Genomic DNA, 72,089 nt, shown 5'->3' with positions numbered 1-72,089 from the left:
TGGTGTAGATAAAGTAAACGATCATGCCATACCACGAATGCTGAGGTGGATGTGCCAACAATCACCAAAGTCCCAAACTATAAGCCAGGTGTTTGACTCGCCAATGGTAAGTAGCAAGCAATATTAACTTAATTAAGGATCACATGATTTTGTGCTTATTTCTTTGTCCTAAATACATTTGCCTTTTTCTATTTGCAGTTTATAATTAAGGCGGTCATTGAGGTGACAACTAAAGAGGAACAGTTGAAAATTGCTTCAGGTGAACTTTTTGAAAACTTCCGCTCATCTACCATTATTCAGTCGAAGAATGGTGGTTCAAAAAGAGTAAGAGAAGTTGTTAATGATGAAGATGACTTCAAAAAGAGTAAGAAACAGAAGTCCAAAACTAAGATGAAAAAGGCTATTCGGAATCTCCAAGATCGAGTAGCAGTTCTTGAAGGGCAGCTTAATAGTATAAAATCAGATATTGACGAATTGAAGGACATGATGTCAACCATATTAAAGCATATTGGACTTCAAAGAAAGGTTAGGAATGAAACTGTTAAGTGTATTGACGTTAGTTGTTTCATATTTGGTAATTACTCATACGTTAAGTTGCATGTTCTCGCTAATTCATTTTGAGGTTCCATAGGATGACGAAGGGGACCGCAAGGTGTCTGAAGGCTTAGTAGATCATACATTAGAAAGTAAAGAAGTGGATAATGCTAAGACCGAAGATGTTGACACAGGCGGTACCTCTAATTGGTTGAGGATGCCAAAGGAGGATGAACACATTGAACTTAAAAAGAAGGTTTGGTTCCATGTTCTTGCTAATATTGATGTTTAATTTCTATCATTATCCACACTAATGCATTATGAGCTTCCATAGGGCGACGAAGATGTGTTGGAGAAGAAGGTTGATATTGGTTTAGAGGAGCCAATAGACGTCGTTGACGATGACGACGTCACAGAGATAGAACCATTTCTCACTCAACGACCACACGTTCGGCCCGTCCGTAGGAAGCGTGCAAGTGTTTACCTATCAACCCCATTCACAACTCTACCTAAACGTTCTGTGACATCAACCACCAGCACCTCTCAGTCTGAACCAATTGTTTATGATCCTATGCACAAAATACTTGACGTCCATTTAGATAGACTTCGAGCTTGGATTACAGACAAGCGTACAGACGATGAGGTGCGTGAAACCTTTCATGAGAAAAAATCGAAGGCTTTTTTCAGAGACTTGTTTATGTGTCACCGGTGGTTGGCGGATGAGGTAAGGGATTATCTTATCATTTATGCCATTATAATTTTTTCATTGTTATGGTTCTATACATTTACTGCTTACTTTTGTTTCTATTAGCATTTGAATGCACTTTTTCTTTTCATTCGCTTGAAGATTAAGGCAGCCGGGATATCTTCTTCTCAGAACTTCACAACTGCAGACACAATCTTTATGGTTTGGAATCGTCACGTTACTTTATGTATGTATTTGCATTTGATATTTGTCTTTCGGTCTGATATTTGCGTTTGTATGTTTTTCTTTACAGCGCATTTTAGTTGCGAAGTGGCCCCTATACAAAGAATGTATTAAAGAGAATCGCCCGTTTGACTGGGACGAAGAGTATAGGTTGGTTGACTATGTTGTCGGGTCAAAAGAGGACTTCCAAGATCCTTGGGCAAGTGTTGATTACGTTTACTCTCCATTCAATGTCCATGGCAACCATTGGGTTCTATTATGCTTGGATTTGGTAAGTTGTCAAGTGAAGGTATGGGATTCGCTTCCATCACTTACAACTGCCGAAGAGATGACAAACATATTACTGCCCATTCGAGAGTTGCTGCCAAAGTTGTTAGATAGTACTGGCTTCTTTGATAGGAGAGGTAGATCATCGACATACAAGGAACCTTGGCTAGTTGTCATTGTTGACTCAATTCCACTTCAACGAAATAATAGTGATTGTGGCGTATTCACAATTAAGTATTTTGAGTAAATAGCTGCTGGTGTTGGTTTAGATACATTATGTCAAGAAAACATGTCCTACTTTAGAAAACAATTAGCATTTCAATTATGGACCAACACTCCTATGTATTGAAATATTTACATAAATCACAAGTATCAATTGGCTTTTCCATTATTCTCTATGTTGCATTTCAATTAGTATCAATTGGCATTTCAATTAGTAGTATCGATTATTCTCTATGTTGCAAAACTACTTGTAGCTAAACGATCGCTTAATATTTTTTATGATTTTAAGAAGATCGTTAAGACTTTACTAAACGATCGTGTAAAGATATGTGCACGATCTTTTACATTAGTGTCATACATATAAACGATCGCTTAATACTCTTCGCTTGAACGTTTAGAAAATCGCTTAAACATCGTTCATTAAGAAGATCGTTTAGACTTTACTAAACGATCGCTTAATATTTTGACGTTTATTAAGAAGATCGTTTAGACTTTACTAAACGATCGCTTAAACATATATGCGCGATGAGTATTTCTCTACACGAATATTTTGTGATATGTATCTAAACGAATACAAATATTAACTCTCTTTCTCAATTTTGGCCACGTTTAATTGAAAATATCACAAAGTATTTATTTTATAACAAAGTTTAAAATTATAATATGTTATTCTCTCTATAAAAATTACATAAAAAAAATAATATAAACGAATACAAATATTAACTCAAAAGTACAAGAACGAAATATTTTTTTTTATTTAGCAAAAGTATTTATTGGCCCAAAGTTCCAGCACATATTGTTGTCTAAACAGTTTCATGTTTGGCACAGTTAGACAACCAATGTCACTACCAGTTACAATGCATTCAACAAATTTAGAACAGAAAATTCCACAATCCAATGAACGCCCTTTCTGTAATGTGGCCTTCGATCTGCGTATTGGCCAAGGGCCATATGTGAAATGATCTGAATGGAGGTTGACTCCAATTGCAATTGCGAGCGAGGCGATGCATCGTGCAGGCATTTGAAGAGCTTCATCAACAAGTTTCTGCTCAACATAATTTGGCATTAAGTCGAACACGTAGATCTTACATTTTCTCATATCAGCTACAATAGCCAACCAGTGTTCTTTTATGTTGATGCAGCTAATCACGTAGTTGACATCTCCCCACCCTAGTATTTGGTCGTAATCACCAACAGCTGTATTGAAATAGTATTCCACATCTTTTTCTGTCCATATAGTTAGGTGTGCTGTTGGGTCTGTCCATTCAGCTTTCTTATTATCTGGTGTCACCAGATGAGTATCGAAAATATGGTTCCAAACAATGCAGTCTGGTTTATTGATTCCAAGCTTGAAGAACAAGTCAAAAAATTTAGTCAGAATATAATGATGCAGTTTAACTTCTATACAAAAAAAATTAAAGAATAACAACTTACTAGAAACGAGGAATGTAATATTCTAAAAGAACGCTTGCAAAGGTGCTTGAGATGCAACATTTTATTCTGCAAGTGGGATAATAACAAATCCAATGTCTACAAAGAAAAAATAAACGATCGTTTAGTGAATGAAAGGAGAGTATAAGCGATCGTGTAATATTAACTTAACGATCGTTTAGTTAATAGAAGCGATCGTTTAGTTAATATAAGCGATCGTTTAGTTAATAGAAGCGATCGTTTGGGAAGAGTACTTACGTCTCCATGTACCCATGTGTTTTCTTGAAGCTGTCTGAAAAAGTCTTTCTTTCTGGTTGTGGAGACTACTTTCCTTTGTTCATGAGTTGTTTTTCTTGATCTTTTCCATTGTAAGTATTCCTTCCATAATTTTGGATCCACTTGCCACATCGGATTATATGTATCTACTTCTCTGATTTCCACATCTGGGACAAATTTTGTAGATTCTGATATGATCTGAGTAGATGTTGTGGGTGGATTACCTTGTTCATCTTCATCTTGCACCATTTTATTTTCTATTTTACATAGCTTTCTTCTCTTTATTGGTTTTCCTTGTTCATCTTTATCAGGCACAGTTACTGGTTCTTTTTCAACCAAAGTAACTGCTTCATCATTTTTTTGAATCTCAACTTGTTTTTTTGTTGTTTCCTGCAATGTAATCGTATTAAACAAGTAACAAACTATTAATTCAAACGACTACAAATTTGTTGTGTATACATACCAGTTGAGATTCTTCATTTACAATTTGTACAGTTTGATCCAATGGAGCCAATTCACAAAGTGCAAGAGGTTGGCTCACAAGTGGAAGGGTAGTAATCATTTGTGGCAGGTCTGTTTCTTTTTGAATTCTATCACTTAGACTATCCAATATATCTCTTATGGTCATTAGCAAGTCTGCATCCCTGCCGTCTATGCTTATATCACTACCACATTCCTGTTGATGTTCCCTAAACAAAATGAGAAAAAAATGAGAATAAGAAAAAAAAAATACAATTGTTAGGTATTTATAAACTAGTAAACAATGAATGAAATGTTAACCTTTGGGTTTCCTCTTGATGTTCAGTATGTTGTTGTTCAGTATGTTGTTCTTGAACAACATACTCATTGTCATTCTGATCAGTATGATCATTCCCTTGATTTTCAGTTTGATTCTAATCAACAAATAAAAACGAACATAAAATTTAAAAAATAATGTATTGTTAAACGATCGTGTATATAAAAGTAAACGATTGCGTAACTTTGATAAACGATCGTCTATCAAAGTTAAACGATCGCGTAACTTTGATAAATGATCGTCTATCAAAGTTATACGATCGTGTAACTAATGTATTATGAAAACAAATTTTACCTAGACCAATCTCTTCAGCATCTGCTTCATTTCATACAGCTCCAATGACTGCTTTGTGATTGTGTCATCCATTCTACAGACTATAGAAGTCAGTGTGGATAAATCCTTACGAACTTCTTTTATTTCCTTCTTCAGTTTCTTGTAGGATTTTGAATGACTTTGTTCTTCTTTGTCATTGAACTTCTTTGATCTGAAATGTTTCTTCTTGGTGATTGGATGCATTTCAGACTCGTCAGCCACTATTTGACTTTGTTGTCTTTGGGGTGACAGTTGTTCTCTTTGTGGAGATGAGTCTGATTGCTCCAATGATTTGTTGTTCATTGCTCCAATGGATTCATCGTCCTCCATTTGCATGTTATCATCCCCTCGAATTCGACTCTCCATGAAAGCCTTCTCTTGGGTTGGCATCTTCAGTTTAGGTTGAACAACAGTTTGCAATGTAATTGTATTAAACGATTGCTGACAAGTTTTACTTACATTTTTGTTGTCGAATATGTTCTTTTGCAGCATTTTGTAAGATGGAGCTTGCGTACAATTCCATCTCAATATCCTAGGGATTAATCCCTTAGGGTGTGTTTGGGGGAGGGAAAGAGTTATGGGGGAAAAGGATTATGATAATCCTAGGATTATGATAATATGTGTTTGGGGGAAGATTTATTATTGATAGTGTTATGATAATATGTGTTTGGGGGAAGAATTATTATTGGTAGTGTTATTATAATATGTGTTTGGGGGAAGAATTATTATTGGTAGTGTTATAATAGTATGTGTTTGGGAAAGGGATTATTATAGTAGTGTTATAATAATATGTGTTTGGGGAAAGAATTATTATAGTAGTATTATTATAATATGTGTTTGGGGGAAAGATTATTATTATAGTATTATTATAAAATGTGTTTGGAGGAAGAGTTATGATTGTAGTATTATTATAAAACTTGTTTGGGGCAAAGATTACGTTAATTAGATTTATGTTATTTTTTTTAAATAAGGAATGTTAATATAAGAATAAAAAATATATAATTTTTTTTTCATGATCAATATTCAATTATGTAATTAGAATAATCTAAACATAATTCTGTAACTAGGTTTTGAAAATATAATTCTCTTACGTTATGTCGTCCAAAATTAATTCGTAAATCCGTAAATTCATTAGCGTATTTAAACCAAATTATTTCCACGTATTAGCAACTTATAAATATTGTAAAAAAAAAACTTGAACGAAAACACTACATTAATAGGATAATACAACAATTCATACCATTACATTTTAAAGCGAAACGAAACTACAAACTAATTAACTTCAACAGAATTTAAAGTTCGTTATATAATAAGACATAACAAGTTAGAAGAATAACATATAGTCCAAGTAAGAAAAGTTTCATTAATACAAATAAAACAAACTAACTAGTCATTGGTTTTCTTGAAGAATGAGGGTGCAGTACGGGTACTTCATATGGTCGGGAACTTCAAGGAAAGCTTTCATGTCATCGACGTTACGCATAAGTATACGCATTAAGCGACACCTATCCATCAATGTGAGCTCAGGGATGGCCTCCAAATGTCGAACAATCTCTTGACGTGTTTGGGTAGCATCTTGACGTTGTAGGATAGGCCATTCAGCAATGCGATGAAGTTGTTCATTTCCATACTCAATGGCAGTACGAACTATGTCCCCACTATCTGTGGCATGTCCTGGACGTTTCCGCTTAGACCCGCTTGAAACATTTCTACGTTCACTGACCCTAGCGGTTCTTGTTTCCATCAAATCATCAGGCGACATGTTCAATCCCGGACTGTACATTGGCGGAAAGTCCGTATCTGGCATAGCATCAGCAGTAAATGCGTCATACCCAGGAGGATCGTTTGACCCAATGTCCGCAAAACTCTCAGCCCGACCTCCTGTTGCACGATCTTTGCCAAACACGTACGACAGTTCGTCATAGTGGACAAACGACTTATTAAGGAGGCCTTTCGCCGCCGGATGACTCTGTATAAGTGCAATAATAAATTATTAGTCCATGTATTCAAATAATCAAACAAGTGTTCAAATATCTAGTAACGCACCTTTACCCAATCGTCAAAGACTTCTTTCTCAGCGACGATGCATTTTTTTTCATCATTCCACCCAAAACCACTACAGTTTGGGCCACGCATCTCCGCAAGTGCGTGAAACATTCTCTTCATCAATTTGATTCGACTATCGATGGTTGAAGCATGGATATTAGAACCTGGGATCTTGAACGCCATCATTCTCGCCAGCTGATTTAAGTACCCGGGACGAAAGGTCCCATTGTCGGACCTCCACCCACCAGCATTTACCAACTCCACGAGGCACTCCACGAGGCCTGCCTCTTCCTCTTTAGTCCAAGTATGTTTAGGTAGTCTCGATGAACTTGTCATGCTAGACGTAAAACGCAAAACATATTAGTTTCATTAAGTTCCGTATGATTAGATAACATACATACAATTAATTTCATAGTACAATGAACTCCTGCTGAAAAACAGTTTGGCAGTAAGTTAATTGGTTAACCAATACATTCAAAATAATCATGTTACAAAAACTATGACAAAATAAGACTTATTGGCATAACTACTTAAGTATGAAAATGAACGGGGAACATTTAATTTTTCTATTGGTTACGCAACTCCCATTCAGTAAACATTTCTTCTGCAAGGTTGTCCCTCCATTGACTCCACTCATTCGACGTCTCTATGTAATGTATGTCATCCGCGACAGTAGTCGCGTGGGTGGAATCAACCTCATCTATGTTGTCTTCTATATCAAAGTTTGTCATCTCCCTATTGATAAGGTTGTGGAGGAGACAACATGCGAGTATTGTGCGACATTGAACTTCTACAGGATAGTATGACTTTCCCCGCAGTATCGCCCATCGACCCTTCAAGACACCGAATGCTCTTTCGATTACATTACGAGCAGAAGAATGTTTCATATTGAAGAACTCTTTGGACGTTGAAGGTGCATTTTCAGGGCCACGCCATTCTTGTAAGTGATAGCGTTGCCCTCTGTATGGTGCCAGGAAACCCTCCGCATTTGGGTACCCGGCATCAACCAAGTAGTAATAGCCTGTAATCACAATGCACGATTAAAATGTCGCAGTTGTTACTTCTAAAATTCCATTCATAGGTACAATGCCCTTGTTACTTACCCTTGGGCACCTTAAGCCTATTAGGTCTTGAAAGGGCATCACGGAGGATGCGTGAGTCCGCAGCTGATCCTTCCCAACTGGCAAGTACGTAAACAAAATATCCTTTCGTGTCACACACGCCAAGTACATTTGTGGCCACCTCCCCCTTGCGTGTTCTATACCTACCCCGGTCACTTGCTGGAACGTTGACTTTTATGTACGTGCCATCTAATGCACCTAGGCAATTCTGCACCGCATAACTAAAAATTATTGAGAAGAACTAACGTCGTTGTGTTGGAAGTACGTAGTTCGAGACAAATGTGTACCTCAAACCACCTCTATCTTTGATCTGTGCATTCATTAGGCACTGGTTGTGGTTTTTTCAACAACTCGTCATGAAGTCGAATGACAGCCAACAAGACCATGTTGAAATGGCGGGAAATTGTCTCGCCCGACCGCATGAACTCTCGTTGAATGACACGATTTTTCACATCGTGCGCAAGAATGTGGAGGAACATTGCTACCATCTCCTCAACATCGACGACTTCCGTCGACGTTAGTCCAGCAATGGTCCTCAGTAGGTGACACAGAATGGCGAAACATCTTCGGTCCATTCTCGTACTTTGGCGACAGACAAGGTCTGACCCATGAATCATGCGAAAGTAAGCTAACTGTCTAATCCTATGCCTAGTTTCATACGGGATGTGCGTTATCCTCTTCGTATCGTTCTTCAAAAGCTCCAACATTAGTAACAACTGTCGTTGGGATGCTATGAACGCATTTACAATAGACGCCAACTCATGTTCATCCATTATAAATTATAGATTCACACCCTGTTGGAAAATAATCCTAAGAACGTGTTAATTTGAAATGTTGTTAACGTAATCACCTACTACCAATCTAGGTTTTGAAATTTTGGAAATATCTTCAAAGGTAAACTAAGTTAATATGTTTACAAATTAAGTAATTGACTTGTACTACTTTTTTGCAAATACGTTCCTGGAAACTTCATTACGAATATTTGGAAACCCATTTTTTTAAACTAATTATGTGTTCGTCCATTAGAAATGCATTTAGAAGCGACACAAATGCGAAAATGTGTTTTGAAATTTTATTTAATTTCAAATTAATTGTAAATAGTTTGTAAAATTATGTTTATAAATATACATTTTTTTTACATTAATTATGGGAGTTTAAACTAATTTTTGTTTCTTAAAAAATAATAATAATAATAATAAACATAATTTATTTGAATGACATAAAAAAAAAAAGGTGCTATTTGTAAATTAATTGAGAGATTTTGTAAAATTGGTTTATAAATTAATTGAGAGATTTTGTAAAATTGGTTTATAAATAGAATTTCTTTACATTATCTTTATAAATATACATTTTTTTTACATTAATAATGGGAGTTTAAACTAATTTTTGTTTCTTAAAAAATAATAATAATAACAATAAACATAATTTATTTGAATGACAAAAAAAAAAGGTGCTATTTGTAAATTAATTGAGAGATTTTGTAAAATTGGTTTATAAATTAATGGAGAAATTTTGTAAAATTGGTTTATAAATAGAATTTCTTTACATTATGTTTATAAATATACATTTTTTAGGAGTTTGTAAAATATATTTGCCATTACTTTGTTGTAAAATAATTGAAGGAGTTTCTAAATTAAATTTTTTGTAAACCAAAATGTTTGTAAATTAACTAGGGAAGCTAGTAATTTTGTAACCCACTACATCTTACATAAAATAAAGTTAGTTCAAAAATATTATTTTGAATTCTATTTCCATTTAACATTACCACCCAAATTACATACATGAATATCTCAATAATATTGTTGAAACATCTTCGTTTATTTAATTTTCTATAGCTCACTATGTTATTATTATTCATTTACATATACAATCAACTTTTCTTAAATAATAATGTTAATTAATTTGGATGTAATGACTATCAAATTCATCGATAGTAAGAAAAATTCATACATACGGGCAGTGGCAAGTTTTGTTAATTTCAAAACAGTAGCTAACATACATACGGGCAGTGGCAAATATAGTATGGAAAGAAATTAATAAAGAATACTATAATTTAACATACGAAGAAAAATACAATTTATAACATATAATGCGAAGTGTTTGATACAAGAAACAGAAATGAATAATAAAGAAAGAAAAGAATTCATTACAGGACATATACATAAACTTCATAAATGAATGAGGTTTAAAGCTGTTGTACCTCAATTACGAATTCTTTAAGTAGGACAACCTGAAGATTTACACAACCAACCAACATTGTCATTACATATGCGTGGCCGTAAAGATTATGTATTGTAAAAAATAAACGAAAAAACGCATATGAAACATACCTTAAAAAGAAACCAAAGCTTACAAATCCATGGGACCGTACCAAAAAAAAAGTGTTAGTACATAATGTATGGGAAAGAAAGTTGCCTCAGAGTTAATAAATACCATCAAAGACGTTCAAGAGAACGCATTTATGGTACAATTTAGTGCGATGGACTTCGTAACATCACATGTAAAACACAAGCAACCAACGAGAGACATAAAATAGAGATCAACATGTTCATAAAAACGTCGGGAGTGTGAGAATACAGTGCGCAAAGGGAAAAAAACCATAGGGAGAAAACAGACTACAACACCAAAAAGAGGCCATAGGGAGAAATCAAACTACAACAACCATATTTGTTTTGTAAAAAAAAATTAAGTAGGAAAAATTTCAAGCACATAGCAAAAGTGGCAATTGTAAAAAACAAACAAGTGTGGTTTTAAAAGTTAGATTAAAGATTATTCAATCGTAAAGTAGTGAAAACAGTGGCTAAAGTGGCAAATGTAATGAAAAGCAATTAGAGGAAACAAATCTTATGAACATACCAAAGGGGACTGCAAAGTATAAGAAAACGGGAAGAGAATGGGGCATGTAATGCTGTGAGAACATCCAAATATATAGTAATAAATAGGTATACAAGAATTAATTTAGTCAAAGAAGAATCCCATAAAATAGGGGATTTGAGAAAAGCAATCAAACCCTGTACAGAGTAGGCAGACAATTTTTTCAACACAAGTACGCAGGCAGCAAAAATGAAATTCAATGGAACAAATGAAATTTAAGAAGTTGTAAAAGAAATCCAGAGTTCCAACATAAATCATGACAGAGGAAGGAAAAATGAAATGAAATTTAACAACTTGTAAAAGAAATCCAGAGTTCCAACATAAATGATGACAGAGGAAACAAAAATCAAATGAAATTTAACAAGTTGTAAAAGAAATCCAGACTTCCAACATAAATGATGACAGAGGAAGGAAAAATCAAATGAAAATCACATATGGATGTCAAGAACAGAGATTCATGATCATTAAACAAGTTCAGAAACGAATATGAAGAACAAAGAGGGATGTTCGACAATTGATCACATTTGAACATCAATAACACAATTGATCACAAAGATCAACAACAAAGAAATCCAGAATTTATCACATATGAACATCAACAACAACAGTCGGATGATGGTTAACAAAGTTGACAAACAAAGATTTAAAACAAAATGAACAGAATCAGTAATATATAATTGAACTCATCACTGGCAATATGAAGAACAAATGAATGCATAATCGACTGAAAATAAGAACAAACATGGAAACATGAAATCAGAACCACCACCACAATCCTCATCATAGGCACGTCATACCTTTGGTGCACACCGATAACCACTGCCATGCTCCCATGCCCCTACTCGAGTTCCTTTCCTCGATTTAGTGTAGAATCAATGACAACATACCCCTTCGGTTAAAGAAAAAAAGTGCAGTAAACTGGTTATACGATCGGCAAGAGTGGGGAGCGGCAATGGTTTGTTCGATGGACGAAATGGTATGAAAAAATGGAGAGAGGATGAGAAGCGTTTCGGAGGTCACGCACTTTCGTGGCAACCGATCAACGAAACGAAAAATAGAGAGGATGAGAAGCGTTTCGGAGGTCACGGACATTCGTCGCAACCGATCAACGAAACGCAAAATAGAGAGGGTGAGAGGCGTTTCAGGGAGATTAGGGTAAAATAATGGAACACGAACAGATCGTTTCGGGTAGAGGATAAGAGGAGCAAATGCGTTTCGGAGGTCACGAATCGGTGAAATATAGCAAACTTTCTCAACAAAATGGAGATAATCGAAGATAGGTAAAATCAACTTCAAGAGGAAGAGGAAGGGAGAAGAGATCGCTGGCAGCAGAGCATTTCTCCTTCCTTTTTCATCAATTCTACAGTGCCCCGTTCTTCAAATTATAAGTGTTGAAACCCAATTCATGAACTACAAAGCAAAGGTAACCCAAGAAGATACAATACTATGAATGCACGAAGATGAGGCAATTCATACCAGTGGAACCTAAACCTCTTGATGCAGAAAAAGGGAACTATACCATAAACACAAAGGGAACTATACCAAGGCAAGACCACAAAATACATAAGTGAGAAATCAGAGCCCTTGATGCGGAAAAAGTAAATGTCCAAGTCCAAAGAGATGTAAAAAACACATCAAATACAAATACAAATAAGAAGCAGAATGGTAGCATCTTGAAATCAAATCCAACAGACTTAAATTTACATTGAGATTCTGCACAAAATAAAATGCCCACGCCTTGTAGTTCTTATTAGCACCAACAATAGAACTGATGTAATAGTTCTTTTCCCACTGTTCCATTATCCATCCATTCCTACTTATTTTATATCAAATTTAACAAACACTTCAGAGAATACTACAAAGAATTGAAAACTTCAGTGATTGAAAGTTTACTTCACACTTCAAAGAATGAAAATGACCTTATGCAAGAAATACGGAGAGAGCTCAATATTGGAAGATATGAAATATAGAAAAATTATTAGACAAAAATGCATTTGAAGTAAACGAATCTATTAATTTATAACTATACGTTAAAAAATCTTATCATGAGACACGAAGAGTATTGGGTCATAGTTACACACGAGAGTAAGGAAGGAAGTTCTCCACAATTGTTAGTTCTCAGGAATCTATTACTTTATTTAATTTTGTTAATTTTCCACCCTTTCGTGTTCTTCATGGTCTGATTTACAAGCACACAAAAAATACCAACTTCCATACTACTTCATTTGTACAAAAGTCAACATACAAGTTTTGAAAGATTCAAGTACAAACATGAGAAACATACTGAACTTTCTCACAATTCTACAATACAGCAAAATTAAATCCCAGTTGAAAGACACAAATTGAACTGATCCAAACCCTTCAAAAATAACTCAATCCCCCCACATTATCAAACTCAAATCAGCCAGAAACTCAAAATTAGAAACTAAAGACAACCCAAAACCATAAACCAAAAGAGAATCTAAAAAAGACCCACAAAACAAAAAAGTTACCTTCCTCTGGTGCCAATTCTGACAAGAGCAACCTTGGTCTTCTCTACCTGCTGCTCCACAGCAACAGAAGCTCTTATGAGACCAACCCCATGAAACTTCTTGGCGCCATTAGAGAAAGCCAGAGGTTTAAGGGAAAGTGAAGAGAACCCAAGAAGAGAAAGGGAACCAGACCTCAACAAAAATCCTCAACAAAACATATTGTAAAGAACAATGGTGATTTCAGACCAGATCTAAGAAACCCATGTGCGGATTAGGAAAAAGAACAAATACCTAGTAACGCAAAGACGCTAAAAAAGGTTTCCTACTACAGGAAAAAAAAATGAATGTCTAGATAAAGATCTCAAAAAGGAAAAGAATGGGAATGAGGTGCTAGGAAATTATTAAAAAAACAAAAAACCGGAAGAGGAACATAAACAACTCACTTGATCTGAGAGGCCACACGGCAACGCCAAAGTAATGGACAAAAGGAAGAAGAAGAAAAGGACAAAGGCGGGGGCGCTGTCTCCGTCTGAATCAACTCTCGCACTCCTTAATATCACACCATACCCGGGAATAACTTTGGTCTCTTCAAACAATTGTGAAAATTTCCTAGTCCAAAGAGAGCCAAGTTTCTACCATGTGAAGCAGTGAGTGAGAGGGAGGCCTCAATAACAAGTGTGCCAACAAATGGAGAAAAATAGCCAACAAAACCAAATTAAAAAGAATATCTATAAAGAATATCTAATTATCACAAATGGAGACAGCTCCAGTATTTACCACTCCATTTCTATAAAGAATATCTAATTCTTGAAAATATGGACATGTCTTACCATTTGCAATACTAGCCTTCCCAGTTACAATGGTCCTTTTGAAATATTTGTTCATATTTTCCCATTTTTCTTTGCACTTCTTTGTTGAATGCTTGTAACCCATCTTCTGCATCTCATTTGTTCTGCACCAAAAAGAAATGAATTTTGAAAGAGAAAAACACCTTGTGCAATTCTTCACAGCCTAAATAGATGAATAGAAAGTATACTGAAATAGAACGAACCTCCTATGTATCTCTTTGATACTTCCATGATCTCTTTAAGCAATTAAACCATAGTGAGCTCAAAGCCAAGTAACAAAAACAATGAGTGTCATTAGATTCATGTTGTAGATACCTTTTTCTCTCAAAGACATACCATGGAGACCCAATAGCTGCCACATTAGTAACTATGAAAATCTAGTGAAGATCTCTTAGATATTTTTTCAAACACCTTAACTACAACAAAAAGGTTATACTAAGTTATGAAAAGTACTTTAAAATAAACAATCGTCAAAATAAAAACAGAAAAAGAAAAAGAAAATACGTTCTTGAATCTTGGAATCAACTTCTAATAACAGAGTATGGAAGTGACAAAATTTAAAGCTAGGAGAATTAAAAAGAATTACAAACTAGTGGCCATGTACAATGTACAATTAGATATAGAACTTTGAGATCGAATTAATCAAGTTATAATTAAAAGCTAGCGCAAAAATTGTAGACTATTGCTGGATTTTTCTCAATAAAAAACAGTACCAATAGCCAAATAATGCAAACGTAAATAAAAGATAGAAGAAGGAAAAGAACACTGGAGAGTTATAGTGGAAAGCCTATAGTAGAAAGCCTCACAAAACTCTTTACTTATTTTCACACGAATACAGAGGACAATGAAGAAGGAAAAGAGAACTGCACACTCAATATTCCTTGCTCACACACTCTGTAAAATGTAAAGAGAATGTTTGTTTAAATAGAATGATGAAATACACAGATCGTTGGCCACCCCACCATGATTGCTCTCTTAAGCTCATTTACTTACTCTAACTTTTAACAAACTTTATGTGTTTTACAATCAGAGATTCAAGAAGTAGAAAAAAGATAAAAGGTGTCGAGAGATAATATTTCAAACCCACAATCAAAGATTTCAGAATAGAAGAACGATTAAGAGAAACAAGTAGTGCTAGCAGTGTGCATATCTGGTATGATATATTCAAGCTCCAGTTATTCCAAGCATAAGATAAAACCTTTGTATCATGGTGGAGTGGAAGTAAATTGATGAACATGTACAAGTAAAGTGCATAAACGGTATAGTTTGAACCAGACAACAAAGGAACCCATGGCCACGATATCACATTTTTTAGACTAAACTTGTAATTTAACTTCTTTCATAAATAAGAACCTATATTTCAACTCTGTTTTAGAAGTTAAGTTCTGAGTATTAAACCAACGTATACTACAAATGCCTGAAAAAACTGTAAAGAAGATCATGTTCATGTCACAGTTGGTGATTATATAAGATCTGTATGAATGACATAAATTTCAGATACACATAGCATACAAAAAAAGAAACACAGAAAGAAAAAATCATAGAAGCCAAATGAACAATTTTGCATTGAGGTAAGAGAACTTATAGTCTAACCAGATCATCATCACAAACTATAGTTATCTACTTATACTGCATGGAACTTGTATCTTGAAACTCATTAGCAATAATTGATTTCCATTAATCCTACAAATGGGTCAAAACATGCCTAACACTTCAAATAATATTTAAAACTGATAAGCTAGTATTGAACCTTCAAAAAAATCAGTAAGCAGCTTCAAGGAACAGCTTATTAGGTCGTGGTAGTCTAGAGCATTACAAGATTTCATGATATCATTGTAGTTGTCAAGAATTGTAGCCTGATTCATATAACGATGAGAACATAGAAATGATAACAAATGCCCAAAACCAAAGTTGCACAACATAAAAAAACATTACCTTTTGGATTTCTGGAATATATATGGTTCAAGACGAAGAATCAAAGAGAATAGAGAAAATAATTACCGGATACAAACAGGGTCGTAGAAGGAATCAGCTGAGGTTTTCATCTCCATATCATTATTAGAAGTATGAAGGAATTAGCTCTTCAAATCCCCAACTTTCTCCCACACCAAACCCTAGTCACTGGCCATCTTTCAATCACCGTTAACACCTCTCCGACGCGCACCACCTCCTCTGCTACTCGTCATCTTCGTCTCTCTATTTGCCTGTCATTGTATAGCTGAAACGTCAGCATTTCCTCCGTTCGTATCTTAAATCTCCATCGCGAAGTCTGTCTATTTCGTTTGAACCATTCGGGTGTTAGGCAAATCGCTCTTCTCCGACCAAGATCCGTTCGTGCCATTCTCTTCTCTGTCTAAGCGTATTATAAAATATGTTGTGGTTGGGTGTTATTAAAAGGTATATTTGTTGTAGTGACGGCGACGGTGGTGGCGAGGGCTGGACGTGAACATGGTTGAAGAAAAGGACTCCCGACGATGGTGGCAAGCATAACAGTGTTTGAAGAAAGTGAGGAGTGACGACGGTGGCGGCGGGCACGGGCTGGGCACGAGGAACGATGGTGGTGGTGGTGGCAGCGATTGTTCAGAGAAGAAAGGGAAGATTGTTAGATGAGAATGAGAAGGAAAGAAGAAATTGGAAGGATGAAATCGTGTGGGTGATTGAGAAAGAGTAAAGTAAGAGAGAGAAAGTCATTTTTTTATAAAATAAAAAATTAAAATTAAAATTAAAAAGGAGCTTTAATGTCGCTTTTCTAAACAAGGATGTTTAATGTCGGTTTTAAACCGACATTAAACATCCGTCTTTTCAAAAACGACATTAAAGCTCTTTTTTCATTTTTTCCAACCGACATTAAAGGCCAGATTTGTTCTAGTGATTAGGAAATGCAAGAAGATGTCTCCATGCTTCTACAAACGTTGATTCACGATATGTTCTCGATGCATTATAAAACAAAGTAGCAACCGTGTCATTCTTATATTTATCATGCAAATTTTGACTTAAATGTTGGACACAAAGGCCGTGGAATGCAAAGGGAAAAACTGATGAAATACCCTTGGAGAAGCATGTTTTCCAATCTGTCACAAAGCCTAGATTAGGCACCTCCCCTATTGCACCTTTCAATTTTTCTAAGAACCACTGTATTGAGTCATCTGTTTCTCTATCAACTACTCCAAAGGCTAGAGGATAGATCTGATTGTTACCATCTAAGCAAACGGCCACTATCAACTGACCCCGATATTTGTTCTTAAGAAATGTTCCGTCCATGACTATGACCGGTCTAATGCAATTTAAGAATCCTCTAACACATGCACCAACAGCCATAAAAAGATATTTAAAGAAACGATCATCTTCGAGTTCCATGTGAAATATTGTACCTGGATTTGTAAATTTGAGTGCTTCACCATATCTACTCAAAAGATTATATGACTCTTCAGGAGACCCTCGCACTCGTTCATACGCATTTTCTCTGGCACGCCATGCTTTCTCATAACTCATATTTATGTCATAGTCTTGTCTCATGTCTTCTATGATATCACGTGGTTTGTATATGCGACCGGGTCCCTTGAATTTGGACTTTATTAATTCTCCAACAACCCAAGATTTTGCTTGCCTATGGTCACGATTCAAAAACTCAAGAGAACATGAATGAAATTTCACATACTTTTTAATCTTGAATATATTTGAATCCTTCAGTCTAACCGCTCGCAATCTCCAACCACACTTCTTGTCGATGCATCTAACGAAAAGAACCTCTTTTGTAGACTTTTTTACTACAAACTGAAAAAAAAAATTTCATTGCCAACACACTTAATCTCATTGACAAATCTCTCTTGCAAAAAAAGATTTGTCCTACATCCAACTCTTCACTTGTAGAGCTTTCTTCAGACCACCCACTTCCTTTTGTCTTCAACTTCCGACTAGACGACCTGTAGTCAACTTTACCTTTTCCTTTGCAATCTTTTGTAGGAGCATCTCTTTGTTCTGGGATGTCAAACAATTCATTGTACATCTCAACTGACTCCCATGTAAAAGTATCATCTTTTGAATGATATGACTTATATGATTCTCATATAGCCGAATTAGTCCCTATCATGTTATCACACAAGCCAACCTGAACTTCACCAATATCAACTTCATTCTCATCTAATGTATCCATTCCAATTGGAGGATGAAGGTTTAAATTTTGAACTTGGTTGCTCCCAGATACTGAATTGTAATATTTGTTTAACACTTTCATGCTTCGGTTGCTTGTAGGCTTAAATGATAGGTATAGGGGGACCTCCAATGGATTTTCACTAAGAATATAAAACTTCAAATCACGGTCATTGCTTAAATCAAATGGAGGAGCTTCCTTTTCCCCTTTGATCTCATATATACATCTTATCTTTATGTCGAACTTTGTAGGGTCAACTTCTGCAAGGTCATATAATTCATACTGTAAATCTTTGTGCGTTATTTCTTTAGGGACAACAATGCCTTTTAACACTCCTCCTTCATATTTTCTTCGTCCCTCATCCCATGCACCACCGTAACGCACTAAAATCCGAACATGTGCCATCCTTAAACTACCTTAAGTAGTTTTGTACTTCAAAAATTGATTTGAACTTTAGAACCTATAAGATGCGTGCAAGATGTAAAGAAATAACAAAAATAACTGCAAGATGTGTGCGGGCCTAAGAGAGTTACTAAACATGCAAAGAATAGCTTTAAATGGATTAGGAGGTGTACCAAGTTGATTTTGAAATAAATAGTGAAAGTTTGGAACGTGCGAGATGTGTGCGAGATACGTGCGAGATAAAGCATGAGGGCCTAAGAGAGTTACTAAACATGCAAAGAATAGCTCTAAATGGATTAGGAGGTGTACCAAGTTGATTTTGAAATAAATAGTAAAAGTTTGGAACGTGCAAGATACGTGCGAGATACGTTCGAGATAAAGCTTGAGGGCCTAAGAGAGTTACTAAACATGCAAAGAATAGCTCTAAATGGATTAGGAGGTGTACCAAGTTGATTTTGAAATACATAGTGAAAGTTTGGAACGTGCGAGATAAAAAAAAATACGTGGGAGATAAAAAAAAACTTCATTCCTTCTATTCCTATTGCTTACTCATTCTCTATTTGATCCAACTAAATCCTCATCCTCTAGTTCAATTCATTTTTCACTACCCATTGAACTTTCTAAGAACCTAAAACCAAACTTTGACTAAACTAATTTACGGCAAATAAGTCCAATTCCAAAAACCAGACAATTACGGATGAAAATAGCACCAAATACCTCAACCAAACATTTACTTACAGTAGATAAATTGAAAATCGGTTAGACATGAAACTCACCCAAATAAGAGAAAACGCTCGAAGTTGATTGAATGGTTCGAAGAGGAGCGACGAAATGCACTGAATAACGACCGACGAAGGGCAAGCGACGATGGGCAAGCGATGATGAGCGGAGTAGGTTCAGGTGTTCTACGCGAAAGAAAAGAGAAGGGAAAGAGAACTCTACGCGAAAGAGAAGGAATTGATCGTGGAGAGAAGGGAAAGCAAACGTGGAAGAGGGAAAGGAAAAGAAGGACATTTTTGTCCATTCACACCCAAATTGTCCTAAAAGTCTTTCTTTTAAAAACTTGTCCCAAAATTCATTTAAACCTCTTTTTTTAACATATTTTTGGCAATTTCCCAACTATATTTGACGTTAATGCACGTGGTTTCCTTCAATGAATCTCAACAATTTCATCAATCTAGATCCGTGTAGAAGAGGAATCTCAAGCAAGATCGATGAAATTGCCTCGAGATTCGTTGAAGAATTCCCAAGATTTGTTATACATTTTGTGAGATAATCTCGGGGATGATTTCCTCCTAGATTGGGTCAAGATAAATCACATAATGCATTAAAGTCTTTATCTTGTGGCCTCCAAGTGGAATGGTGTCCGAGTTCAATTGACAACAAAATTTTTAGAATACCTTAATTTATATATATATATATACATATATTATAACCTCGGAGTCATTTAGAAAATTTCATTCTAAAAATATTATGAATATTTTTATCATTAAACATTTTTTTATTCAACAACACATGAAGGTAGAAAAATATAAATTTCTTAACTATAATTTTTATTGTATGTCTCTACTGTTTTTAAAGAGTAATGAAAACAAACCTAACTTTTTTTTTCAAGCTCCATTTAATGACTTTCATTTTAAATTTTGTTTTCTCCCAATTAGCTTAACATACCATGGTTTTTCATTTTCAAGGAAAGCTTAGTTTTAGTCAAATTTTTAAAGTTCTTGGAAACATTGGTTGAATGTAAATGGCGAATAAAGTTATAAACGAAAATAGTACTTACAAACTCTTTTTTTAAAATAAATCATTTGCTACCAAATAAGACAGAAAAAACCAACAATTGATTTCAACAAGATTTTATTGCTGTAGGTTCACTTCAGACAAGCACAAATGCAGCAAGAATGAATGCAAACTTAATGGATCAAAATCACAATATGTACCAAAGCATTACCAAGAAAGAATCAAGCAATCAAGTTTTACTTACTGCCAAACCAAGTAACAATAACCCAAAAGTAGAGAGGATAATGTTTGGGTTAAAGAAGAAAGAATGTATGTTATTAAATACATCATCACTTCAAAAGCCATAAATTCAAAGTAAAGCTGAAAAAAAGAAAAAGAGAACAAAATAGAAATTAGCATAAGGTTTCAACTAACCCCTCAAGCTACATAATATTAGCTTTTATAGGTAATAATCAGATTCCAGATGGTCACTCAAGACAAAAGAGTTGCATAACAAGTTAAAAGAAATACCATGAGAAAGTAGATGACACACAGCTGCATACTTGTTCAAGTAGAACAGAAGATTTTCAGTGAAATCTAAGCCTCCATCTCACAAAACTTTAACTGTTTCAATTTATTTCCAAAGTCTTGTGTTTCGTGTTCAGTTGGCACGGCTTCGAATGACATCAAGACCCATCTCAGTTGGATCAGTTGCTTGCAGCTCTACTTGTATTCCATCGAGCTCTCTCTTGAATCTGTCCTTGGAGCTTGCATATATCATCTTGCTTCTGACCTTTGAATCATCAGGACACCTTCATTTATGATTTAACAGTTCAATTAGTGAACAAATGAAGAATGCAAACACTGAATGAGTGAAGTGAAGAAACAGAGGAGTTGTCATTACCAGGCAATGAAGAAGATTCTGCTTTTTTGGCAATTTTCTTCAGTCACAAAGTCGAAATCATAGACAGCATAACGACACTCGTTGGCAGGGAGACTAGCAGCAAAATCTTCATAACTCTGGCTAGGCCCACCGAGTTTCTCCACAACAACTTGCTTCAGCTTCTCCTCGATCTTAAAGACAATGAAACGATGGGTTCTTTTCGACTTGAGCTCCAAAAACTTTAACTTACATTCATCGTTCACAGCCATTCCTGATGCTGCATTGGCCTGTCAGATTCACAAAAGAGTGTTCTTATCAACACATTTTGGATTGAAAGAACTTGAATCATTCTAAATGGTCAAGCTAAGTTAAGTTTGTGATATTTGATCACCAATTAGTATGCAATAAAAATGATGGTTGACTGACACCCAAAACACACACCTTTTAACCCCTTCATTTGCCTTATAGGTAAGCAAATGGAAATGTGTGAAAATGATTTTCCCTCTTCCTTAACAGAATAGAGGATTGGTGAATGAAATATTCTGTTATTGAAAATGAAAATCACAATTCAAACTCAAAAATTATTTCAGCTGCTCCTGTTTCTGTAATGCCACAAAAGTATATGACTTATGAATGTACAGATAGTATTTCTCAGTTCATGATGCAAAACTCAGATCATTGCAACAACAAAACTCCATACAACTACAAAAGGAAGATTGGATCTTTGAGAGGGAAATAAATAAACTACTAAAAGTAGGAAACCTTTCCATCACAAGAACGAATTTAAACAAGAACTAAGAAGACATGCATATTTGATTAACAAAGGTTCATCTCAAAACCAATTGAGGGTGAGTTTTTTTATGTATCCTATAAAGATTGTGAGGTCTCTTTATCTTCACAATGTGGAATCTTCAACATGCCCTCAAAGGTGATGCCTTTTGAGTTTACCGATAAGGGTTGGATCCCAAATTTGGACCGGATACTCATTTGAGCATCATGGGCTATGATATCATACTGGGTAAACCAGGGCAATGATAGTTATATTCAAAATAACTTAAAAAGATTGTGAGCTTTTCTTCGTCTTTTCAATGTGAGGACCGCCCCAAGAAGCAGTTGCAAATCCGTTTGCACCATTGATCATTAGACTAAATCATCCACTTGTTTCAATCACAAAAATCCATTCCAAGACAAACCAGATCAGCTATCCAGATCTCAGAACTAAACTTTACACACCAAAACAATTCATGAACTATAAATCAACCCACACCAAATACATTCAAATAACTCCAATCAATTCCAATACACCCCTTAATCACATCACAGATTAAACACCAAGTTGAACCAAAAAAGAGAAGCTAAACAACAAAAACACATTTTCCCTCAGGAAATAAGGACAATCTTGACAAACGACCAGAAACACATCTGTAGCAGAAAACTTCAAAATAACCAAATGGGTCACGTAATCAAACACTTGGGAAGCTAAAAAGGAAGCAAATGAATCGAGGGATTACCATGTTTTCTTCTTGGATGGTAGCGGAAGAACTCAAAAAACAGAGAAATCGGAAGTGTTAGTCCGGCAATGAGAAATGAACGAATGGAGGAGGAAGAAGGTTATATTGGGTGGTTGAGAGTGTTAATTACGGTGCCAGTGATTCAAATAGCAGAGAAGAAGAGCGTGTCGTGCTGGTGAAAATCACTATTGAAAACGATGATGAAGTTCCTTCTTTTTGTTGAAGTCGGCTTAAAGAAAAAGCCAAACCAAAGGCAAATTCAGTATTAAAGTAGGTTTTTTTTTAACTTCACTCCCTCAACTCAATTTTTTTTCACTTAAGATTTTCAAGTTTTTTCAAAAAATATTTAATGGATCTCTAAACATTTATTTTTTGTCTAATATGTTTGTTAATTTATGATATATTAAAAAAATTAATTGATTTGTATATAATATAAAATTAGAATTTATGTATTGCAGGACATCAATTTTTCAATATAGGAATATTGAGTTGAGTTTTTATCTGGACTCAATGCCCTAAATTAACTTAACTCTACTGGTTTATACAATACTCACTACATCTCTCTCTTCGTCCTTATGATGTTTCCAATAATTTCATCTACTAGTCACCCCGTCAATGCCAACTATGTTAACAAACATTGTCAATAGCATGGTTCGACAACCATCTCCACGGTTATTTTGATGCCTAACTACAACTACAACCACCATCAATGACTACTATCAACTCATGCTAGCATCATTCTTCGATGACCACCTTCAATTATCTATGCAAATTACCACCTTTAGTGCCAACCATGTATGGATACCACCACGAATGCATCATGTATGACTTTCCATTTCTTTTTTTAGCACTCGAGGGTTCTATCAACATGATTAAGTTAGGACCAAAAGCTATATTGATATAACTTGCTTAGGGCAATAGACCTCCAAATATCTTCACACAATCACATTATATTATTTACTTTGGGTATAAGTTTTCATGGTTTTATTTTTGTTTCTACTAAAAGATCTTTCATTCATGATAGTTGTTCTCTCTTGTATACCCATGATCTTACCTTTATCTAGTCAATAGGAACTTTGATTGCATTTCCAACACCAATACATATGCATAATAAGTTGTAACCAAGATGCCATAAAAAGACTAAACCCCTTGTTGACCGACTCTTTTTTATGCACATTACATTCATATATTCCATTAAATGTGAAGGTGTTATAATTTTGCTATTTTTATAAAACAAAATTATTTTTCAACCGCAAATACAATGACCAGTGGAATGTGAAAACGGTAAAATATACGTGAAGGGTTTAAGTTGAATTTGTAAATAAATTTAATATTTTACTATTTTTGAAAATGATTTCATATATAATATATATCCATTTTCGTTACATTTATCTTTCAATTTTTGTTCTACCAATATCAAACTAAAACTTGTGTTCTCCAAATTTTTCGTTACAAATGTTTTGAAAATCATTTTATGCATTGATTTTGATTTTAAAAAAACCAACTATTATCAAATGAATTTTGATCAAAAGCAGTCCGTTTAGATTGATTCCAAAAAAACAAAAAATTTACTTTTGTTTAAACTTATTTTTGCGAAAATTATTTAAAACATATTTAAAAAATATTTTTAAGTAGGTTATTTTTAAATTAAACACTTTAAAAATATAATTGTAACACATATCACTAATGAAAATTTTGACATTTAATTGATAAAAAAAATATATATATATAAATAACAATAATTTTATCTAAAAAGTAAAAATAAATGAAAATCACAATTGAAACATTTGAACAAAGAAGTAAAGGGCGACAGTTGTGTAAGCCAAAACTCAAACCCTAAACCCTAAAAAACTCTCCATCGCAGCGGTCTACCCGTTTGCATCGGCCGGTTGAATCATATGGCTTTCTTCTCCACCGTAAGGCGCGTTCTTAGTGGATCTTCTCCTTCTTCTTCCTCTTCCATTCTCCGATCCCAGTGGAATGCCGTTCGTCTCAGCTCAACTCTCACATCGCCTAAGCTCTTCATCAGTGGTAAGCCTCGCAGAATCATCTTGTGCTACGCCTTTCTTCTTATTTTGATTATTGAGCATGATTCGGAAATTTGGTATTATGATCAATTTTTTGTTTGGATTATGAGAAACTTCCGGTGTTGTTGCTCACCCTTCACTTCTTACACTTGAACAATTATTTTCAAAGAACTAAATGGGGGATCTACTTAATCAACTATGCTCTGTTCTGTTACTTTTATCCCATTTGTTTATGGTGTTTGTGTTTCTATTTACATTTATGAAATTGCTTCAGTCTTCAGTAAGTGGTAGGGCTTGTTCGGGTGTAGGACTTTAGAAAATTATTCCTATCCTTATCATTTATCAATCATGCAGGATGCTTGATAGCTTAAGCAACTAAGAAAGAATCATCATAGTTAGCTTGGTAGTAAATAGGGGCATGACCTTCGTAAAGGGCTAAGAAGTCTGCAGTCAGGTGCCTAAAATTTAATATCCTACAAGTTATATTGATATCCAAATGTTGTAAGGTTAGATGGATTGTCCGGCAAGAGTAGTCAAAATGAACATAAGCTAGTCTAAATACTTAGAGAGATATATATATATTAAAAAAATTGAGGTTGTATAACTTGTAATGTTGTAGGAAAGCTAATTCATTTCTTATGCAACACAATATTCCGTTTGCATTCGAAGGTCTGCCGTTTGATTGACAAACCTTCCAAAGAATGAAGGGAGTAGGTATACAGAAATTCCCCTCAACCCCCCCCCCCCCCCCCCCCACACACACACACACACATACACACACAAAGAAGAAGAAGAAGAAAGAAAGAAAGAAAAGAAGATGAACCTTCTCATTAGAAAAAGTTCACGAGACAGCACCCTCAATGCCTACATCTTCAATCCTTTATAAATCCTTCATTTGTTCTTTCAGTAAGAAACACCTCTTGAGTATCAATTAATGAAGGGGTAGTGGTATTAGAAGCCCATATCTTCTCTTTTTTTTTTACAAGTATGGTAGTTTTGTGTATAATTCGAATATCATAAAGATTTCCATATATGTCAAGTCCCCTTAGTCGAGTTCTAGATTTGCCAATATACCCTGAGAAGTAGACAGAGTTACGATGCACATTTAGAAAATTCTAGGAATTTGTCGTTGATAGATAAAATGGATTCAAAGACCAAGTCAACATATCCATTATAAATACGGTCGAACAAATATGATTTTTTTCATAATCTAATATTCTTTTACGAACTCAAGAGTAGTAGAGTATAGAAGTACATAACAAATTTAGATTGGATATGCTCGGTGAGATTTTCACTCCTATAAAATGAACAGGTCTTTCGAGATTAACAACAGATGAGAAGCTCCGAGAAGCCTTTTCTTCCTTTGGTCAGCTTGTAGATGGTATAGCACTCTCTCCCTCTCTCCAATTTACAAATCTATGAACATTTGTTCCAGAGTGCAACATCTTGACATTGCCTCAACATTTGTACAGCAAAGGTTGTAACTGATAGGGCGACGGGAAGATCGAAGGGATTCGCCTTCGTAACCTACAGTACAATAGAAGAGGCTGAGAGAGCTAGACAAGAAATGAATGCAAAGTTTCTTGATGGATGGGTTATTTTTGTTGACCCTGCCAAACCCAGGGAGCCTAGGCCTCCTCCACAGCCTCAATCCGAGACCTCTGAATTTGGTATCAGAACAAACAAGACAATTGGTTGGTGTGGATGATTGCTTGCAGAATTTTTGAAATCTCATAGCATTTGGTCATTTTTTCCAATTGCATATGGTTGAGTCTGATGTATGTTCTTCATCCATGGGTACTATAGATAAAATTCATGAACACCACTCTCAAGGTGGCCTCAAAACTGCCAGAAATTGGGCATTATTTTGTTATAGATATGGATTTGGATTCAGAAAAGTATTTACTTACCTTAGGTTTATTATTCATATTTTAATTCTTAACTTCTTATATGTATTTTGTTTTAGTTTTTCTATTTAATAATTATTCTATTTTGATATCCATCTTTGGTATTTATGTTAGTATCTTAGACTAGTATTCAAATGTAATAACATACCCAATATTTGTCAATCAAACTATTAGTCTCCGTTTGATTTTGGTCTTTTGCTTTTTTAAAGTTGTGCTTATTTCTCACCATTTTCAACTGAATGTTCTAATTGTTAGGCAATTTGTAAGCAAAAAATTATAATTTATTTATTTATTTATTTTTAATTTTTGAGTATTAAGTTATAAAAATGACATATTTAGTTTATTTATTCTGTATAAAAATTTGAAGATATATTTTAAAGTTAAAAGCTCGGATCCAAGAAAGTGATCTTATTAGATTTGATCAAATAAAAATGTGAACCAAAGAAGGTGTGACTAATAGTCAATTATGAGCTGTAGCATGAGGAGTATTCATTTGGCTTCTCTTGCTTTATGTGTATATGACAAATGAATTCATAAAATGGATACATTGATTTAACTTAACATCTTATCTTGTTTCTACTCAAAATTAATGTGTTTACCTAACTCAACAAACTATGACAGGCACACAAAAACCCTATTGGAATGTCTATACTATCTCAGCTTAGTAGGATATTGATGGCAGTAGGTCTTTTAGTACATTAAAAGTTAGACATTCGAGCAACCTTTCAAGTGTATATATCCGAACCTTTTTAAGTGTATATATTTATGTCAATTGAGTTAAGTTTATTTTGATAAAGGAATGCATGTTTTTCCACCAACTTGTTTGGATCGGAATTATGAGTATAAATGCACTAAAAGTTTTGAAGTTACAAAGTTTGACTTTTAGGTTAAATATTACTTTTGATTGATTGTACAGTCCTAAAAACAAAAATTATTTGAGGAACTTTTTATTTGTTAAGTTTATGTACCTTTAATAGTGGCTATTTTTTTTATAAAATTTAACAATAAACTAACCGTTAAAAAACAAACGATAATTACTACAAGTATACAAATTAAATTTAAAGAACTAAAAATTATTAGATTCTTTAAAAATTATTAGATTAAAATAGAATAAATCTCATTTTAACACTCTCCGGGTCTATGGGTTCTATTTTTTAATTGAAAGTTTAAGAATGTAATCGTAACTATCCGTAGGTGGGTAGGTTGGCAACGAGGTGGAAGAGAGTGTTGTCTAATTTAGACATATAAAAAAAAATTATTTGGGAGGGTGTAATTTGATGCATTTTAATTGGATAGGAATATAATTAAAAAAAGAAAAAAATACAAAAGCGATGTGTCCATGTCATCAGGAACAGGGCGTGTGTCATTCACTTTCCATTTTATTTTTCTCATTTCACAAAAGTAATGTCATCTCTGTTGAAACCTCGTCGTTAACTTCCCTCACTCTTTCACCTTTTCTGTTTTTTTTTTTTTTTTTCTTTTTTACTTTTTTGTTTCCCCGGAAAATTTTCTCTTCCAATGGATTCTGGCGGCAAGGCGAAGAAAGGCTTCGCCGGCAGAAGAGGCGGTGCCGGTCCTAAGAAGAAGCCTGTCTCTCGCTCTGTCAAAGCCGGCCTCCAGTTTCCCGTCGGCAGAATCGGTCGCTACTTGAAGAATGGCCGTTACTCTCAACGAGTCGGAACCGGCGCTCCGGTTTACCTTGCTGCTGTGCTTGAGTACCTCGCTGCTGAGGTGAATATTTACTACTGCTTCGTTCTTCTCTGTTTGTTACTTTCGATTTACTTAATTTAGGGTTTCTTTTTTCAGTTTCTGTTGGAGGATTTTACATGTTTTAATTGTGTGTGAGAAATCTGATCGTTTATTCAAAGGATTATATGCTTGGATTGGAATGCATTTTCTTTATTTCTTGTGAATGGCTTAGAATTTGATTTTCTTAGCTCTTTCTCTTCATATATAAAATCCCCAATTTAATGGAATTAGTTTTGTTATTATTATTATTATTACTATCATTTATGCAATCTATTCTCTGATTTCCCTATTTGGTTTTGTGTATATAGACAAAGTTCATTCTAAGTTTTCAGACAATCTAGAAAGGAAAAAATCACCGATTTTAAATATAGAATTTTAAGGTCTTCTTAGTTCTTGACATCGATTTCACTTTTTTTTTAGCATTGGTTTGATAACCACTTTGTTTTTTATTTTTAAATTTTAAAATTAAGTTTTAAAGCTTCGTTTGGTAACCACGTTTGGTCTTTGGTTCTTTGTTTTTTAAAATTAAGCCAAATTGACTTAAAATCTTAGTCAATTTCTAAAAACAAAAACTACACTTCTTTTAGTTTTAAATCTTGGTAGAACTTAGAAACCAATAAATGAAAGTGGGATTTGTAGGTATAATTTTCAAAAAAACAAATGGTTAACAAAGAAACAGAAAATGTTGGGTTCTTATTTTTTACCAATAATTTAAAAACTATTCTCAAGTATATAATTTTTTTTTTTTAAAAAAAAGATCTTTTTGAAAAAAATTAATGTGTTTGGTAACCGCTCATACCACCTTTTCAAGTAAAATTTAAACATTTTTTATCCAAAAAATTTAAATAAAAAAGAACTTTGGAAAAACACTTAAGCAGAGACCCAATCAAATTTTAGAAATTAAAACAATAGTAGTTTCTATTTTATTATTATTTCTTTTACATTTTACTAAGAATTCAACTTACAAGATGTAATAATTTTAATTTTCAAAAGTAAAAAATGAAAAACGAAATGGATAGCAAATAGAAACTCAAATTTCTGTCTTTGAAATTTACGATTGTTTCATCTTCTTTTTATATTACTGTTTTCATGTTTTGTAGAGAGACGCTTAAATCTCTAGTTAAATTCTTAAAACAAATACAAATTAATAGAACGTGGATAACAAAAACACTTTTATTTTGGGGTCTTTTTTTTTTTTTTTTGAAAGATCGTTGTTTGGTAGAGATTTTAGAGTTTGAAAAAGCGTACAAATGTTGCTTATAAATCAAACACTGTTTTAAATAACAAATACATTTTTTTTTTCAAATATTTTAATTAGTTTATTTGAGTGAATCTGAAAAATTAGAAATTCAAACTGAATAGATTCTCAACTTCCCTCGGTATCCGCTTTGCCTTGCTTTTGTAACTCTTTTCAGCTGTCCTTTATGTCCTGATTCTGATGCTTTATCCAAATGATTTTGTGTTGATTTTGGCATCATAGAAATTGCTGCTTTTCTTTTTGTTTTTTGTTTTTTGTTTTTTGTTTTTTTTGTATTTCAACAATTGTGGGGTCGGATATCAAACCATCAATCTTTAAGATGGTAAATTGATGTCTTTGTTCAGTAAGCATTTGAATTTTATGTTTCTTACCAAGAGAAATTTTGGTCATCCATTGACGTCTAGTAGAATTCTTTTAATTCATTCACCGATTGAATCTTGCACAAAAGTGTTTGATGATAATACAAGAATTGATGTTGTATACTGAGCTATTGGGTTAATGTGTTAAGGATATCCATATAAAAGATGAAATATAAGTGTCACTAACTTCCAAACTTGAACATATTGATGTCGTAGTGAATATAGTATTCGAGTTGTCCATCATGGGTTGACCTAGTGGTAAACAAGGTCATGAGTTTGATGAAGGGCTAGGAGGGATGAGTCCAATTTCTAGTGACTACCTACCTAAGGTTTAATATCTTACTAGTTTCCTTGATATCCAAATATCGTAGAACAAGGTAGGTTGTTAATGAGATTAGTCGAGATACGTGTAAGCTGGTCCAGAAACTCACAGTTCAAATCATCTATCAGTTTAATTAAGATCGCATTATACTTTAGGTTTTGGAACTGGCTGGGAATGCAGCAAGAGACAACAAGAAAAACAGGATCATCCCGAGACACGTGCTCTTGGCTGTGAGGAATGACGAGGAACTCGGGAAGCTTCTTGCCGGGGTGACAATTGCTCATGGTGGGGTGCTTCCGAACATCAACCCAGTCCTTCTTCCAAAGAAATCCGAGAGGGCAGGGACGGCAGCAAAGGAGCCTAAGTCTCCCTCCAAGGGTACCAAGTCCCCCAAGAAGGCCTAGCTTAGCTTAAGTTCTAATATGCTCCACGACTACTCAATTTCTGTATTTAGATTGGAGCTATCTTCATGTTTAGGACCGCCTTTTATCTGTTTGTGCCTTTATATATTGTAGTATATTCCTTTGTGTTATCCCAAATCTCAGTTGAAATGATGTAAGTTTTAACATCTCTTATGAATGTTTGTATCTTCTCCACTGATGGGTTAATGTATGTAGAAGGCTTTCTGAGATGGATTGAATGATTGGATCATTTGATGGATATACAAATTTTGTCCCTATAAGTTTCTATAATTCCTATTTTATCTTTTCCTCACAATTATTCGGTTGTTTGAAGGTTAAATTGAGCCTAATTTAATATCTTTTGACATATTTCTAGTCTAGGAGAGAGAAGAGTTTGGGAGGAAATATTTGATGGTGAGGAAGCTAAATATCTTGGATCATGAGAGAGAGAAGCACTGGAATCATTTTGTACTTTTTCTGATAAAGGAATCTTCAGTATTAGTAATCATGAGTTTGTTTCCCGCTGGACAAACTAAGAATTTGTTTTTCTGTTTTCAAAGTTTCTTAGACTTGTTGTCAACTTACACTTCTCAACACATTTTTGTTAAGCCTAAAATATAATTTTGGTATCAAAAGTTCCAAATTTGACGTAGATTATCTTTATTTAAAAAAGAAAAAAAAAAACAGAAAGAAGGGTGTATGTGGTTATTTCGTATTATTTTGGTGGTTGGGCTATGGTGTAGCAAATCACATCTTCCTTAGTTTCCTCTTCTTCTCTTTTATTCATAAACCTTGCCATTACCATCCCTCCATCTCATGTTGTGAGGTTCATTAAATCTCGTTGTAGATTAAAAAACAATATTCATTGATTCGAATTGATGATTTAAAATCTAGAATTAAGAACAGTTGCGAGGATTGTTCGAAAGGAGATTAGGGGACGTGAAGGAGGAGATAAAGAGAATTTGAGAAAGACTTCATTTACCGTATAGCAACGCAGTTACGAAAGAAAATCCAATATGTTTTGCCCCATTATCGTAATTAATTAACAAATAATAATTTACATATTGCATTTTTGTTGGACAACTAAAACAAACCTTACAAATTATTTAGAACTTTTTTTAAAAAAACACAAGAAATTTAATAATTTATGCAGCATGGTGATCATGCTCAATCAATCATTTAGACATCTATCTTTGTACAATTCAGTCAAATTAAAACTCAACAACATTTACTGTACAAGCGTAATTCCCGTTGTCAATACTTAAAATAGCTAATAAAAAAGCAAAATTAAAAATATTAAAAAAGACAAAACAACATCGAATTATATTTCACAACATATGAATTAGTTAAACAAATGGTATCGTTCGGTTAACTCAAAACATACAATCTGATTTCTAGGAACGCCTTGGGAGTTCAAATCCCTATTTCCTAATTATATTTTCGCCTACAAGATTATTCTGGTATCAAATTTGTACCATTAAATTAGAGAGTTATTAACCAAACGAATGACTTGTAGTTGACTTCATTGTTATCATGATAAGGGAAAAAGGGAAAAAGAAAAGAGCTGATAGGAAGTAGGAACTATGGTGATGGAACTCACCAAGACTAGTAGTAGAATATAGAAGTATTTAGATTGATTCATTACAATAGACTTTTTAACTTTTAAAGGAAAAAAAAAATTAAAAAATATAGCCATTACCCTAAGACTAGTATGATCGCTGTGTAACATATTTTGATTCAATCATTGATACAATCAATTTATCGGCATCATCTTTTTTCTTCCTCCTAACACAAAGCAGTGTAAATTCCAAGTATGAAAGCATGCATATCGACAAAAACCATAGAGATACTAATCTCTTTCCTCAACTTCGAATGAAGGCTTCCAATGTATTATATATATATATATTATATGATGTGAATGTTAATCACTATTACCAATTTGCCTTGAGGTGTGACTCTACCGCCTCAAGCTCTCCACTATGTAGTCTGCATAGAGATTCCTGCACAGAAAAATGAACAAATACAATCACTCATTCATTCCTCAAATCGAAGCTCTCATTGGTATTGGTGTTGATGTGTAACAATGTAATTCAGTTAAAAAATGACAATGGATATCTATTGGTTGCCTCAGGATAAGAATTGCTTACATCGAGTGTTTGATGGCCATGAAGGCATCAGCGGCTGGCAGAAAGTCATTCACAGCTACCTCCTTGTTCTCATTCTTCTTGTCTGTATGGCTCGTCAAGGAAGCATTACAAGATGAGGATAGAAAAGTTACAAGGATTGATTAGATTAGCATTGTAAATTATCAAACTAATTTTAGGATACAGTCTTCAAAGAAGCGGCGAATCTCAGCCAATCGATGCGGTGGGAGCTCCTTGATGTCATTGTAGTGACGATATTCAGGATCATCAGCACAAACTGCTATGATCTTGTCATCTTTTTCACCCTGTAATAATTATAATTAGACCTCTCGTATTTAAGAACAAAAGGGAATCATTAATCGAGAAGAGTTACCTGGTCGATCATAGGCATGAGGCCTATTGCTTTAGCCCTCAGAAAACATCCAGGAAGAACTGGCTCCTGAAAATATTTTAGAAGAACATGAGGTGAAATAGTCGGCATATTATTACAAGTGCAACTTCCTTTAAAGAAACAATTGTAGTGTACCTGCATGATGACCAAGACATCCATGGGGTCGTTGTCCTCACAAAGAGTTCGAGGAATGAAGCCATAGTTGTGTGGGTACACAACAGATGAGTAAAGAATCCGATCGACCTGAATAAATGTGGGCTGTTTTATTGAACTGAAGGACAGCTAAAATCTAACACAAAATACAAGTCAGCTTATTGTTACCTTGATCAGACCAGTTTTTTTGTCAAGTTCATACTTCACTTTGCTTCCCTTTCCTATTTCAACAACCTGCATGATGAAGATTAATCAAGATTCATCAATTTATGCATCAATATTCTGAACTTTTTGTGAAAATTCAGAAGTCTAAGCTAAGGTACTAATATAAGAAGAAGAAAACATGAAAAAAAATTAAAAAAACTGATCTACCACTTGAGTAATGTCAATATCCAACTATAAAGTTCTTATGGTTCAAACCTTATGGCACTCTCATGAAATTATATCACATACTACTACAATCATTTTAAAGAAAACAATGTATTATATTATGGAATTCAGGACACCATCCTTACACAATTGAAAATCTTGGGAGCATCAGGTCCTGAAATAGAGAATAAGAGATATGTCAATTAGTAGCTCGTTCTAACTATAAATTGTCATCCACATAAAAAGGTATAATAAATGGCAGTGAGGTATATTGCATACCTATTTCAAGATCATGCCAAGGATGTGCAGCAACAGATCTCCTAGTCATGGATGATAGTATTCTCTCATTCAATGGTGGGTGTGGGGAAGGATGGGCATTGTTTGTTGTTCCATTTGAAGGAGCCATAACAGCAACCTGGAAGCGTAAGCAGCATTTCAGCACATTTACTTTCAAAAGAAAGTTCAGTTCAATAGTGTATCTTAAGAATCTCTTTAAAGCATACATTCCAAGCACATTATTCATTCCACATCAATACTTATGCAGACCGGTATAATCAGAAAATGACGTTTGAAATAAATTTACATGTCCCAAGGATGTAACAAGTGCCTTGCACCATTGAGTTTACACTGATCATCATATCATAAAAGAAATGACTGAACATATTAAGAAATACTGAATGGCATGTAAAATAATGGTTCAAGGAAAAGCTTGATCTCTAATACATGAATGGAACTCTAAGAAAACAAAAACGCAATCAGAAGTGCTTATTTAAAATATTAAACATCAAACGCTATCCAAAAGCTCGTGAAACATTAACAATGGAAAGCGAAGATAATAGAACGACGTTCATCGTAATCTTTCACAGATTTATCAGATTCAGCCAGTCAACATACTCGTAATCATAGAAGAAGACAGAGTACTAACATATATTGCAACATCAACTTGCACTTTCACAAGTAAGAAATCAGGATCTCTAATCAAGAAAGACCAACCAAAACAAGAATCCAAGCAGAGGCATTCAAAGGAACACAGAATACAAAGTCACATCACCGCTGCCGTCATCTTCATAGGTATTATTCATTCACAAATGGGGACACGATTGCTTAGATTAGGAAATTAATGAACATTGTCATTGAACGCTAACCAAAATATCAGCAGCTCCATCAACATCACAGGTATTTAACAAAACGCACGTAGAAATTGACATCGCCCTAAGGAAAAAGATTTTAAAAAAGAACAGCCTTATATATTGAATTTAGGTAGAGTTAAAGACGATAGATCCAAGGACCACGTGCTTCTCGACTAGACTACAACATCCATAACTTTTCCATATGATTCATAACCTCCAGAAACGAAAAAGTTCCATCAAACGTTCAAGTAGGAATTCATTCTCTCTTTTCTATATTCTCCTTACGCTTCTCGTTTGAACTACCTACTTAGTTTCTCATTTAACTCTGCCTCTTTTCTCGGGAAGGCATCTAAGCAGAGTAACAGTTATCGACGTTCACAACGCCTCTTATTGTATAACCAAAGATTCAAAATGCATTCATAAGCAGATTACCAGCAACAAACTAGAGCAAAAGAAACAAAACAAAACAACGATCGCCTGGATCTAACATACCAGCATCTTCCATGCAAATGAGGTAGAATAAACTCAGATATATTTCATAGAAAATAAACTCCATTAATCACAATATACTTCAAAAACAGTCAAAATCAGTCATACGCTACAGTAACTCCATTAAAAAGCTTACAAATAACACCGCAAGGAGGTAGATAGCAAACAAACAAAATACAACAAACAAGAATAAAAAGAACTCATTCCAAGAGAGGATCTCCAGAAGTAAAGAAATATGGCGAGAAGCAAGAAGCAAGAAAATGAAACCGGTGGAGAGATCGAAGATCTAGAGTTGAGAAATGGAACCTGAAAGCTTGAGAGGAGAAATGGAAAGGCAGAAAACGGAAGCGCAGATCTCAATGCAAGAGATTGAGGTTGTGAAGGGGAGGAAAGGGTGAAGAGGAGAGAAAGCAAAGAGAAGCTGTACGATACACGTTCCCGCTCTCTTCCTCTTACGCCATTTTAAAGGGAATGAAAGAGATGAGAGAGAAAGAAGAGAGCAGACAAAAGCGAAAATTCTCCAGTTTCTACCCCGAATTAAATAATGAAAATTCAAACAAAATAATAATAAATTAGAGAGAAAAAAATCTGGATTTTACTCTGTTTTATTATTAGTTTAAATATCCTTCCTCTTTTAAAAATTATCCATTACGCTAATATATTTTAATAAATCACTTCAAACCTTAACAAAAATTCTTAATATTTAATATTTAATAATTACTTTAGCATGCTTAGATTAATATTTTCAATTACTGTATATCTACCATTATTTATAGGCGATAAAATTTTGTGATATTTGTGAACATTTTATGAGAGTCCTAAATTCTTTTATTTCTTTTTTCTAAATCATTTTAAATTATTAAAAAATGTTTTTAAATATAAAAATAAATCAAAATAATTATAAATTATAGAAAATATTTTAACATCAACCATCAATAGCTTTCGAAGTTTTATTAAATTTGTAAAGAACTCATCGAAATAATTTTTCTTACTAAAGTATTTTAGAACTCTAAAAATAATTTTAATTACCATACGATTAATCCAAACATGTCTTCAATTTATCGTTTTAACAAAAATATAAAGTTAATATTTTTTCCAACTCTTGAATTTTGTTAAAATAAATTCCCGCATGAAGAAAATATCCACAAGTTAATTATTTCACCAAAATTCACCAATTTCACTAAAGAATTAATCCAACGTCATCTTTTTTTAAAATTTATTGTAATTGTCCACATATTTTATAAAAAAACATTTAAAAAATAACAAAATATCAAAACTAATTATAAAATATAGGAACATTTATTATCCATTTGAAATTTTTACTGTATTTTTTTATAAATAATTTAATTTATTGTGTTTTAGTATTGATAACAATTTCCCAATTTTTTTTTTTTTTTTTGAACGAACATTTGAAGCAATTAATTTAAGGTTAAGAATGTAATTTGAGGTATTGGAAAATTTAATGTAGAAAAGAAAAACAATAAACAAGAATAAATAAGTAGATAAATGCGTATATTCGGGGAAGCAAGACTATCGTTGATTCCAGCTACGGTTGTTATGTTATTTGTGACACAGTACGTGTCCTTTCTATCTAAGTGACTGGACTGGGACCCACTAACAAAACGGAGTCTCTGTTTTTCTCTCTTTTTCTTAACGGTCTTGCGGTGCGGTTAGTTTTTTGTTTGGTCCAATCCAATTACGTTACCGTTACCGTTGCCGTTACGCATAGTGTTTGGCTAAGCCAAGACGGTGAGGAGTCTTTATTACGTGTTTGGTTGAAATGAATCCAATAAAAGCATCATTTTTTCCCCTCAATTTCCTCACCCTTTTTTTTCCTTCATAAATTCTGTCTGTTTTACGTTTTCATCATTAAAAAAATAAATAAATAAAACTGAACCGTATTTCAAATAAACATTATAATATATATATATATATATATAATGAATATAATACTGGATTAATTAATTTTTGAAAGGGAAGTTAAATCAAAATTTGTTAATATTGAATATGCTTTTAAAACTTCTAGGAACTTTTGATGAACTATAAATGAATAGGTAAGTTCAACTTTGATTTTATATAAGTTTATTAAGATATTTATTAGAATAGTTACTCTAGTTTTGTCCTAAGTTGGGTTTGATGGGTTATATTTATTGCTAAAATTAAATATTACCTTTTCATTTATTATTGTTATTATTATTGTTCATATTTCTAAATTACACAGCATTTTATTTTACAATAGTCTGGAATGACTTTGAACTTGTTAAAAAAAATTATTGAAATTAAAACTTTTCAATTTCTTTTTCATGATTTTATGACAATATTTCAAGAATAGTTAGATTAAGGGTTTAGGTTGATATTCAATATCAATAAATAGTTTTATAAATAAAAAAAAGTTCACAAAAATTATTTGAACTAATATTTAGGCTGTTTTTCCTTTCTACCCATCTTTGTATTTAAGGTAAAAGGTGCTAGTTATTTATTTTTTATTTTTTATATAACATATATAAGTATAAGTTGAGCTAAACTATTGTTAACCCATATCTAATAATTTTTAATATCGTGAATATTGTACTAATGTATGAAGTTAGAAAATCCAATCTCTAACTACAAAATTACACTCATTTTGACAATTATTTTTAGGACAGATTAGAAAATTCACCATTAAAATATGGTGGTAGTTACAATTACCTTAAACTTTTAGAATTAAAAATTAAGTTTTCAAACCTTTTCGAAAATTTAAAATTAGACACATCAAACTAACACGATCAAATAAATTGTATTGATTATACAATATTTAAATTCAATTTTCATCGTTTGATCAACTTCTAACGACTCTAGAAGTTGAATTTGAGGATGTAATTGTAATTTTTGTTATTTTTCAAATTATTATAGGTTTTTAATACGAAAATATCAACCCTCCAAACATGTCGGTGACTGGGTCACACGTGTGGAAAGGGTACAAAAGTATCTGGCAATCGACGGTTAGTTAGGTGGCAATGGACATCTCCTCCATATTTTTCTTTTTTTGAGAATATTTAAATTTCAAATTATTTATTTATTTTCCACGTGAGTCCTTTTCAAACTACAATTTACAATCCAATACTTTACGCTCAATTCTTCTTTTCTTTTTCTTTTTTTTTTTTTTTGTAACGTTTACGTATATATTTACATATGGCATATTCTAATTAACCAACCATGAGTCAACTTTTCAAATTTGAATTAGTAAATTCAAAATTTTAATTCTCTCTCAAAACCATATAACACCATATGCATTAGTCTCAATATACTTTAATTATTTAATATGATTGTTCTAATTAAAAATGTATATATATATATATATAGTATTAATTACTAGTTTTTCCTATATGACTAAAAATTGGATGTTGCCTATCTCACATATACACACACATTTATGTTCAGAAAATTAAAGTGGTTTTATTTATTAGTTTACAAGGAAAGAATATTTCTTGATCAAAATGTATTCAAAGAAAGATATTGATTATTTATGAAGAATAACCGGTCGAGTGAAATATGACAAGTTAGGATAATATTCTAGAAGGAAATGTGAATTAGCAAAAGTACTGTGTGAATTAAAGGAAAAGAAACACATGATAGAAGAAAAAGTGTAATCAATTTGAGAAAAAGATGTTGTAAAAAGAGAAAATTTTGTTGGTGTATCAATTAATTAGGAATAATTAGAGTGATATGAATTAAGTCGAGAGACGAATGTGCGTGAAAATGACAAATGACTAGTTATAGTTAAGAAATTAACATGTGTAAAGTGATCGATAAGAAAGTATATCATGGGAACATAAGCAATAATTAGGTTTTACAACTTAGTGTACAGAAGATTAATTACTATTACAGATATCAATTATTTGACTTTCGATATACAATTTTTGAACTAAGAAAACTGTAAAACAAGCAAGATTTAGAATAAGTATAGTGGATCAGATAATTAATATATGACTTTCGAGAGACCCATTTGACAGAAGAGTGTACACAAGAGAAGAATGGTTGAAGTTGATAGAGTCATTACAAATTACCATTATTCAAGTGTAAAACACTGGGAACCAACTACTTTTTGACCATCGTTATCACAAATGAGGGAGAGTAATAAGAAAGAAAATATTTTTAGATCAAAGATTCATTATGAGATAAAACCAAAACTGTTAAGATATAAGCAGATTTGTTATCCTCTAGAGATGTGACAGAAAATAAAGGTATTAAGATATAGTTCCCAACATATAAAATACATCATGATTGACAGATTATTTTTCAACTCATTCACATTTGCATTGCGATCAAATTATCCATAATAATTTATATGATCATGTCCTAACCCTTCCTAATAAATTTACAACCACCAAAGGCCATCATAATTGTACTCCTCGGACCGATTTGAATCAAAGGCAAAGAATAAAGCCTCACACTTTTTTAAGAAAAAAAGAATATACAAGTTTTAAAGAGGTAATCCATATCAATTGCTACTGAATCAAACTCATATGATTAGACTTATGTAACTCACCCGATCACTATTGTGGTGTCATATCTTACAAGATAGACATATTAACGTGTACAAAACACAAATTGAAAAAAGGCAAACGTTGGCGTGTTGATTTCCATTTTTAGCCTGTTAGTCCCTATGGATGATGTAATTATTTGCTTTCTCTTCACGCAGCTAACCTAAGCTAATGCCTTTATCATAGCACATGTTTCATTTGATCTACTTTGGAGGAAAAAGAGAAAAAGATGGGTGTCACATCCCATCAAATAATTAATCCTTTACATCTGCACAACACAAAAATGTTGATATGGATATTTATTTTGATGGGATGAGAGTTGTCATTCTATTTGATATATTTTAATTAGTGCATTCCTTTTACTAATAATATTCTCAAATTTATGTTATTGGGTTTGAATTAGATCTTATCGATTACGCTTTTGTGTTTAGTGGAGTGAACATCACAAAAGTTGATTTAAAATGATTAAAGCAAAAAAATCCATGTACATGAATTTGAAAGCCAAAATCAACTTAATTAAGGAAGTGATTTTATTGGATCTAACCAACCAAATAAATATTCGAATTTGTGCATTACATTACAATTGAGAGAATTAATTGGCTGCTTTTCCTACATGGCTTTTAAAATAATGAAAAGTGGTTAGATTGAAGTAAAAGCAATTTTCTAGTATTTTTCAAACATTAAAAGCACTTCCGATGGTGCAAAGGAAAAATTAGTTTGGTTAATTAATTAATACTAATTAATTATTTTAAAGATGTTTATTAAAAATAATAAACATATGGTACAGTTTTTTTATCACCATCATCTTGAAATTCAATCAAACACATTAAGGTCTTAAAAAGAGTAATTCTCACACTATGTATAGCATTGTTATATAAAGCGTTTATTATAAGATTGTTGTTATATTTGTCAAATATATAGATCTATTATCAAGAAGTTGTACTTAGAAGTCAGCAAAGTTAGTGTGAATAATGCCAAAGTATAATGCCCTTAATATGCAAATGTTCTTTTGGAGGATCAAATAATTATATGTAGTGGGGATAGAATGGGTTCTTGAGGATGATAAAAAGAATAATGGTTTTCAAGGCCTTTTTGGGAGCAAAATGATTCATATTATTCTAACTAAAAGGTATAGGAAAACCTATAGCAATTGAGGTTGGACTTCAAAGTTTGAGGGTTAGAGTCATGTTTCCTATTGAAACTAATTTTACTAAACAAGGAGTTGATAATTATTTTTGTATAACCGTGAAAAACTACGCAACACGTTTTCTACAAGTGCCTTGTATTAACGAAAATCTGACCTAGTTAGATTTATAATTTCAACTAATTAATGTATAGATCTAAATGGAAGTACTAACATTATTGAGACTGAATAAAGTCATTATCATTCCATGACATATTTGGAAGATCACTAGAATAAACATATAGATGTTTCATATACAATCGACTATTAGATTTTGAATCCTATTTAGAAACAAAAACAATAGTTTTGAAAGCAAGGTTTTTTTTTTTTATTATTATTGTCTTTTTTTCTTTAAGAAAAAAAAAAGAAGTTGAATATGAGAATTCAACCATTTCCTTAAACAGATAGACAATAAATCATTATAAAATTATGAGAAAAACAAATGCAATTTTAAATACTAAAATGTTATCAAACATGACCTTGTTTGTTTCTTTTTAAATTAAATGTATTTCATGTATCACAACTTTTTTACCATAAAGTTTAGTTTTCATCTTTTCTTGAAATAACATTGTATGAATTTTTAGTCAAATTAAATGAAAAAAACATACAATTTTTTCAGCTTTCAAAACTTAGTATGATATCGCTCATGATTCAAAGTTAGTGGCAGAAAACGAAAGGCACTAAAACTAATAATTGACAGCTATATTATTCAATGTTATATATGATGATGCTCTTGTTTCTTATTATGTTAGTGTTGTTATTATTATCTCGATTTCAACCAATCTTCTTGTTTATTTCATGTAATTAAAGTGATACAAGTTTGTGGAGATTTTTTCATACAAATTTTTTTTCAGAGATTAACTAATTTGTTTGAATTGGCTCGAGGAAATTTTTTTTTTCAAAATTCAATGTTTTTTAAATTAAATACTTTTAAAACGTAATCAAAATGTTCGATATGTCTTGTTTTACATTGCTTATGATAGATATTATGCATACTCCTCTAAAAAACTTGTTAGGCCATATGTGAACCTTTGTTTTGGAGGTGGTCGTCTATTAAATGGTCATAGGTTTGAATTAAATCAAATTAGATATATACATCAATATTTCGGTTTTAACTATTTTTTATATTTGCAAAATTTAATAAATTATAAAAAAAATTATTAAAAATAGTAAAATAGATGAATTAAATGTAACAATTTTTTTTTTAAAAAAAACCCTTAAATTATTACAACAAAAAGGGAGACACATTTAATTAAATACGATAAAATAATAAAAATGTTTCGAGGGTCAATTGTGACAAGTGCAATAATGTATTTGTTCATTTAAATTTGCCAAGAATCTATTTTATGTTGTCCAATGAATTCTTCTAGTAACTATTTGGTTGATTTATCAAACAAATGTTATTCCTTTAAAAAAAGAAGAAGAAGAAGAAGGAAACAGTAAATATTCAGCCTCTAATTTATTTATTTTACATTTTCATGATAGAAGTTTGGAAACAACGGTGACCGGGCAAAGGACGCGGGGGTTTGAAAGTCAAGTCCTTGTGTCGTGGCAGTTGATCTTGACGCCGGCGTTATGGGAACAGTTGGAATCCGCGTAGAACGTGACCGAACCCGGTCAACTTCAGCTCCCCACCGGCGGCCTTGATTTATATACATTACAAAATTAGAAGATTCAAATAATACAGGTGGCACAAATTATAAAAGTCGACACCACCATGCAATTTTACTATTTAAAATGTTTATTATTTCTTTAGAGTAATTTGTCTTTAAACTAAAACCGTAATATAAAACTAAGCATAGTATACAATTTCAAGATAATAGTTAATTATTTAATGATAATTTGGATTATTTAAATAAATAATAACGAGAATTGGATCCTTTGCAAATTCTGCATGGGTAATTCCCATCCTAATTCACGTGGTAAATTTTACAGAGATATGGAGAATGTAATGGGAAGTGGGAATGGAAACAGAACAGAGAATGACATTCCGACTCCATCTTGCAGTCTCGTGGACAAATTTTTCTTCTTCTTTTTCTTTCTAAACTTATCTATGTGATTGGAGAGACTAAGCCGACAACAGAGAAAAGCTTAAAATTTGTATCTAACTATGGTTAACTATCGTTTCAAAATATAGGTTTCAATTTCTGTTTTGTACATTTATTGAGGCTGTTTGTTTGAAATATTCTTCTTCACATAGTGAAGTTGAAAATTATTATTATATAAACATATATTATTTTATCTAATTAATGTTAAATGTTGGTCGCAATTCTAACCTAGTTAAAAAATAAACGACATTATAAAAATTAAAAATTTGGATATGAAAATAAATTAAAAATTGGAAGGACGAATTAAATCGACTTTTTTCTTCTTCCCAAAATTCTTTCATTTTTCTTAATTATTATTTTACGTTTCTTCAAAAAAAAAAAAATAGTTTTTAAAAACACAATAATTTGTAATTTTCTTTTGAAAGTTGACACCAATAAAAAAAAGGACCTATGCTGACAGTTAAATGTTGTCATAGAAATATTTCGTGACAGTTATTTGCAGTCATTGATGCAGCAGTCATAGAAAGTATTTTATGATAATTCTACAAAACTGTCACGAAATGTGTTTTTCTTGACAAAGAATAAATGTTACGAAGATTATAATTGTCATTATTTACATTTATGATGAGATAATAACTGTCATTACTACTATTTATGACAGATAATAACTGTCATTATTTATATTTTATGACAGCGAATAAGTGTTGTTTGACAGGTATTAAATGTCATTATTTATCATTTATGACACTTATTAACTGTCATCATTTCACCTACCATGACTTTAATTAACTGTCAAAAAAACGTTTTCGATGATAGTTTTTTTTATATTCAAATGTCATAATTGTATTTTCAGTCCTTGTTTTTCTTGTCCTATTTTTTTTATTGAATCCCTATTTTTCTGGTCGCCCTGCCATTACACATACCAATACAATCACAAAGTACAATATAATCACAAAGTACTATACAACACACTCATATGGAATGAAACGGTGAATGCTTTAATATATATACTTTATCATACACTTTCTAATAGTTATACAATTGTTGGTAAATTGTTTGTATAATGAAGCAATGAACATATATGTTTTGGTAAGAACAAGTTATTTAAATAAGTATATTTGAACCAAAATTTTGCTACCAAATCTACAAAAAGGCCTATACATCAATGAATTGCCGCAAATATAGCTTCACTGCTCCAACAGATTCTTGCAAAACATAGTAAGAAAATTAAAAGAAATTTTAGACTATTACTCTATGTATCAACAACACAACACATTCACTTCAACAACACACTTCAATAACACAACATATACACAACACACTTCAACAACACAGGACATACACAACATAACATATACACATTTGATGATGATTGTAGTAGGACTGCAATATAATAACTTTAAGTAGTAAGACCTTAAAGGTACAAATAAATTCATCAAATGAATTAAGGCCTTGTAGTTGTAATAAGCAATACCTTCACAATATTATCCGTATACTTCAACACCATGGATACAGCAATGTCACTGGAAAAACAAATGTTGTCACCATATTTTTCTAAATATAAGAAAATTAAGAAAATAGACTTGGCGCTATTTTTGTAGTGTATATTTCCACACTATCACACAATCCCACAAGACTTAATTGATTGAATAATGAAGACTTCCATAAAGTCAACCTAAGATAAGATCTACTATTGATGCTAATAACTCTAAAAGTGCAATTGTTTAATACCTGAGGGCGTGATTTAGGATCATGAGAACCGTAATAAATGAGTAACCATGAAATAACCTCTTGACAAAAGCATAGTCGAATAAAATATTCAGATGGCAAACAAAATTGAAGATTTTCTAGGTATGGATTACTAGAAAATAGCCCATTTTCCCAAACAAAAGAAAAATTGTATTCAAATCAAAATCATAAATTAATGTTCTTCAAATCATGGAGAGAAAATGCACAAGCGTTAACTTACTTGTTCGCTATTGCATCAAAATCTTGAATCATTATGGCAATAACATTGAACGCCATGTCAAACACATATAACCGGAAGTTTTTGTACATTTACATTCCTTGAAGGCCGTTACTTGATTATAGCCTACAGAAGAAAATTTTACACATAATGAAAAAAGCACTAATCAGAAATTAACTTAAACAGAATTGTCCCATGACTTTCAAACTGAAACCCAACACAAAGTCAACAGAGGTTTCTCTATCAAAGTATCGATAAAACATTTCAACAAAAACCAAAAAACCTATTTAATGTATTGAAAGTTCTTGTTAGGGGGTGGGGAGCCTTTCAATTTTAACAAATGGTATGTATGATTAAAAAATGGTGACAATATTAAAATTGAACACAAATAATTCACCTCAGTGTGCACTCCAGCAAATCCACTCAAGAGTGTCATGATCTACAAAAACAAACCACCATATAAAGACAATAAGTACTTTAAGGATCACTCAATCTTCCTACAAAAAAACATACCACACTTCTCTCATAGAGCATTACAGAATGGGAACTCATTATAGCCATCAGCCAACCTTGAAAATGTGTTTGAAGAACATGATCGGAGCTGTAAAGAAAATGTAAATATATAATGCATTCAATAGTTATAAACACAAAATAAAACTTGGAACAACTATCTATTAATTGATAAATACAGTCATCACAGAGGAATTGAGTTAGGAATTGAGTTAGGAACTGAAAATGCAAAAAAGTTAGTTCTTAAGAAATTTCATGGCATTTCTGGTTGTGAGAAGCATCCTGAATATACAATAGGAACTAGGAAGAGACCCAAATAATTGCAACTCAATAGTAAGCAATAGAATAGTTGGAAAAGAAATCTTACTTTGAATTTAACTGTACAACAGTGCACCCAGCACATAGTATAACAAAGTGGTAAAGGGGAGAACGATAGAATGGGGCAAATGCCTTCTTCTTTCAAACATGAAGAGATCGATCACAAAGTCAAGTTGAAAGCTAAAAACTAAAGAAAAATTCTTACCAAAATATGATTGATACTATCCACATATACATTGGTATATCATCTTGTTAATAACACAATTATTCTAGAAAACAACACATCTAGGAAAACCCAAGTTGAAAGAAAAATTCTTACCAATTTACAACTATAGTAACAGAGATATTCACATAGGTTTAACACAGATCTTGCTACAGTTTCCTAGTCACAAGATTGCAAAATCAGCAACATATAGGCTTAACGCAGATCCTATTACATAGAACATAATACAGATCCCCTCTTATAATATTATAAGGTGGCTGGTCTGGGATAAGACATAATTTCTTTTAAGTAACCCAACTGTTACAATTTTCCATTTAAAATCCTTAGATACAAATGCAAAATGTGAAGAATATTTGTTAAACGTCATGACTTGATTTAAAATAGACAGGTTGGAAGATAAGAGAACCAGTTGAGCAAGCAGTAGCACTCCAATCCCAATATTCAAATTTGGATTACTTTTAGGGTGGATGCTGCATACATATAAAACTTGAAAGGCCAACTAAATAATAGAGAGAATCCAGAGTAAATTTATAGTTCAACAAACTACCTTTATTGTTAAAAACAAAGAGTGACATAACATGAAGTTAGGAACATGCAATAAGCAAACAAAGAGGGCAATTTTGAGCCAAATGGCAAAGATATTTTAGATCTTCAAATTATTGAAAGCAATTAACAACAACCCGAGGCTTACGTGGAAACCCGAGAATCGGGAGAAAAACCACGATACTTTAGTTTTTATTATTTATCTTATGAATGAATACAATAGGTATTAAGGGAGAGAATAAATAGAGTACAATTGGAGTAAGAAAGGAAAAGATTTAGGAAATAAAATCTTCTATATTATTCTTTCCAAAAATACTCTAAGGGCAAAGCACTAATAATTCTCACACTCCCCTTCAAGTTGGGACGTAAAAATCAATGAGTCCCAACTTGGTAACACAAAGGTCAAAGTGTGGTCTGGGAAGCTCCTTGGTGAGAACATCAGTAACCTGTTGGCTTGAAGGAATGTACGGAATGCATATGCTTCCACTGTCAAGTCTTTCTTTTATGAAATGTCGATCAATCTTAACATGTTTAGTTCTATCATGTTGAATTGGGTTGTTAGCAATACTAATAGCGGCTTTATTATCACAAAAAAGCTTCAATGGTGTCTCACATTCCTAATGAAGATCTGACAAGACTTTCTGGAGCCAAATTTCCTCACATATTCCCAACTCATAGCTCTGTATTCAACCTCAGCATTTCTCCTGGCCACAACACTTTGCTTCTTACTCCTCCAAGTTACAAGATTTCCCCAAACAAAGGTACAATAACCGGAGGTAAATTTTCTGTCAATAACAGATCATGCCCAATCCGAGTCAATATATGCCTCAATGGTCTTTCTATTTGTTTTTCTAAACATCAACCCTTTACCATGTGTATTTTTCGAGTATCTTAGAATTCTTTTAACAGCTTCCATATGTTTCTCATAGGGAGCCTACATAAATTGGCTGACAACACTCACAGTAAAGGAAATATCAGGACGAGTATGAGATAAGTAAATTAATTTACTTACAAGGCACTGATATTGTTCTTTATCAACTGAAACTTGATCATCAGAGTTTTCTAGTTTACAGTTGAATTTAATAGGAGTATCAGCAGGACGACATCCCAACATACCTATCTCGATTAGCAAATTAAGGGTATATTTTCTTTGAGACATGGAGATACCTTCTTTAGATCTGGCCACCTCCATTCCAAGAAAATATTTCAGATTTCTCAAATTGTTGATTTCAAATTCATCATCCATTCTCTGCTTTAGTTGACTGATTTCTGTTTGATTATTTCCAGTCAAAATAATGTCATCCAAATAAACTATTAGAATAGCAATCTTCCATGTCTTGGAAACCTTTGTAAATAAAGTATGGTCAGAGTGCCCTTGACTGTACCCTTGAGACTTGACAAAGGTAGTGAATCTGTCAAATCATGCTCATGGAGACTGTTTTAGATCATATAAGGATTTCTGAAGTTTACAAACCTATTGACTAAATTGGGCTTCAAATCCTAGCGGGGGGCTCGTGTAAACTTCCTCCACAAGGTCTCCATTTAAAAAAGCATTCTTAACATCTAGCTGGTATAAAGGCCAATCTTTGTTCATAGCATCGATAGTAGGACTCTAACAGTATTCAACTTAGCAACTGGAGAAAAGGTTTTTGAATAGTCAATGACATAGGTCTGAGTAAATCCCTTTGCAACTAACCTTGTCTTGTGTCTATTAAGCGTACCATCTGCTTTGTATTTGAGAGAGAACACCCATTTGCATCCAACAATTTTATGTCCCTTGGGTAGAATATAGATCTCCCAAGTTCTATTCTTTTCAAGAGCCTTCATCTCTTCCATAACAGCATTTTTCCATTCAGGACACTTTAGAGCAGTGTAGATATTTTTCAGTATTATGGTAGAGTCAAGGCTTGCTGTAAATGCTCTAAACTGTGGAGAGAGATTATCATAATAGTTGCAAATGGGATGTTTAATGAAGGATTTGGTACCTTTTCTCAAAGTAATGAGAATGTCAAGAGAAGGATCATACTCATCAAGTTTCCTTGTATGACCCTGTTCAGCTTCATTGTTACTTGTTTCTATTCTAACATTAGTCTCATCACCACAGTTCTTTTCTTCCATATTTTCAAGAACAGCAACATCAGACCTGTCATTCTTACTCATTGTATTATTAGTACAAGGTTCTGTAGGATTTTCCATACTTTGGTCTCAAGGAGGTTCGAAGTCTTAGACTGGAGCCGGCAGTTGACTAGTAGGGGACCCAACTTCCTTTCTGAGATTCCTCCTGTAATATGTTTTCCAGAGAACTTGGTTTGTGGGTAAGATTATGGGATGAGGATCAACGTTAGATACAATACTAGGAGTAGGTTCAATAAATTCAAAGGTGTTGTTAGACTCTTCACTCACACTCTCCCTTGAAGATGGCTAACAGAAAAGTAGGGCCGGTTCTCACAGAAAGTAACATCCATAGTGATAAAGTATTTCCTAGACGGTGGGTGAAAACATTTATAACCACGCTGGTGAACGGGATACCCAACAAACACACAAACTTGAGCCTGAGGGGTAAATTTTGGTCTGATTAGAGCCAAAATTATGGACATAAGCGGTATACCCAAACACACGAAAAGGAACCTAAAAAACAAGGCGAGTAGAGGGGTAAGACTCCTTAAGATAATATAAGGGAGTTTAAAGGTGGAGAATACGAGAAGACATTCTATTGATTAAGTGAGCGGCTGTGAGAATAGCATCTACCCACAGGTATGATGGAAGTGAAGTGGAAAGCATAAGGAAACAGGCTACTTTCACAAGTTGATAGTTTTTTCGTTTGACCACTCCATTTTGTTGAGAAGTGTAAGCACACGAGGTTTGGTGAACAATCCCCTTGGAGACTAGAAATTCACTAAGGTTATGGTTTTGGAATTCTCAACCATTATCACTCCGAAGAATTACAATTTTTGTATGGAATTGTCTTTTAATAGTATGATAGAAGTTTTGGAAAAGGGATGAAACCTCAGATTTATCTGTGATAAGGTAGACCCAAGTAAGACGAGTATGGTCATCGATGAAAGTTACAAATCACCACTTTTTCGATGAGGTGGTAACCTTGGAAAGACCCCAAACGTCACTATGGATGAGGGTAAACGGTTATGTAGGTTTATATGGTTGTGAGGGAAAAGAGACCTGATGTTGTTTAGCCCGGATACATACATCACAAGATAGAGAAGAGACATCAAGTTTAGAAAAAAGGTGGGGAAATAAATATTGCATATATGTAAAGTTTGAGTGGCCTAGTCAAAAATGCCAAAACATACAATCTTGTTTAGAAGTGCTAAAGTAGGATGACAGTAAACTAACCCTAGACAAACTACTACAGGAGGTATCATCATCAAGGATGTAAAGTTTCCTGTTGTGCCGGGCAGTGCCAATCGTCCTTCCCGAGCTCATGTCCTGAAAACAAACCTATTCAGGTAAGAAGATAGCTTTACAATGTAACTCACAAGTGATCGTGCTTATAGATAACAAATTGTAAGACAGTCTAGAGACATGCAAAACATTCTAGAGAGCAAAACCGTCAAAGGGAACTATTTGTATTTGCCAGCGATCGAAGCTGGAGAGCCGTCAGCTATTTGAATTTTTTCATTACTGGCACATGGGGCATACGAGATAAAGTGTTCCGAAGAATCTATCAAGTGATATGTAGCCCCCAAGTCTAAGATCCAGGGATTCTTCCCATCAATGCTAATAAGCCCAAGGGATTAAGACATACATGACTGAGCAATGGCACCCGGAGACGGAGTCTTGGTTTGGCTCGCAGTAGGACCAATTGATTGAGAAGTGCTGGCAAGGGTAGTCTCACTAATGTAGGCACATCCTGAGTTCTGTTTCTTGTTGGAGGACCGTTTCTTACCTCCTATTACCTCCTGGGGGACGATCGTGGAGTTTCCAACACTGATCCTTGGTGTGCCATTGTTTCTTGCAGTGTTCACACACAGGGATTGACTTTCCATTATTCTTGTCACTATCATGATTTGAGGATCGAGCGTTAAAGGCAGCAGAGTTAATGGTAGGGGTAGTCAGTACACCCATGGCATTAGTGCGATCCTCTTCCAGGCAGACTTCAAAACAAACTTCTATTAGGGAGGGAAGAGGCCTTTGTCCGAGTATACGATCACAAATAGTATCAAATTTGGGATTAAGTCTTGTAAGGAAGTCATAAACACGGTCAACCTCTTCAAGTTTAGCATATTGTGTATTGTCATTTGGTGTGTCCCAAACTATCTCTTTGCACAAATCCATCTCTTCCAGAGGAGAAAGAGCTTGTTAAAATAGGTAGTCACGTCCAAGGTCCCTTGTTTGCAATTATGGATCTATTTTTGCAGTGTATACAACCGAGAGGCATTCTGTCGTTTCGAGTAAAGAGTCTGAGTTGTATCCCACAAATCTTTTGTTGTGGTTGCATATAGTAAAGGCTTGTCGATCTATGGTTCCATACTATTAATCAGCATAAACCGAATAAGTGAGTCATCCCCTTTCTAGAGTCGTTCCAAGGCATCTCCTGGTGGAGGAGGTACAGTCTCTCCAGTTAAGAAGCCGAACTGGTGGTGACCTTCGAGGAACATCTTTATTGATTGGGATCAAGAGAAATAATTTTGCCCATTTAATTTTTCACCTGAAAAATTTCCTGTAGACAAACCCAAAGAGCCAGTTATATAATTTGATGGTAAATTAGGGAATAAAGTTACCGGGTTCTTGAAATACATCGACAACTCGGTTGGTTTGGAATGCATCGAAAACTCGCCCGCTTTAATGTTCAATCTGTTCTGGAGTTGATCAATCCTGTTACCAGAAAACAACGGTTGCTGTAAAGAGTCAACATACAGCGGATGATAACTGTACAAATTTGATAGATTTATAATTGAGGGTTTCTATCCAAAGTTCATAGGTGGCACGTGAGGATGCGGATGACCGGAAGGGTTTGACGGTTGGACATCCGACGATGCGTAGAAGGGAATGGCGGTGAGATGAAAATGCGATGACGTGTGGGCCCACGCATCAGACAGAAGCGGTGCGTGAGGCATCTTCTGGTCAGACAACGGCGCGTACGACTGCGAAACCACTCCCGTTGGGTAGATCGATGATTTTTTTAGGTTTTGGAGCAGTTTCTCTATGGTGGCGGTGGCGGTAGTGACAGGTTCAATTTCGATCTGGGTTTCTCCTAGGTTATTTTCTAGGGTTTCGTTATTGCTTTGCTCTGATACCATATTAAAATCAATTAACAACAACCCGAAGCTTACGTAGAAACCTGAGAATCAGGAGAAAAACCACGATACTTTAGTTTTTATTATTTCTCTTATGAAGGAATACAATAGGTACAAAGGGAGAGAATAAATAGAGTACAATAGGAGTAAGAAAGGAAAAGATTTAGGAAATAAAATCTTCTATATTATTCTTTCAAAAAATACTCTAAGGGCAAAGCCCTATTAATTCTGACACATTTCATAAGATAATTGTATATAATACCAGTTATAGTGATAGGATTACAATAATAAAAAAAAAAATTAATAACTAATCTAACAAAGAACAGAAAATATGAAAAAACAAGACAACACAATAGTAGAAACAACAAAATATATATTTAGCATTTATCACAATACAGTACCTCAATAGGCCATCCATCCACGATAAATACATCCCAGGAGTAACCATCAGTTGTTGAAAACACATGTACTTCTCGAATGTTAAGTCCTATATCAAAAAGCAAAGCAAAAAGCTAGGAAAAAAAACTTATTTTTGTTACTTCTTTTCCTAGGTTCAACTGATTTTTATAATTATTCCCCTTCCTGTCTATACATAAACAAAGGACTTCAATTGGTGTATTTCATTCTTTAAATAAAAAGGTTTCTTACTGAAATAAAAAAATATTCCATTTGCCAAAAGATCATCTACACTCGACTTCTTGAAAAGAGAGAATAATACATCAAATTAATGTAGCGACTAAAATTGATAAAAAGGAAAAAAAATACTAACAAACAATCAAAGAGTTTCTGCCCTCGTTAATATTCTTTTGTTCCTTTAAAGCCATCTTCTAAGAATTGTTGATTATCATAAATTACTGAGAATGCTAAACATATAGTAGAATGCTGGCTTTTGTATACATAAGTTCCTTGAGAATGCTAGACATACCATCATTTATGGTATGCTAAACATACCATAAACTTGTACTCTCTACTAGTGCAAATTTTTTTAATTTTATTATTCTATGAAGCTTTTTCTATTTAGTTTTCATTTGAAGAGTCCTTTTGAATTTCAGTGTTTGGAGTTTTTACTTTTTACTTGTATATTTCATTCATCAATAGAATTGTTTTTTACAAAAAAAAAAAAAAGGGAAAAAAATCAAAATTCTACGAAACAATTCTCAGTGACGATTGATAATTCTAGGTGTAGCAACAGGAAAGCAATTCAACCCTTACAGAATGTTCCCACTTCAATTCAACTACAAACTTAAAGCAATTCATATAAAACAAATCATCCCATTATTCAAACAAAAGATGGTTTTGATAATTACTCAAAGACACATGAGATTTCAACTGATTACATATCACCACACTTTCCTTTCCAGCAAACAAAAAAGCAAACCAATAAGCCCTTTAATAAAATAGCCTAGTCAGAGTAGAGGACAAAGATAGAGTTACTGACAATGGCTTCAAAAGAACCATCAATGAACCACTTTGTGATGTCACCCTTTTGAATAACCAAGCAGTTGAGGGAAAAATTTTGAAGCGAACCACTTCACTGCCCGGTTCATTCGCCATTGAAAAGGTTTGGCTATGGATGGCCCAGTTCATTCGCCATTGAAAAGGTTTGGCTATGGAAGAGGGTTAAGGAAGAGAGAAAATAAGAAGAAGTAAGGGAGAATGGAGAATGAGGAGAATGAAGAGATGCATGGATAGAACTAAAAAGAATGGAAAATTGGGAGAAGGAAAATGGTAAGAGATAAAGCAAAATCTTTAAGATCTATGAGTAAATATTAAAAGTTGTAAATTAAATAGACATCGGAGATGGATGGTGGGCGACGTTTGCCGATGACAAACTACTATTGCAGTTGGTCAACAACTTTACAAATGAGGTTGAGGGTGGAGTTCGATCCTCTGATGGCTAGCGGCGTTTGAAGTCTTTGAGAGAGGCATTTGTGAGGTTGGGTTTTGCATGAGGGTTTGAGTGAATTTCCTAAAGTTTTATTTTATTAAAATTTATTTTAATAAATTATTTAATGCTTTTACATTTTATGACAACCAATAACTGTCATAAATAGTGAAATCCGAAAATAGCATTCTTTTTCCTGCCAAAAATGCGAATTCTGACATTTTATGACATTTTTTCTTCTCTCCTTTCAATTTGGGGTGTAATGAACTGTCATAATATGCCATTTTTCTTGTAGTGTGAATTCTTAGTAATATTTCAAAACCAAAAACTACTTTTTTTTTGTAGTTTCAAATGTTGGTTTAGTTCTTTTAAATATTGGTAAAATATAGATAATAAAATATAAAATAAATCTAGAGATGTGATGAATTAATGTTTATACATGTTTTATCTAAAAAAACAAATTGGTTTTCAAATAAACTTCATATTTCTAATCTTTCGTTTTTAAAAAAAAAAGACAATTTTAAAAATTGGTTTATAAGTGCATATGATATATCACATATGTTGCTTTTCTAAAGAATAATTTCATGTAAATTTATTAAAAATGTTGATTTCTTCTATGTTCATATTATTTTGACTTTCCGAACTAGATGATAACTATTTGTTTTTATTAGTACAATGTATGATGTGGTTAATTTGAATTGTGATTGTTAAATGAAATAAACAAGTTGATGATGTCTTGATGTGATGTTTTCTTTTGTTTATTTAGTTAATAAAAACAAGTAAATAAAGATTGCTAGATTGGATATGTTCCCTCATAAATTAATAAACTCAATCAGTCAATCTACCACATACTTGTCCAATTTGGAAATATATAAATCAAAAGTTAATATAGTTTTTGAAAAAATCTTCCTATGAGTTTGATCTCAAAATGAATCAATGTGTAATTGAGTATCGCTTTTTATGAGTGTGATGTTAACATAACACAAAACACAATTAAAAATATTTAAGTGCATCTTCGATTGCATTCATTTTTGTACTTTAATTATCAATGTGACAACAATAAAATGTGTAAATATAAATACATTTTGAGATGCACCCAAGTATCACACTTGATATTGTAATGATATTTTATTGAATAAAATAGTATGTGTATTTACATCAAGGAACAAGGGGGATAAATAAAAACGTATGTGATAAATAAGGAAACAAATAACATAAGATAATATATTCTTAATTACAAAAGATTATATACATTAATACCATCCCTCAAACTCAAGGTGGTAGAGTAGCTGTCAGCTTGAGTTTAATAAGTAACCGATTGAAGCGGGTAGATGGTTAAGCTTTGGTGAAGATATTTGTTGCCTACTCATTGGTGGAGACAGGTTGCAAATAAGTGTGTTGTTAAAGAGATGATGACGAATGAAGTGACAGTCATTTTCGATGTGCTTTGTACGCTCATGGAAAACATCGGAGTTCAACGATTATCACAATGAAGGAGAGTGGGACCCTACTAGGGAACACCCATATCAGCAAGGAGCCAATGAAGCCATAGGAGTTCAACGATAGCATCAGCAAGAGCACGATATTCTCATTCAGTACTGGAACGAGAGACAACATTTTGTTTCTTACTACGCCAAGAAATGAGAGAATCGCCTAAGTAGAAACAGTAACCTGTTGTAGAACGCCGATTAGTGGGATCCCTAGCCCAATCTGCATCAGAGTAGCCAGATAATACGAGAGAGGATTGAGAAGAAAACTGAAGTCCATGCCCAAAGATCCCTTGATATAGCGAAGAATACGCAACACAACAGTAAAATGGATGGTTCGAGGAGTAGCCATAAATTGACTAATATATGAACAACATATGTAATGTCTGGGTGAGTCACTGTTAGATAGATGAAACTGCCAACCGCTTTCTGCCATAAAGGGTCAATACTAGCCTCTTTATAACAGGTAGGTCCAACAAGAGAAACAATAGTGGAAAAACAGTGATAATCTTGGAGATGGATGGGAGGTTCCCTTACCCGAGTAGAACGATGAGGAGGGGTGTCTGGAGTAGGTTCAGAACTATCGTCAGAGACAGACGACTAGTTCGAGTTTGCAGAAGCAGGTGCAGATTGTGCAAGCTCATTATCAGGAGTGGACTTAAAGAGAGGAAAAAGGTCAACAGATGTATCGGTGAAGAAAGGTTAAGGACTAGAGAAGGAGGAGTGGAATGAGGACAAGCGAGAGAACATAGTGTGCTCCCAAAATGTGACATGACAAGATATATGAATTCTATTGGAAAGAGGATCCCAACAACGAAAGCCTTTATGTTTTGTGTCATGGCCAAGAAAACAACAGAGGCGAGCACGTAGTTCAAGTTTAGTGTGTTAATGAGGATGTAGGAGAACAAAGCAAGCACAATAAAAAACTTTAGGGCGTGTTTGGGGTGGGGTTTTAGAGGGAAAATGATTAGGAAATTGGGCCAAACCGTGTTTGGCCCAAGGAATATGATAAATAATCATAATCCCTAAATAACCCTATCTTATCCTATTTTTACTTTCTTACAACCCTACATTACCCTACCTAAATAACTCAATCTAAATTATATTATTATTTTTTAAATTACTACAATCATAATCCTTCCCCCAAACACATATTACTATAACACTACTATCATAATCTCTCCCCCAAACACATACTATTATAATACTACCTTTTATATTCTTTCCCCCAAACACATATTATCATAACACTAGGATTATCATAATCCTAGGATTATTATAATCCTTTTCCCCCATAACTCTTTCCCTCCCCCAAACGCACCCTTAAGGTTAGAATAGTTGGAAGGAGTACCATATAGTCTTTCGAATGGAGAGATGTTCTGAAGAATAGAGGAAGGAAGACGATTGATATACAAATGTAAGAGCTGCTTCACCCCAAAATTTCTTAGGGCATGAAGAAGAAAGAAGGAGGGCACGTACTAAGTCAAGAATGTGGTGATGTTTGGGCTCAGCACACCCATTTTGTTGAAAAGTGAGGGGGCATGAGCGCTAAACAAGAGTGTCCTGTTGGGAGAGAAAAGATAGAAGAGTGGAGTCCCAAGGCATTGTCAGTGCGAAGGGTTTTAATAGGACAATAGATTTGGGTGTGGATCATGTTAGCAAACTCAATATAAGTGCGAGATAATTCAAAGCGATGTTTGAGAAAATAAATTCATGTAAATCGAAAGAAATCATCAATGAATAAAACATAATAGCGATAACCATGGATAGTGGTAGTAGGGGCAGGACTCCAAATGTCAGAATGGATTAAATCAAAAGGTTTATCACATATAGAAATGGATGTAGAGAAAGAAAAAGCAGGTTGCTTAGCAAGTTTGCAATTTAAACAATTAAAAGGGACAAACTTTAAATTGTTAATAGAAATTAAATGACGCAGTTTTTTAGGAGAAGCATGACCAAGACAAAGATGCCACTGATATGTATCAGAGTCAGTGACATGAGCAGAAATGGATGAAGGAGGAGGAACATGAAGTGATAGGAGCTCAAACAATCTTTCCACTTTGCGACCCATCTCAATCGTTTGTCCCGTCTACGGATCCTGAACCTGACAACCATTGGGAGAAAAAGAAACAGTTTAGTCAAGGTCGAACAATTGACCAACAGACACTAGATTAAAGGTTAAGTTTGAGACATAGTAAGTATGAGGAAGATTCAAACTAGGGGTATTAATGGTGCCAATGTGAGTGATGTTCATACAATTGCCATCAGCAGCATAAATAGAAGGTAAAGATTTAACAGGACTAGGAGAGTTCATAAGAGAATAATTAGATGTCATATGATTGCAACAGGCAGAGTTAAGAAGTCATCAATTACCTGGTGAGATAACAAGTGTAGAGGAAGATGATGAATTAACTAATTTAATAGACTTTGAAGATCACTTATCTGAAAATGGCGGGTGGTGGAATTATCTGAAGTAGCAGCAACAACATAGGAGGTACCAGGTTTAGTAAAGTTCTTTGCTCTTGTAGAATAGCTTCGAGGTCGAGGTGTTTTTATTGGACAATTATCCAAAATATGACCTGGCTTATGAGAGTACCTGCATTCTATTTTAGCACAATCAATAAATTTATGACCAGTGAGCTTACAATTCTTACAAAATGTGCTTGATGCTCCAGATGGTGAATAAGTGCCGACAAGAAAAACATCAAAATGTTTAGAGAGATTGATGTCAATATGTTTTTCTTCAAATAATATTTCTCGGATAGTTGCATCCAATGAGGGCAAGGAACTGCAGTGTAGTAAGGCAACCCTAACAGATTCATATTTTGGACGGAGTCCCATAAGGACTTTAATAAGACGAAGATGATCTTTACTGATTTTAGCTTGATCAAGTTGAGTCCAAATAGGTTGAAGCACGTCTAGATACTCATTAACTGATTGACCAACTTCTTGATTAAGATTGACAAGCCTATTGTGCAACTAGTAGTAATGAGCTAATCTAACGAAATTTAAATCGTGTAGAGAAAAAATCCCATAACTCAGCATTTTCAAAAGCATCAAATTGTGTATGGATAATCGGGATTGATGTGTTATTCAGTTAGGTGATAATCTGATAATTTTTGTTGTTCCATTCTTCGAGGCATTTGATAAATTTGCTATCATCTTCCTTGTCTTGTTTGGTTGGTTTGGTAATATCATCGGTTATACGCCATAATTTCCAAACAATTAAAGAGCTTTTCATTTGATTTGCCCATGTAATATAATTAGAGCCATCAAGAATCATGCTAATTGGGCGAGCAATTTTACTTTTCTCCATCTATTCACAATAAGAAACAAGTCAGTTATCGAATAATCAAAGCACAAACACAGATTTAGAGGAAAACTTCAGATAACGGAAGAAGATTGAGCAGATCTGCACAAAGAAACTAAAACTCAGAAAGTGATGGCAATGAGGAATAAAGTCGCAGAACTATAGGTTGACAATTTGCTCTTCGTCGCAAATGTCTGGCCAAACGGAGAGCAGAAAAGGGCGGAGATCTGTGCAGAATCAAGCTGGAGTGATAGAGACGCAATCAGAGACGGATGGCTTCATCTTGAAGCGAACAGAGATCAGAGAACGGGGCGACGGAGAATGGCTGGTATTTCGTGTACGACGACGAGCGGCTGGGTTTTCATGGGCAAAGAACAACATAGGAAACAGATCTACACACGCAGACAACGATTGGAGATGGAGTGACGGTGAACGGAGAACAGAACAGGAGATAGATCTACACACGCAGACGACGAGCGGAGATGAAGCGACAACGAGCGGCTGGGTTGCGTGGGACGATTCGGTGGCTGTGCTCGGCTTATGCAGACGGAGCTGGGGTGATCAGGACGTCGGGGAGGTTCACGGTAGGGGGAGGCGGTGGCGGATGAACAGTAGACCTAGGTTAGGCTCTAATACCATGTAATGATATTTTATTGAATAAAATATTCTATGTATTTACATCAAGGAACAATGGGGATAAATACGAAGACCTATGTAATAAATAAGGGAAAAAATAACATAATATAATATATTCTTAATTACAAAAGATTATATACATTAATAAATATGAATAATTTGTAAGTATAGATTATATACATTAATAAATATGAATAATTTGTAAGTACAAATATTTTGAAACGTTATAAATCCAAAATCAGAATTAATCAAAGTATAACTCAATAGATTAAACACCTCTCCTTTGATTAACCTCTCTGTTTGTTTAACGAAAAGTACTTATAAGCTTAATAAGTTGTTAAAGTCGTCCTCAATGAGGGTTTGTAGTTTTATCTAACGCTATCACTAGGAAGAGAGATATACTAATTAAGGTAAAAAGGAATGTTAGAGATTATTTGATAGTGAGATTATTGTTGATTTGAAAGTTGACCTTATCTAATTCAAACTAATTTTTAGATACTTCCTATAAAGTAATACAAATCTCCAAAAATTCTAACTTATTTTATTTGCATGCTAATTGTTACGGTAAGCGACGTTTGAGACATAGAATAAGTTATTATATTTTATTAAGTGTTTGAGGGAACTATTTTAAAATAGTTAATTTAGGTTTACACCAATAATCAAGTGATCAACAGTAACGAAGACTTTGGGATTAAAGTGTGGAATTTTTAAATTAAAAAATTCAAATGAAAATCAAACTTAAAATTCAAACATTATATTTTTATTTCGAAATCTAAGGTCAACAAGAAAAAAAAATTCAAACTCAAAATTTTAAAGTCAAGAAAAAAATTAAACTACAAATTTATAAAACAAGTATATATAAAAACGAGAAAAAATATATCATTTTAAAACCTAAAAATCAAATATGTATATACAAAATTGTATAAGCTTAATTTAATTAATTGTCAAAAACACTAATCCATTTTAGTTCATCACATAACAATTTATTAAATAAATTGAAATACCCATCATATGCAATCGAGTAAAATCATGCATGTTCTAATACCACATGATGAAAAGCATACAAACGCAACAAAATTAAGAATAAAAAGAAATACCTTGATTGCATCTAAACAACTTTAGAGATTAACATGCATATGAAGTCCTAATTAAAACTAAATTAGGGTTAACGAGAACCGTACCTTAAGAACTTCCTACCTTAATCATTTTATCTGACTTGTTGACAAGATCGAATCAGGTGAGCCTCTTGTAACAAATTTACAAGATATTGGCTTAATTCTATGAAAAAATTGGAAGATATGTTTTTAACCTAAGTGAGCATGCAACTTATCTTTATTATAGATTTTAAACGTTTAATTTATTTTATAACTCTTTTATAACCATAGACAAAATCTATAACATACATTCGAACATTAATATAACCATTGTATAAACAATGAATTAATATGAATTTTAACTTATTTAATTATTAATTAAATCCTATCTAATTAAAACTATACCTTTTCCAATGTATTCAAATATGAGTACAAATTGGATTTTTTTCTCTCTAGCAATTATCCTCTCAAAAAATAGAACAAATTACTCTTCTGATTTAAAATGAAATATAATATAATTGTTTAAAAATATAAACTTATTTAAGATACTTTTTTAACATATTTTTAGAAAAAATTTTACATAACAAAGGACGGTGGTCGAACTTATGACTTACAAAGAAGAAAATCATGACAACGACTATCGAAAGTAATCTACTTTAATAGTTTATCTAAACTGAAATACTAATATCGGTAAGATTCTGTTTCATAAATATTTTGCTTTTGAAAAGTATGCCTATTTCATTTTTATGTTTTATAATATTTACATTGTTTCTTAAATGTTTTCGTTGAATTTTGAACCAAATACTAAAAAAATCTTTAAAAGATATTTTTTTAGTTTTCAAAAATCTGACTTAATTTGGGCTAAGATATTTAAATCTCTTAATTACATTCTAGTCGAATACTTGATATAATTTATGTATTTTTAATGGGCAATTTGGAATTTATATAACTTCCACAACTTGCAAATAAAAGATAAATTTAGAAATTGGAAGAAGTCTAAAGTCTCCCTCCCCTCCCAAATTTATTATTAATATTACCATTTCCAAATAACCATGTATTTTGTAATAAAATAAGAATTTTTTTTATAACCAACTCTAAAAAAGAATTATTTTTGTGTGATTCTTACAGTGTTTTATTGGTTAAAAAAATTATTTTAAATAGTAAAACTATTAAAAATATTTATAAATATAGTAAAATTGTACTTTCTACTCGCGATAGACCAAACAACTATCAATTTCTATCCTTAAAAGTAGACATTTATATAAACCTATCAAAACCTATTATTGATAGATTTCCATTTTGCTATATTTGTAAACTAGTCAAATAATTTTATTATAGTCGAAAATATCTCTTTTATTTATGCTACATATGTTTTTTTTCTTTTTAATAATTTAATACATTAACATTATTATAAATGAAAAATGGGTCTTTCAAAAAATATAACAAAGCGATAAAATATTTACATTGTATAGAACAATTCTAAAAACGAAAAAAGCTCACCGACTCACAATGAAAAATATAAAAAATGTCCCGTTAACAACATTATATTTGGTACATGATCGTTTAGATTTGGTTATTGTTTGATACACAATCGTTTAGATTTGTTCGTTTAAATTTGGATAGCAAAATCTAAACGATTTTTTTTTAATTCTATTGTTTAATTTGGTTACACAATTGTTTAGATTTGGTCGTCTAGATTTGGCTATACGATCGTTTAGATTTAGCTATTGTTTGGTACAATCGTTTAGATTTAGATAGTCAAATCTAAACAATTTATTTTTTCAATTCTATTGTTTAATTTGGTTACATGATCATTTAATTAATTAGGTTACACTACCGTTTAGATTTTGTTATACGATGATTTGGTCATTTAGATTTGGCTACTCGATTTTTTTTTCAAAATTTGTACACGATCTTCTGGATTTAGTTACCCTAATTTAAACAACATTAAAATCATAGCGAAAAAAAGAGAGAAAAAGAAGAAAGATAATAGAAAGAAATCAGATTTGGTTATCCAAATCTAAACAATGTAAGAAGAGAAAGGAAAAGAAGAAAAATAGAAAGAAATCGCAGCGAAAAAAAAATAAAGGAAGAAAGATGATAAAAAAATCACAGAGAGAAAAAGAAAGATGGAAGGACAAACCTGAAATATTTAAAAAATTGCTAACTTTATGGATTTTTTTACATGGGCCGTAAATATTTTAGTAGTTGTTATATTTATGAAAAATTTCCAATGAAAAAAGTGGTGAAAATATTCATATAACAAAAGAGGGAAGTCGAACATTATTATGAGTTGCGTCGGGAGAGGCTGCACCAAAAATGAAGGGGGGCATGCTGACGCATACCAAATCTTTCTATTGCTTACCTGTTTGGTTCTCGATCTTGTCATTTTCTGCTCCTTTCTTCCTAATCAATTTTCTGGAACCACTAGAGTAAGGGTTCTTTCTGTTTCAAGCAAGCTTGTATTTCTCCGAACGCGACTCGTAATAATGTCTAATTATCCTCTTTACACATGTTATCCATGTCTCTATGATCAAACTAGCTAAAATAATGTTCAACTTCATTTTCTCTGTTTCAGTTCTTCAATTGCACATAATGCTTAAATACAAAAGTTCGATATCGTAAATAGATACAATATACATACAACAGAACATACATTTGTATGAAATAACAGAACAACCATCAATATACATTCAAAAGCATCAACATACATACAACAAAACAATCATCAACTACAACCTCTCTATAATTTAAATATTTATGTCGAAACATTACCCTAAATATAAACTACAAACAGAAACATAAACATTACCCTAAACATAAATTACAATCTCTACAATCTAAACATTTATGTCAAAACATAAAAACTTAAATCTAAAATCTAAAGGGTTTGGAACTTACCAAAAATGGAAGAACGACGGCGAGGCGATGACAGAGAGGCAGACGACGACAAGGGCAAGGCACGGAGGTAAGCGACAGACTATTTTCCCCTCCTCCTCCTTCTCCTCTCTTTCTCTTCGAAATTTTAGTTTTGTCTTTTAGAGAACTGAAACGAAATATATAGGGGAACTCTCGATGCCGTTAGTTATTCGTCGAGAATAGTTAGATATAGTCCCGATGAATCACTAATGGCGTCGAGAGTATGTAAAATTTTCCCAACGTGCATGGAGCATCGGGATCTTGCTTTGACACATAATTAATGTTCGAGTTTATCCCGACGTCCCATGCAATCCTGACGCTCCATGCATGGTGTCGGGAATATGGCTCTGACACATAATAAATGTTTGAGTTTTTCCTAACGTCTCATGATACACGTCAAGAACTATGTTTCTATTTTCGACGCTGGTTGAGAACCGTTGGGACTGGCTTGTTTGTTCCCGACGTATCACGAAGAACATCGAAAAAAGATGCTATTAAAATAATGTTTTCGCTGTTCCTCGATGTATGTAACACGACGTCGGGAATAACAGTTTGTCTCGATGTTATATCTTCTGACACCGATTTGTGCATCGGGAACCTCCTAATTTTTTATAGTGATTCTATTAATGTCTTAGTTTTTATGAGTATCTATCGCTGATAAAATTTGAAATTTTACTATATTTTTATAAAAATTATAGTTTTGAAAATGCTCCTTAAAAAGTCTTATTTATCAGGGATCATTTGGTTGGCGATAAAAACAAAAACTTGAGTTGAGATGATAGTAATTATAGGAAAGTTATGGGAGGAGTTGACACAAATAACGAAGTGAGAAATATGATTGTTTTAGCGATTATAGGTATACCAATCGATAAGTAGCTTTTTCTCAAACCCACTCAATTCAAATCTCTCGAATTATCTAAGTTGCCAAATATTTTAAAAGATTAAACAAAAAGAAAAGTAAAATTTATCTTAAAATCTTATAAAATTTCCTTGTTCGAAGTCGACACGCGTACGCCGTATCCCAACCGCGATTTTTTCACTAACAATTTGCGGGAAAATTAAAGCTACTAAGAAAACGACGTCGTCTCTCAATTTCCTCTCAACTATTTTCTCACAACCCATCCGTTAGATCAAAAAAGATCTCAGCGTTATTCAAATCCAACGACCAACACACCTCATCCACCATACACTACATGCACCCGTCCACATACGCACCCCTTACCGGGTCTAAAATTTCAACGGCCGTCCAGTGCTGGCGTTACACGCGACGATTTCCCTCTTCCCTCTCTCTCTCTCTCTCTCTCTCTCTCTCTCTACTTCGTGTCTCAGATCTTAAATTCATCCCTTCCTTCTTTGATCCGGTAATTTTAATTTCAAATAAAGAGCAAAAATCATATATATAAATCAATCCAAATCCATTTTTCTGTTTGGTTTCTGTTCTTAGATTTGTTTCCTTTTTCTTTGTTGTAGCTGTAATCTTTCACTTTTGTTTCACTATTTCTCTCTAGGGTTTGTTTGCTCTTTTTTTTTGCTTTCTACTCTCTTTCCATCCATGGCTGCTCCTCCTGCAAGGGCTCGAGCCGATTATGATTATCTCATAAAGCTTCTCCTCATCGGTGATAGTGGTATGTCAATTCTTCACTCTTCCACCGCATTATTCCATTTCTATTTCTGCTTTTTTTTTCTTCATTTTTTTTTATAATTTGATCTTCCTGATTTGTTTGTTCTTAATCCAGCGTTAAGCTAGTTCTTTTAAGTAATGTATGTAATTTTTTTAATTTAATTTTGGTTGATTCATGACCATTGTTAATTGATTACTGTAGAATGTGCATTTTGGTATCTGCTCGAGCCTGGTATTTCCTGGAATGTATATATATATATATATATATTTACTTGTTGACTTCGTATTATGCTTCATATGTTTAACGTATTTTGCTGGGTTTTTCTAAGGATTTCTATGGAACTGTTGGATTAGGATCATATTTTGAATAGGTTGAAATTTGGTTTGATTACTTAAGATGATGTGAGATGGTGTTGCTTGCATTTTTTGTGAGAGCCTATGGTGGAAATTTGTATGGTTGTCTTAAATGGAGTTTTTTTTCATTGTTTGAATATTATCTTTTCAGGTGTGGGGAAGAGTTGTCTTCTTTTGCGTTTTTCAGATGGTTCCTTTACTACGAGTTTCATCACAACCATTGGGTAGGTGTTTGTTAAACTATTACTTTTACGAGTATGTGGTTTTCCCACATTATTCTTGATTGAGTAGGTTGAACGTTCTTCGACAGCATTGATTTTAAGATAAGGACCATAGAGCTGGATGGAAAAAGGATCAAGTTACAAATTTGGGATACTGCTGGACAGGAGCGGTTTAGAACAATTACTACTGGTTAGTGTTGAAACTTCAAGCTGACTTTATTATCTTGTGTTGTTGTTGTGATGTGACGATCTGTCGATGTTTTTGCGATGGTATCCTAGGAACATGTGTATGTTTTCTTCATTTTTTTTTCATAGGTTGGACTAAAATATCTCAATATCTCTGATCAATATTTAACGTTGCTAAATTTATAGAATCAAATATGTTAAATCTATTGACTTGTACGTACTATATAGCTCAATTGGTTAAGTAAAGTTAATAAAGACCTCCTATGTAGGTTAAGGGTTCAATTTTCCCATTCCATTTGAATTCTTTGAAGAAAAGAAAAGAAAAGAAGAGAAAACGGACTTGTTGAATCTGGATCTTTTCTTACTAGGTAATTTTGATTAGTTCGCATGTCGAGAACTTGATTCCATGCTGTCTAAAATTTTAGTTTTTGAGGTCCCATTGTCATATGGGCTCAAATAAATAATATTTGTACTTCTCATCAAAATTGCTAGATAAGCATTTTTTATTTAAGTTTAAGAGAAAAAGATGCAAAAACCACCGTTGAACTATAATATCATCCAATCTCATGCTTCTTACATTTGAGAGAGAGCAAAAATGAAAAAGTGGTTGTCGGGCTGAGAATTTCCCATGGGACATTATTGGGCTACCAAGGACCAACATGTATTCTTTCACTGAAAAGAGTGGGAGGTGATGTTGCTCAGTGAAACCAGCCTCACATGGTTCCCTCCATTTCTAGTGACAATAGAATTCAGGTTTTCTCCTAAAGCCCAAGGTCGAACTCCCTACTTGGAACAGGGAGGCCAGAGATTATCATTTGAAGACCCTACTTTTGGATTGGACTGACTTTCAACCACTTTGTTGCCCATGTTTGGGCTACAAGCTCACACTACTGAACTCAATGATAGCATGCCTCTCACCTTTTTCCAATATTTTAGTTTTACTGAAATTGTATAATGTAAATATTGCCGATATCTCAGTTGATCTTCATGGATCATGTAAGAGTCCAGTTCAATTGTTTTTTATTTGAGTGGTTGAAAAGTCTGCTCAATATGAGAGTGGTGGACAACTTCCCTACTTTATCCCCCTAACTAGGGGTGACCGTCAGTTCGTTGGAGTCGGTTTTTTGACATAACCTCCACCAAACCGACTATGATTGGTTTAGTAATGTTCAAACTGACTTCAACCGTCGATGAGTAAATGTCGTCGGTTTAACTCTATGAAGTATTTTTTGAAATATCTCGATTTGGAACTCTCTCAAACCGACACCTCTCATTCTCCTACCGACCGACTTCGGTTTGGTTGGTCGGCTCGGTTTTTTGGTCTATGATGCTCACCCCTACCCCTAACCCACTATCCATTCTTTGACAATTGAAGCCAATTCTATCAACCACATTTGTTGATAGAGCCAATCCAAAAACTAATGAGACCTTGATTAATTATTTTAACTGCATGTTTCTTTTTCTTTTGGTAAATTAATAGTTATTTTCAAGTATATATCACACCTTAAATATGATTTAGATTGTCCAATTATTAATGTTACTTTAGCTCTCAAATTTAAAGTAGTACTTACGTAATTAATATTTTAGTTTGCAACTTTTCTAGAATATAAAATTGGAGCATAATTGAAAAAAATATAAGTCCTCGAGGATTTAAATGTAAGAACCTCGACTTTTCATAGAAAAAAAAAGGTAAGGAACCCTACAACTTAGGGATGCTTTGCGCATTTTTTGAGCTGCCACTTGTAGACTCGAGATTCTTAAGTGATAGGACTGAAATGCAACAGATTTGCAGGTTTTGGGGTATGCTAACCCTTATAGCTTGGGTTTATTTTTGTATTCTTCCCCTCGTTTATTAACTAATTCTCCACCTTTTTTATCCTCTGCAGCTTACTATCGTGGAGCCATGGGTATTTTGCTTGTGTACGATGTAACTGATGAGTCGTCCTTTAACAGTAATGCTTGTTCCTTTCCTTGCCTTCTTTAGCTTCAATTGTTGTGCTTTATTGTATCTCTTTTTTAGTCTCGGATGGTCCGTTTGATAGATGATCTAGATTCTGCTTTATGGTTCAGATTCAGTCTTCAATGAATATGCGCTTGATAGGCAATCTAAATTATGTTCTTGAAAACTGTTTTTTGATTTTGTGATCAAATGGTACAAATTCTGAAATTAACTTTTCCGTGTTATCCAAATTTTGAATTTGAAATTTTAGAATATAGAATTGTACTAAAAAAATAAAGGTTAATAATATGTTTCTTTTTGCATGTTATAAACTCAATTCATTTTTGTCAAATCGGAATATGTTTGTATGATGTATTATAAATGATATGATATTAGAAAGTCTTAACTGTACAAATATTTTTAGATGAAACACGTTCTTAAATTAATTAATAATTGTTTTTTCCACTTAATATTCAGTGGGTTACTACAACTAATTTTGGAGTTAATAAATATATTATCAAACACATCTTGAACACATCTTGAACTGTTGTTAAATTGAAATCCAAATTCTGAATTGCTACCAAAGACATAACTGAAGATGAAATACAATTATGTTTTTATTGATTCTTTGTTTTCAAATTTTTGTTTTTAGGTTGCCTTCCAAACATTCCCTAATTCTTTATATCCCATTGATTTTTACCGTGATATTTGAAAAGATTAGAATGTTTTTCTGCCACTGCGTGAATTAAAATTTCATTTTGGGAACAATTTCTGTAGACGATGAATCTTCTTTAACTTCTCCTAGCTTTATGGAACTAATCTGTTCTCTTTCTGCAGACATTAGGAACTGGATTCGTAACATTGAACAACATGCTTCGGACAATGTTAACAAAATACTGGTCGGTAACAAGGCTGACATGGATGAGAGTAAAAGGGTAACTTCTTTCTCTTGCCATCTTTTTTCCTGCCTGTATGTTCCAGCTCAGTTGACATGTTTTTGACAAGAATATTTTTTCAGGCTGTCCCCACCTCAAAAGGTCAAGCTCTTGCAGATGAATATGGCATCAAGTTCTTTGAAACTGTGAGTTATACATCTTGGCTTGGAAAATTATCATATATATCTGTAGGGACATTCTATTCTAAAACTCTTATGTTTTACAGAGTGCCAAGACGAACTTAAATGTGGAAGAAGTTTTCTTCTCAATAGCTAGGGATATTAAACAAAGACTCGCTGATACTGATTCAAAAGCTGAGGTATAGTCTTTTAAATCACGTTGGCTACATTCTCATGTTGCATCTGTACTGCTACTAACCCTTCAAAAAGAATTGAAATCGAAATGATTATCCTACATCTGTTTTGTTTTTGTTTGTTTGTTTGTTTTTGAAGAAAAATTATTTTTATATAATAAAAAAATCATGATCAAATGAATTTTTTTTTTTGAAGTTCTAGTGGAGGAGAACTGCTCAACTTAAATGAGAATAAATTACTAGAAACTTGTTCATTTAAAAGTACATGGAGGTGGAAGTAATCGCATAATGTAAATATTTAGATCTTTTGTCCAATGACAACTGATAAGTTAGTGAGATATCAACGTCTACTTTATGTAAACTTTCAAGTATCCTACTAGTTTAATTATTTTACTACTCCTTTGCCCTCTGACGATATCAAGTTTTTGGAAAACACCCTATTTGTCCTATATATTTTTCTTAAACATTTATTATTTCTTTGCTTTCATCTGATGTTTTTACTAGTTTGTTGTGCCTTGTGATTATGTAAGTTTGCACAATACATTCTTTAATTCGGTGGCATTCTCTCTATGTTATTCATAGTTACTTTTGGATATTGCAGCCTCAGACAATCAAGATTAACCAACCAGATCAGGGGGCAGGAGCTGCTCAAGCTGCTCAAAGATCGGCATGCTGCGGTTCTTAAGCAAGTCGCATCGATGGGATCTCTCAAGGGTACATTCTTAAGGAATCATTTGTTGAAACTATCGAATTGGTCGGTCGTGTTACAACTATATCGGTGCCGCCTGCTTGTATCAGTTCTCATTATCATATTTTTTTTTCACCAACTAGTGCTAATCTCAGTGTGAATGACAACAGACAGATAATCCTTATTTGAGAAATTAATTATATATTAGTTGATTTTCTACAAACATTCTCTACCTCATTCTTCATCTAAATTTTATTCGATCCAGCTTGGAAAAGAAATAACAGCTCATCCATATTTGAAATGAAAGGCATGCTCTGTGGTGCTATCTCTGTTGGATAACTTCCTCGAGTAAGCCCAGATATGAGCTGCTGCTTTTACTAATTACTACCGTCTTCTATCTCTATTTTCTTCAAGACATTAATATCAATTAGCCACTTAGACCAATACCCTGCTTAAGCTTCTTCTCGCAGCTTTGCGGTCTCTCATTTCTTGACTAATGGACATGCTCTCATATGATTGCCGGCAAATGGAAGTGGTCCACGTCACCACACCAGGTTATATTTAACCCTCCATATCTTTTATTCCATGGAAAAATTCCCTTCCTTGCTTGCAGTTGCATAACACCTATGTTTTCCTCATCCCCACCACCAGGGAAATTTTTCTAATATTACTATAGTACCTATTACTTCAATTCATAACTTAATATATATTGATGTATTAATTTAGTTAATGGATTGATATATGATATATTAATTTAGTTAATGGAGCTTACTTTATTTTTAAATGTTAATAACATGATAAGTTATCAGTGCAATGGAGGGGGAGGTAGTATGGATAATTCTTCCTACTATCGTAGTGCTCTAGATTTTCTCCTCCACCGCTCCCACTTCTTGGTTTTGGATTAGTCTGGAATCACTGCATAAATGGGCTGGGACCTCTTATGTTCTTGTACTTCCCACATCCACAAATCAATCATGATCTTTTGTTGTTTATATATTAAGTGTTTTGTTCTTATTCCCTCGATGGATTGCATCAATGCAACATCTTCAAAATGGATTGCTGAATTCGTAAAACATTATCGAAGTTTTTTGGAAAATACGGTACTATTAGCTAGTAGCTTATTAAGTGGTCGGGTTTTCACTGTACAACTTCTGTACTCCGAAATCAGTTTGGGCACACTAGAACTGTGTACTTAAACATTTATTCTATGAAATAAATTAATATCATTTCATAACACGTCAATATATGAATATAGGAGTACGATCTAGAGAAATTTTCCTATAACCGAGTAATTATTCGTTTGCTATATATTATGTCTTAGCTTGCATGCTCTTTGCTATTTTCTTTGTGGTAGTTTCCTTTGTTTCATAGTCCTTTGTAGATCGTGTTGATTTTTTCCTATCATTATTCAACCTATGATTTATGTCACATAGAAACATCATATTTGACCTAGCGGTAAGAAAAAAACATAATTTCAATAACTAATTTAGAGGTCATGAGTTCAATCCATAGTAGGAATTAATTTACTCCAAATTTTTCTTGACACCAATAAGTAAAGAAAATAAAAATTTTATTAAGACTAAAATGATAGATTAACCTTATGAATTTGAAATGAGGATCGAATTAAAAACACCAATGAAACATAGTGGGGGTGATGTTGAGAAGTACTATGTTAGGATTTTTAATAAATCTCCTTTTAACATCTTTGGTACTCTCTTTTAGCATTCTATGAACAAGAATAACTTTCTTTAAAAAAGAAAAATTATGAACACTTTGAGAACATGTTACAATTAGATCATGTCTAACCCAATATATCTTAGCATGTGCATGATAGGGTGTCTTTCCTTTGGACATGATTCTTAGTTCACTTTGCTTTTGATTCCTAAGATACCAATAATTGAAATTTAGATGGTACTATAATCTAAACTCCAATGATCTTTAAGGTAAATCCAAACAGGTTGATCTCACTACTTTTGATTTCCAATTAAATTTATTATTTGAACACAACAATCAAATTAAAAGGGAAACAAAGATTTTGGATCAAACACTAATGAAGGAAAGATGAGTTCGCTTTAATCATGACCATGTGCTTACGTTTTTCGAATTGAGTACAACAATTGTGTTGGATGTTTAAGAGAGGGGAATAGATGTCACCAATTATCATTGACGTTACGCTCTCTTGTATTCGGTTAGTTTTTACATATGCACTTAGATTTGTTACACATATTTTTTTCATTAACATTGATATGTTTCTATACCTTCCAACATAAATTAATTGTAAAGTTCAACTAATTGGATTAACCCTCCACAAAAAGAAACAATACAAAGCATACATCACGCTTAAACTTTGTTAATAAAGTTTACCATCAACATCAAGTATGAAGCAAACAAATATCCCAACAATAATTGGATATCTTGCCCAATAAAATAAAGAATGGAAGA

The 72,089-nt window shown here is 33.3% G+C and overlaps 5 protein-coding genes and 1 long non-coding RNA gene across 12 annotated transcripts; 3 read left to right on the top strand and 3 right to left on the bottom strand.

Annotated features, from left to right (window-relative positions):
- Window positions 1-20,691: 20,691 nt before the first annotated feature.
- On the bottom strand, window positions 20,692-23,036 carry LOC103490039 (actin-depolymerizing factor 1-like). The gene is made up of 3 exons (XM_008449409.3): window positions 22,792-23,036; window positions 21,302-21,567; window positions 20,692-21,209 (listed from the first exon to the last, which is right to left on the bottom strand). The coding sequence occupies exons 1-3, from the start codon at window positions 22,792-22,794 to the stop codon at window positions 21,059-21,061; spliced, it is 420 nt and encodes a 139-aa protein (XP_008447631.1). The 5' UTR covers window positions 22,795-23,036; the 3' UTR covers window positions 20,692-21,058.
- A 1,539-nt stretch (window positions 23,037-24,575) lies between these two features.
- LOC103490031 (organelle RRM domain-containing protein 2, mitochondrial) lies at window positions 24,576-26,820 on the top strand. Its single transcript, XM_008449398.3, has 3 exons — window positions 24,576-24,822; window positions 26,131-26,199; window positions 26,291-26,820. The coding sequence occupies exons 1-3, from the start codon at window positions 24,690-24,692 to the stop codon at window positions 26,524-26,526; spliced, it is 438 nt and encodes a 145-aa protein (XP_008447620.1). The 5' UTR covers window positions 24,576-24,689; the 3' UTR covers window positions 26,527-26,820.
- A 1,263-nt stretch (window positions 26,821-28,083) lies between these two features.
- On the top strand, window positions 28,084-31,044 carry LOC103490019 (probable histone H2A.4). The gene is made up of 2 exons (XM_008449386.3): window positions 28,084-28,456; window positions 30,569-31,044. Exons 1-2 carry the CDS (start codon window positions 28,244-28,246, stop codon window positions 30,815-30,817), a joined length of 462 nt encoding a protein of 153 aa, XP_008447608.1. The 5' UTR covers window positions 28,084-28,243; the 3' UTR covers window positions 30,818-31,044.
- A 1,340-nt stretch (window positions 31,045-32,384) lies between these two features.
- On the bottom strand, window positions 32,385-36,046 carry LOC103490010 (soluble inorganic pyrophosphatase 4). The gene is made up of 9 exons (XM_008449376.3): window positions 35,797-36,046; window positions 34,151-34,286; window positions 34,018-34,046; window positions 33,671-33,736; window positions 33,485-33,592; window positions 33,332-33,397; window positions 33,143-33,263; window positions 32,962-33,043; window positions 32,385-32,814 (listed from the first exon to the last, which is right to left on the bottom strand). The coding sequence occupies exons 2-9, from the start codon at window positions 34,275-34,277 to the stop codon at window positions 32,772-32,774; spliced, it is 642 nt and encodes a 213-aa protein (XP_008447598.1). The 5' UTR covers window positions 34,278-34,286; window positions 35,797-36,046; the 3' UTR covers window positions 32,385-32,771.
- An 8,177-nt stretch (window positions 36,047-44,223) lies between these two features.
- LOC103489987 (uncharacterized) lies at window positions 44,224-53,669 on the bottom strand. Of its 6 annotated transcripts, XR_001762728.2 has the most exons (9): window positions 53,498-53,669; window positions 52,461-52,546; window positions 51,544-52,103; window positions 50,156-50,248; window positions 45,724-45,811; window positions 45,608-45,649; window positions 45,214-45,336; window positions 44,719-44,767; window positions 44,224-44,449 (listed from the first exon to the last, which is right to left on the bottom strand). It is a non-coding gene; the product is annotated as an uncharacterized LOC103489987 (long non-coding RNA). The 6 variants fall into 6 exon arrangements; XR_007823276.1 differs by lacking the exon at window positions 44,224-44,449 and having other exon boundaries at window positions 44,461-44,767; XR_007823278.1 differs by lacking the exons at window positions 44,224-44,449; window positions 50,156-50,248 and having other exon boundaries at window positions 44,461-44,767.
- Window positions 53,670-64,590: 10,921 nt separating this feature from the next.
- Window positions 64,591-69,870, top strand: LOC103489977 (ras-related protein RABE1a). 2 transcript variants are annotated; one of them, XM_008449343.3, is made up of 9 exons: window positions 64,591-64,751; window positions 64,899-65,015; window positions 65,517-65,589; window positions 65,676-65,776; window positions 67,659-67,724; window positions 68,549-68,646; window positions 68,730-68,792; window positions 68,873-68,965; window positions 69,561-69,870. In XM_008449343.3, exons 2-9 carry the CDS (start codon window positions 64,943-64,945, stop codon window positions 69,642-69,644), a joined length of 651 nt encoding a protein of 216 aa, XP_008447565.2. In that variant the 5' UTR covers window positions 64,591-64,751; window positions 64,899-64,942; the 3' UTR covers window positions 69,645-69,870. The 2 variants fall into 2 exon arrangements, with proteins under 2 accessions (XP_008447565.2, XP_016900837.2); XM_017045348.2 differs by having other exon boundaries at window positions 64,653-65,015.
- The last annotated feature ends 2,219 nt before the right edge of the window (window positions 69,871-72,089 follow it).

The sequence above is a fragment of the Cucumis melo genome, chromosome 8 (genome assembly GCF_025177605.1).
Source record: "Cucumis melo cultivar AY chromosome 8, USDA_Cmelo_AY_1.0, whole genome shotgun sequence".
NCBI classification, from domain to species: Eukaryota; Viridiplantae; Streptophyta; class Magnoliopsida; order Cucurbitales; family Cucurbitaceae; genus Cucumis; species Cucumis melo.
This window is presented reverse-complemented; position numbering and strand designations above follow the sequence as displayed.

What these genes read in the sequence shown, in the direction of transcription:
- LOC103490039 (XM_008449409.3), bottom strand. An exon ending in AGAATCTTCTTCATTGCCTG is followed by an intron (nt 21,210 to 21,301) that starts GTAATGACAACT and finishes TCATAAATGAAG; the next exon opens with GTGTCCTGATGATTCAAAGG.
- LOC103490031 (XM_008449398.3), top strand. Translation starts at nt 24,690, where the DNA reads ATGGCTTTCTTCTCCACCGTAAGGCGCGTTCTTAGTGGATCTTCTCCT. An exon ending in GCCTAAGCTCTTCATCAGTG is followed by an intron (nt 24,823 to 26,130) that starts GTAAGCCTCGCA and finishes TAAAATGAACAG; the next exon opens with GTCTTTCGAGATTAACAACA. An exon ending in CTTTGGTCAGCTTGTAGATG is followed by an intron (nt 26,200 to 26,290) that starts GTATAGCACTCT and finishes ACATTTGTACAG; the next exon opens with CAAAGGTTGTAACTGATAGG.
- LOC103490019 (XM_008449386.3), top strand. Translation starts at nt 28,244, where the DNA reads ATGGATTCTGGCGGCAAGGCGAAGAAAGGCTTCGCCGGCAGAAGAGGC. An exon ending in TTGAGTACCTCGCTGCTGAG is followed by an intron (nt 28,457 to 30,568) that starts GTGAATATTTAC and finishes ATTATACTTTAG; the next exon opens with GTTTTGGAACTGGCTGGGAA.
- LOC103490010 (XM_008449376.3), bottom strand. Translation starts at nt 34,277, where the DNA reads ATGGCTCCTTCAAATGGAACAACAAACAATGCCCATCCTTCCCCACAC. An exon ending in TTGGCATGATCTTGAAATAG is followed by an intron (nt 34,047 to 34,150) that starts GTATGCAATATA and finishes TCTCTATTTCAG; the next exon opens with GACCTGATGCTCCCAAGATT. An exon ending in ATGTCTTGGTCATCATGCAG is followed by an intron (nt 33,398 to 33,484) that starts GTACACTACAAT and finishes AAATATTTTCAG; the next exon opens with GAGCCAGTTCTTCCTGGATG.
- LOC103489977 (XM_008449343.3), top strand. Translation starts at nt 64,943, where the DNA reads ATGGCTGCTCCTCCTGCAAGGGCTCGAGCCGATTATGATTATCTCATA. An exon ending in TGATGAGTCGTCCTTTAACA is followed by an intron (nt 67,725 to 68,548) that starts GTAATGCTTGTT and finishes CTCTTTCTGCAG; the next exon opens with ACATTAGGAACTGGATTCGT. An exon ending in ACATGGATGAGAGTAAAAGG is followed by an intron (nt 68,647 to 68,729) that starts GTAACTTCTTTC and finishes ATATTTTTTCAG; the next exon opens with GCTGTCCCCACCTCAAAAGG.